Consider the following 71903-nt stretch of genomic DNA (forward strand, 5'->3'; position numbering starts at 1 on the left):
CTATGACAGTCTGAATAGAAAAAAAATTACCTCTCTGCAAAAGTCAACCGACTGACTTATAGCACATTCCTGTTCAACTAGACGCCAACTGAAATTGTCCTGGAAGGGAAAGAGGGTTAGAAGAAAATATTATGACATGTCGGCAGTCCAAATGGATTATGTTTCAATATCAGTCAGGACACAGAAAGATAAAGGTGGAGGAGGAGGGTGCATGTGTTGGATGCAGATGGTTTTAAATTGCCCCCTTTGTTTTCCATCAGGCATGAGGCATTCACTTTCCTTATCTTTCCGACAATGTGCACTGGGCTGATGTTCTCAGTAAACGAACTGTCGGTGTATCCCTCACTACCGGCAGCCCTCTGCTTCCTTGTTTTCACTTCCTCCTCAAGGTTGAGATGTTGCTCCTCTCACTGCTCAGCCCCCAAGCCGCTGAGGAGACTCCCACTATGCTGCTCTGCTCTGCACACCAGGATGCCTCTGGGGGTACAATTACCAATCCTCATGCAATCCAAGTTGTCCATGCATATGATCCCTTGTTGCTTTTGGTGTTGTTCTGGAGGTTTTCCCACCATTATTAGCCATGACACAATTTGAGGCATTTGAAGGTTGAAGAGTTAATAGCCAAGGTTTTTATGGAGATGGCTGGCACCCTGACTGGAGCAGCAGATTGCATTGCCCACAGCCCATTAAACTTTCCACACTGTCTTGTCTACACTGACTGTGTGAATGCATCTTCTCACTTTGTGATGCCTTCTGTTTTCCATCAGGACTCAGGGTTACGCCCAGTGTTTCATGTGTCCCACTTCTCCAAGGGAGTTGATTTGACTTCAGTTTTTTTCTCTATCGTTCTTGTGTGTTGTGGAAATGATAAATTCAATCATTTTGAATGAATTCAACAGAGATATTTACATTGCTGTAATGTTCAGAACATTATGTAAAAAAAATCAAATGGCAAACACCATCTGCTTTACCTAATTATTGTTGTCAGGGTGAAAATCTATAGGTCTGATTATCTCTTCCAGGGTCAATTCCACCTCAAGTTAACGCAATAAGGAATTGGCTTTATAAATAGGAGGATTGCCCATGGATTGACTTTCAATTTATGAGTTGAAATGAATGGACCCAAACCGGATCTCTAGCCATAGTCACTGCTATATTTCATTATACAGACAGCATAGCTATCCTGATCCTTGTGGAAAATCGTTGTGCTGTCCATTTCCTTCAGATTTATATAATCCAAAAAAGGTCAAAAGAAGACGACTGGGTTTTATTCTAAGTGGAGTGGTGCCATCTGAGAGAGTGCTGTATATTTTTGTACATGGATCACAGGAGTCTTGAAGGGTCAGAGATCTCTTCTTTCGGATGTTTGGTAGTCTGGAAGATAACTGTTCCTCTGATGAGATGTTTGTATGGACAACATCCACCTCTTCATCCGCCTCTCACTCTCTCCCTGAACCACCTATAGTGTACTTTGAGACAAAGAGACAGAGAGCACAAAGCAAAAGGCAGTGAGTGTGAGAGAGGAGATATGGATAGAGGAGTGAGTGGTATGGTTGGCTGCATCTTTGCTGTCTTATTAGTGGGGGCCCAGTGAGGACACTTTGGCCTTCTTTATGGGGCCATGATGAGACCCTCCACGCACATCTCAGGAAAATGGCTGGGGGGAAATCACAGCTGAGAATCACTCAAAAACAGAGAGATGTCAACAGGCCCATAATGATACCTGATGGCCCCAGAAGACTCTCTCCCCTTTTCTCTCTCAGCCTCATACCTTGCAGAGTTGCACTATACTTGAAAACATAATTAGAGGTAAAAACGGGGAGAAGGAAGCTTTACATCCCCTGATTCTGTTTTCCCCACCTTTCTTTCACTTTTTGAAAGAGGGAGATGGAGATAAAGAAGGAGGGAGGGAGAGAGAAAGAGAGTGAGAACGAGAGAGAGGAGGAGGTGGAGAGTTCCCTCTGTGAGATGCCAAGGTGCTCCCAGTCCATTGTGCTGCCGGCTGTCAGGTTAAATTAGGGAGTACAGGCTCCGTGAGTGTAAAAAAATCAATACTTGATGGAAGATTGCTCTCCGGAAAATCTGTTTTGATTCCAGGATTAATTCTTGACCAAAGGCTCCAGCAGAATGACATGCCATTAGGCCGAAAATGAACACATTCTGCAGTGGAAATTGGATGGAAATGTGTCAGGCGATTGCCCTGGCTGGTTGTTCTGCTTTCTGTGTAGAGGGACTGAAGGTGTGGCTGCTGCTGTGAATGAAGCCCACGGACTGACTCCATTTCCAAAGCAAAGACAAACCCACCGTGGCCTCTGAGTATTCTCAAGGCCATTGTTGTCCAGCTCCTGCAAATGCATTCTTACCTAGGTGAAATGCATTTGTCCACCACATTCTATCTCTCCTGTGTTTTCCATAAAGCATGGCATGAAGAATGGGAAATCTTAAAATAAAGCAGGGACTTTTTTCTTCTCTCAACAGCAAGAAGGGGGGAAATGCAATATTGATGAGCAAGTAATGTGTTTGTCGTCACAAATAACATATTTTCCTCTTTGAAACTTCAACAGGAGATAGCAAAGAGCGTCTGAGCAGTGACATCAACGACAGATGCAGTCAAGCTGGACAAAAGTTGTTTGCGGGTGTATTGTGTAAATAGATCATACGGTACAGACCTCTAATACCACAACAAGACGGTCTACATTTGATATTCAATCTTAGCCCTGTGACATTTACTTGAACAAAATGTGAAGACTTATTGAAAATAAACATTCATTTGGTCACTACTCAGTTACACAAAGCAATCAATCATAATTCCTAAAACTCATTTTGCTAGAACGATCAAGGATGTGGGTTAGGTACTGAAGCTGCCAAAGTAAAAGTATCAACATTTCCGGCATCATGAATGAAATGCTATGGGAGAGAGTAGTCCATTTTCAAAATATGTTTACTCTGCGTGTACACCAGCTCCCAAAGGACATTTTGCAACTCTATTAATGGATAAATATCTGGGCTCCAAAACTCTGTAAATAGACAGAAACATTTCTTGCACACAAAGTAGTCGGAAAGTGTAAGGTATTGCCATTTTTTTGGTTCTGGCGTTCCTCCATTGTGCCAGTAATTTAATGATTAAATATTAACATCCCTCTCTCAGTTTCAAGGAGCTTTAATGAATTAGGACTGTCCGCAGTCAGGCAAAGATCCCAAAGAGATGGGCTGAAGTGCTAGAGGAAGGAATAAGAGACTGTCAGTGTCCACAGAGGCTTTAAAGAGAATACTCTGTATTTCTATTTTCACTAGTGACTAGAACAAGGTTATCAGATATTTATTTCCCAGATATGAATAGTGCGCATTTTATTTGGGATGGGTAGTAGATGGAAAGGTTATTGATAATACCAATCATTAAAATGCATAAAATACTATCTGTGGTGCAATTAATTTTGATGTAGGCTACAGTAAAGCCCATTTGCATTTCTGTGTAGGCTATCTTGCCTTTGAAATAGACCTACTCCTTGGATGTTTATGAACTACATCCTCATTAATATTTTCATATAATTCGTTTTACTTGTTAAAAAAATGTGGGATAGAGTAAACAAATGTAGATGACAAACTGTGGTACAGTAGGCCTTCATATTTTTTAGCAGCTCTGTAGACCTGTATGGGTTTAGCGCCATCTACAGTCTAAATAAAACCTCATCTGGAGACGAGTGTGTAATTTTACTTCACCGCAGTAGATGGCAGAATGTATGCACTCGTCTCTTTGCCATTCCATCCAAAGAAGAAAAAAACCCAACGCGCATTGTGATGACGTTGTTAACTTTTCTGACCCACGTGACTTGCAGTCAAACTATGTTACTAAACGTTCAAGCTTGTAGGGGCAAAAAAACATTTTTAAAGTCCACGATGTCTTGGGTTAAGTCTGTACAGTACAGTGGCGAGGACGTATTTGACGAGGATGCGGATGATATTAATTTACAGGACAAAGAATGGAAGTACAATATGAAGAAACGTGTGAAGGTAAATGCATGGATAATGTTTATCAATCATGTTTCCACCTAGCTAGCTGTCATAGCTAGCTACATGTTAATTTTTCGTATTTTTTTCCCTAATATTTTACATATTGCGTTGGTTTTTTGGTTTATCAGCCAGTTATAGCTAGAATGTTCACTTCTCTGTAGCACAGGGCTGTTCAATGTCAGATCTGTAGGGGCGAAACATTTCTCGTTTTCATGGTCCTCTCCTTCTAATAAGGGTAATTCAGACATGGGAAACCAGGAGAATGCAATTAATTACCAGGTTGAAACAAAAACTCGAAGTGTTTCGCCCTGCTTCTAGCGTCACCCAGCACACAATGTGGGCATTGTAGGCAGCTAATGTAAATACAACTGGCTGCATTGTAACCCACAGCACCCTCTCTAGAAACAATGTGACGAACGTTATGCTGTTCTGTGGTTCTCTGTCAGGACGGCTATGTTGATGGCATCGACCATGGAAAAGAAGCGTCACTCCAGCTTGGTTTCAACATGGGATACAGGGAAGGAGCTGCAAGCACCATGGCCATTGGGCAGCTGAAAGGAATAATAAGGTAGCTTTCTTTCCATGATGTGACCATATGACTCTTTGTGCTGGCTACATTATTGCTGTCCTCTTTGTTGTGCATGACCCATGCCTGTCCCACTCTGTTCTCTCTCCCATTGTCTCTGATTCTGTTGGCCCTTTGTATCTCTCTGCACAGTGCTATACAGTGCTGGTGCCAGCTCCAGAGACCAGACACCCCCACCCCTGCCTCAGTGACTGACCTCCTACAGCGGGTTGTAAAGCATGAGGACTCTCTCATGGAGGCAATGAAGGCGGCTTTGGAGAACCCCGTACCCAGCGTCAGTGACGTCTCGGAGAACATGGAGGATCTGGGGGTTGGAGAGGTTGAGTCGGGCTGCTGTGCAGGCGGGGGATGCAGCAAGGGCTCAGACGGCTGTAGGAAAGACAGTGATATGGACATTGGTCCCATCTTGCCACAAAAGCCCCGTTTGAGCTTCACACTGCCCACAGACCCCTTTGCCATTACAGGGGAAAGTCTTGAGCAACTTCTACAGTGTTGCATGGACATCGTGTCTGAACTGGGTCTGCCCCAGGAACTGATTCAGCATCTACAGCAGCTGAAGAGTGCAAAGGAGTGAATGTTAGCTCAGATGCAAAACTAATGCCACGGAAGACTGAACGGGTCTGAATTTGTAATTTGATACTGTATTTAATACATTATTTACTATACATTATTTTCTTATCCAATTGCATATATGCTACAGGATAAGTTGAATCCTTATACTATAGTGCCTTTATGCTAAATATTAAAAAGATAGACTTGTCGTCTGCACATGATATGTTGTCTTTTTTTTTTTACGATTTTGTCGTCTTACTATGCAAACAATGAGCTAGATGTAAAATGTATTTACAATGCATTCCTGTACAGATGTAATGAAATATAGGCTATACCATTCTGACAATTAGCTGTCTTTTGTTCCCCACTTGATGAAGAAATAGCCTACTACTGGTACTGCTCCTGGGTTATCTAGGCTGGTACAATATTTTTTTGTTGAGTTTCCTTCACAGAATTAGGAATTAGAATACTTCATATGTAATTTAATAGGAGCTCTATGGTTTCCTTCACATCCCTAAAACTGATCCTGCAGCAGATTCGGAGGATCAGGACCATGGATCAGGACCTATGTTGTTCAATCATTCAGCTCTGGAAAAAGGTCATTCGATTAAAGTTATGAATGACTCAACCTCCCGGATGTAATCTTAACACCGAAAGATTTTTGGGGTTGTGAACAATGATGTGTACATATATAAACCCTGAATTGCTCATGCTATTTATTGGCTAGTCAGAGGCTTTGAAGCTACTGGTTGGCCATGCTGAGGTGCTTTAGTACTTGAACTTGGCACTCTGAAATTCAAGTAGGCTCAGTGGCAGTTTTACCATGTAAATCTTGGGGCAAACTCCCTCATAAAATGTTTAGGTGCATGCCAGCAAAGCCACAATACTAAACGATACATGCATTGCACTATAACGGTGACAAGCGGTGCCCACAAACTGTTAGGACCTACATAAAGCTGTCCCAACAGCAGAGCTTTCTTTTCAGCACCAAGGAGGGAAATCTTACCACCGCTACACCTGGCTATCAGCGGAGCCTTGTCTGTCAGTGAAACAGTTAATTCCCCCTCATTTACTGCCTTAAAAACAATATATGGCTGACTTGCTGAAACAAATGTGGTTTCTACTGACAATTGAAATGTACAAACTATGGCATAATGGGACGATGAGGTGAGAGGCAATCTGTAATTTTGATTAAGACAATTAGTGAGCTAGGACGGACGTAGTCCATAACTATTTGTTCAGCACTTTTGAAATGTGCAGCAAAATAATTCAGAACATAGGCCGTTCTTACGGTATTCTCGCTGTACAAAAGGCAGAACCTTAGGATAAAGGGAGCATATAAGCAGACAATGAAAGCTCTTACAATATTCTATGACTACATTTCTCTAAAACAGGCTACATGTGCACCACCAAGTCAGAACAGTAGGCTAACTTATGAGGGGGAAAGGGACCAAATTATTAGGGTGAGGCACATGGGCTACTTACAGCTTACTACACAATATACACTTCGTATTACTTTCTTAGCTACAGTACACGTATCTCCCTGCCATATTACACCATTTATGCAGCAGCATACAAGGCATTTTTGGACTCAACTTGTGCTGTGCTCACTTGAACAGGAAGGTGATGCGGCGGTCCTTGTGGGCAAATTTTGTCATCAAAGTCTGACATTCTCTGGATTTATGGTACTTTCAAGACAACTGGGATCTCCAAAAAAAACAAGGTTGAATCATGACGTCAGTGATCTTCAGGCTGGAGCTCAAGAAAGAGGCCTGAGTTCCCAATTTGCTAATCTGAGTTGGATGACCGTTCATAATGTATTTTCCCAGTCAGAGCTTGTTTTTTTTTCAGAGTTCCCAGTTGTCTTTAACTCACTGAAATCGAAGATTTCCCAGTTCAGAGTTTCCAGTTGTTTTGAATGTGGCAGAAGTCATGCTGGATTGACAGCATGGCCATTGTATTCAACCTTTAAGACTAATAATACCCTAAACGAACTGTTATAGCTCCGTTATTATCTTTACATGCTTGCACCAACATTATCTTAGCCTATATTGTTGAGCCTTTGACACTAGAAAATTCACTGCAATATGCAAAACCCAAATTCACCTCTTTTACCGAACAATTTGATCCAAATCAACCCCATTCACAGTGCTGACCTCATCTGTTCTGCATTTTTCCCTGGTGTAGAAATGGCTAGCTGTCTTATTCCCTGTCCTCGAGCTGACTTAATAACTGTGGTGCTCACCGGTGGTGCATCCAAAGAGTCTCCCCTTTCAAACAGGGAGCCCTTCCACACTGAATAAAACTGGTTTTACGGTAAATTAACAAAGATGTAAACAACTCATTAACTCGTGCTTTATTCAAGCTTTTCTGCCCCATGGTGTTGATGTGAATGTTTATCATTTTAAGCTTGGAAAAAATACCCTTAAACCCAGACTTGGACCACATACCCACTCCACTGAATAGCAGGCTAGAGATTGCTTTGCAACGCTTGCAATTACCCACTGATTCCTTTCAAACCACTCATTGTTAAATTTGCGATTTCCAACTTGTTGTGTAATGTTTATGTTTAATGGCCGATGAGCACCGATAAGTTTTTATCTATAATTTCTCTTCATATGGCAAGGATTGAAAAGGATTTGCCATTATAAGGTTGACTTAATTCATGATAATGATTCAAGGTCAGATGATGCAGTTGCTAAGCTACAGGACTGTTTTGCTAGCAGATCCTGGAATAGGTTCCGGGACTCATCCGATGGCATTGAGGAGTATACCACATCAGTCACTGGCTTTATCAATAAGTGCATCAATGACGTTGTACCCATAGTGACCGTACGTACATACCCCAACCAGAAGCCATGGATTACAGGCAACACCTGCACTGAGCTAAAGGGTAGAGCTGCCGCATTCAAGGAGCGGGACTCTAACCCAGACGCTTATAAGAAATCCCGCTTTGCCCTCAGATGAACCATTGATGCTCGTCGGATGTGGCAGGGCTTGCAAACTATTACAGAACACAAAGGGAAGCCCAGCCATGAGCTGCCCAGTGACAAGCCTACCAAATGATCTAAGTGACATTTATGAGCACTTTGAGGCATGCAACACTGAAGCATGCATGAGAGCACCAGCTGTTCCTGTCCTTTAAACAGGTCAACATTCACAAGGCCGCAGGGCCTAAAGGATTACCAGGACGTGTACTCTGAGCATGCACTGACCAACTGACAAGTGTCTTCACTGACATTTTCAACCTGTCCCTGGCTGTAATACCTACAGTACTGTGCAAAAGTTTTAGGCAGGTGTGAAAAAATGCTGTAAAGTAAGAATGCTTTCAAAAATAGACATGTTAAATGTTTATATTTATCAATTAACAAAATGCAAAGTGAGTGATCAGAAAAAAATTCCACATCAAATCAATATTTGGTGTGACCACCCTTTGCATTCAAAACAGCATCAATTCTTCTAGGTACACTTGCACACAGTTTTTGAAGGAACTCGGCAGGTAGGTTGGCCCAAACATCATGGAGAACTAACCACAGATCTTCTGTGGATTAAGGCAGCCTCAGGTTCTTCTCTCTCTTCATGTAATCCCAGACATACTTGATGATGTTGAGATCAAGGCTGTGGGGGCCATACCATCCCTTCCAGTACTCCTTGTTCTTCTTTACGCTGAAGATAGTTCTTAATGAATTTCGCTGTATGTTTGGGGTCGTTGTCATGATGCAGAATAAATTTGGAGCCAACCGGATGCCTCCTCGATGGTATTGCATGGTGGATAGGTATCTGCCTGTACTTCTCAGCATTGAGGAGACCATTCATTCTGACAAAATCCTCAACTCCATTTGCAGAAATGCAGCCCCAAACTTGCAAGGAACCTTCACCATGCTTCACTGTTACCTGCAGACAGTCATTTGTGTACCGCTCTCCAGCCCTTTGGCGAACAGCCAAATATTTCACATTTTGACTAATCAGTTCGGAGCACCTGCTGCCATTTTTCTGCACCCCAGTTCCTGTGTTTTTTCGTGCATAGTTGAGTCGCTTGGCCATGTTTCCACGTCGGAGGTATGGCTTTTTGGCTGCAAGTCTTCCATGAAGGCCACTTCCGACCAGACTTCTCAGGACAGTAGATGGGTGTACCAGGGTCCAACTGTTTCCTGCCAATTCTGAGCTGATGGCACTGCTGGACATCTTCAGATTGCGAGGGGAAGTAAGCATGATGTGTCTTTCATCTGCTGCAGTAAGTTTCCTTGGCCGACCACTGCGTCTACAGTCCTCAACGTTGCCTGTTTTTTTGTGCTTCTTCAAAAGAGCTTGGACAGCACATCTGGAAACCCGTTTGCCTTGAAATTCCTTCCTGGGAGACACCTTGCTGATGCAGTATAACTACCTTGTGTCTTGTTGCTGTGCTCAGTCTTGCCATGGTGTATGACTTCTGACAGTATACTGTCTTCAGCAACCCCACCTTTTTTGCTGAGTTTGGCTGTTCCTCACCCAGTTGTATTCCTCCTACACAGCTGTTTCTGTTTCAGTTAATGATTGTGTTTCAACCTACATATTTAATTGATGATCATTAGCACCTGTTTGGTAATAATTGTTTAATCATACACCTGACTATATGCCTACAAAATCCCTGACTTTCTGCAAGTGTACCTAGAAGTATTTGTGCTGTTTGAAGGCAAAGGGTGCCCACAAAAAAAATATTCTGTTCACTCACTTTGCATTTAGTTAATTGATAAATATAATCTATTAACATGTCTATTTCTGAAAGAATTCTTACTTTACAGCATTTTTTCACACCAGCCTTAAACTTTTGCACAATATTGTACATGTTTCAAGCAGCAGGGTAGCCTAGTGGTTAGAGCATTGGATTAGTAACCGAAAGGTTGCAAGTTCATATCCCCGAGCTGACAAGGTACTAATCTGTCGTTCTGCCCCTGAACAGGCAGTTAACCCACTGTTCCTAGGCCGTCATTGAAAATAAGAATCTGTTCTTAACTGACTTGCCTAGTTAAATAAAGGTAAAATATTTTTTTTTTTTTAAAAGACAACCATAGTCCCTGTGCCCAAGAACACCAAGGTAACCTGCCTAAATGACTACCGACGTCTGTAGCCATGAAGTGCTTTGAAAGACTGGTCATGGCTCACATCAACACCATCATCCCAGAAACCCTTGACCCACTCCAATTTGAATACCGCCCAAACAGATCCACGGATGATGCAATCTCAATTGCACTCAACACCGCCATTTCCCACCTGGACAAAAGGAACAACTATGTGAGAATGCTATTCATTGACAACAGTTCAGCGTTCAACACCAGTGCCCTCAACGCTCATCACTAAGATAAGGACCCTGAGAATAAACACCTCCCTCTGCAACTGGATCCTGGACATCCTGAAGGGCCGCCCCCAGGTGGTAAGCGTAGGCAACAACACATCTGCCACGCTGATCCTAAACACGGGGGCCCCTCAGGGATGCATGCTTAGTCCCCTCCTGTAATCCCTGTTCACCATGACTGCGTGGCCAAGCACAACTCCAACACCATCATTAAATGTTCCGACGAAATAGCGGTGGTAGGCCTGATCACCGACAATGATGAGACAGTCTATAGGAAGGAGGTCAGAGACCTGGAAGTGTGGTGCCAGGACAACAACCTGTCCCTCAACGTGATAAAGATAAAGGAGATGAAAAGGAGGGCCGAGCACGCCCCCATTCTCATCGACAGAGCTGTAGTGGAGCAAGTGGAGAGCTTCAAGTTCCTTGGTGTCCACATCACCAACAAACTATCGTGGTCCAAACACATCAAGACAGTCGTGAAGTGGGCACGACAACGCCTAATTCCCCCTCAGGAGACTGAAAAGATTGGAATGGGTCCTCAGATCCTCAAAAAGCTATACAGCTGGACCATCAAGAGCACCACCTGGTATGGCAACTGCTCGGCCTCCGAGAGCAAGGCGCTACAGAGGGTAGTGCGTACGGCCCAGTACATCACTGGGGCCAAGCTTCCTGCCATCCAGGACCTGTATATCAGGCAATGTCAGAGGAATTTCCACTTGAATTCAAATGAAAGGAGAACAGATAATGATCAAATATGCTTATTACAGTTTTTGGAAAAATGTATTGGTCTTGCAAATAAATTTTCAGGCAGACTGCTGAGTTTTATTTCTCCACGTGTTTTCTCTCTCTGGTTGCCAAGCATGCTCGCCTATTCCACCCACACTGCCACTCAGCCAGGCAGGTACAGAACTGATTGATTAGGCATCACATCGATAGCTAAAATACCGGGCAAATGTAGATTCAATCTGGCCTTCTGGGATCCCTCATGAAACATTTTACTTGTTGTGTATTATATTTATGTTCAGTAAAGTTTATCCATCTTTTTTTACCATGACATCACTGGACCAATGCATCCAACCCACACCATGTAAGGTGCAAAGAATGCGTCACACCTTGACATTGCGAGCATGGGTGAATTGGCCGTGAAGAGCCACATGAAGGGGGAAAGACACAATGCTGCATCCTGCGCTGAAGCACAATAAAAACACAGTCATTTAGCTGGAATTGTGTAGTAATGCGAATAGGAAATGTGTATTCATCAGTGGGCATGTCCCAAAACTCTGCTCTTTACTACTCAAAATACAAAATACAAAATCAACAACATATTATTGAGTAGAACTTGTAAAGTGTAGTGATGAATACTAAGTTATTTTTTCCATGAGGTTGTGGTGATAATACTGCCATCTGGTGGTGACTAGAAACAAAGGCATAATATGAACTACTACAAATTGATGGTCCTTAAAAGGCCTTGAATTTGAATAGCCACTGTCTGTACGAACCCTGTATTAGCACTCCCCAGAAGAAGCAGTCCTCCATATGAAGGAATGGAATTCTACAGTATTTCAATAAACATTTCCAAGGACAAAATTACATGTATTTAAGTATTTTTCGGGGATAGTAACAATAGAACTGTCAAAAAATTGACTTTAAGGGAAATGTTTTTATATATTTTAAGGGAAATGTTTTTATATATTTTTTAATTGACATGTTTAGCTCACATAATATAATTTAAAAGTATGATGTAAGGTGTCTGTAATAGAATAAACGTGGCAAAATGTAGACATTAATGAATTAATTTCTATAGCTTCTAAAATATGATTTACAATGGTGGGGGAGTGCCAATATGGAGGCACGGTGGCTTCAAAACAGTGCCCCCTGTCAGTCATCTAGTGTATATATAAATCGTTGGTTGTGACAGAGGTCGAAGTTAAGTAATGTTTAGGCTGTTTCAAATGTACTGATATAAGTGGATGCATGTGTCATTCCGGTGTGATGGTACTGATGGTTTGTCGAGATTGATGGTTTGTACGGTTGTGGCTGGGGAATCCACACTTTAAAATTGACCAATCCGAATACACGCTTCAAGATTATTTTCATTACGCGGGTAGCCTCAGAGAATAATATAGATTTATTGATTCGGTGAGTGAGTTCATAAGGAAGTGCATAGGAGATGTTCTACCAACTGTGACTATTAAAACCCACCCTAACCAGAAACCGTGGATAGAGGGCGGAAGTTGTGCAAACTAAAAGCGCAAACCACCGCATTTAACCATGGAAAGATGACTGGGAATATGGCCGAATACAGACAGAGTAGTTATTCCCTCCACAAGGCAATCAAGTGAAATGTCAGTATAGGGACAAAGTGGAGTCACAATTCAACGGTTCAGACACGAGACGTATGTGGCAGGGACTACAGACAATCACGAACTACAAAATGAAAATCAGCCATGTCACGGACACCGACGTCTTGCTTCCAGACAAACGAAACACCTTTGCCCGCTTTGAGGATAACACGGTGCCACCGACGCAGGCCGCTACCAAGGACTGTGGGCTCTCCTTCTCCGTGGCCGATGTAAAAAAAAATTAAAAACGTGTTAACCCTCTCAAGGCTGTCGGCCCAGACAGCATTCCTAGCCGTGTCCTCGGTCGCATTACGGACATATTCTTTTTTTTTTTTTTACCCCTTTTTCTCCCCAATTTCGTGGTATCCAATTGTTAGTAGCTACTATGTTGTCTCATCGCTACAACTCCCGTACGGGCTCGGGAGAGACGAAGGTTGAAAGTCATGCATCCTCCGATACACAACCCAACCAAGCCTCACTGCTTCTTAACACAGCGTGCATCCAACCCGGAAGCCAGCAGCACCAATGTGTCGGAGGAAACACCGTACACCTGGCAACCTTAGTTACCGTGCACTGCGCCCGGCCCACCACAGGAGTCGCTGATGCGTGATGAGACAAGGATATCCCTACCAAGCCCTCCCTAACCTGGATGACGCTAGGACAATTGTGCGTCGCCACACGGACCTCCCGGTCGCGGCCTGGAGGTCTGCAGTACAGCGCCCTAAAGCACTGCGCCACCTGGGAGGCCATTACGCTCACTGCCCCATCCCATCTGGACAAGAGGAATACCTACGTAAGAATGTAGTTTATTGACTACAGCTCAGCATTTAACACCATAGTACCCTCCACCATAGCTCATCATTAAGCTTGAGGCCCTGGGTCTCAACCCCGCCTGTGCGATTGGGTCCTGGACTTCCTGACGGGCGGCCCCCAGGTGGTGAAGGTAGAAAACAGCATCTCCACTTCACTGATCCTCAACACTGGGGCTTCACAAGGGTGCGTGCTCAGCCCCTCCTGTACTCCCTCTTCACCCATGACTGCGTGGCCATGCACGCCTCCAACTCGATCATCAAGTTTGCAGATGATACTACAGTGGTAGGCTTGATCACCAACAACAACGAGACAGCCTATAGGGAGGAGGTGCGGGCACTCGGAGTGTGGTGTCAGGAATACAATCTCTCACTCAACGTCAACAAAACAAAGGAGATGATCATGGACTTCAGGAAACAGCAGAGGGAGCACTCCCCCATCCACATCGACGGGACAGCAGTGGAGAAGGTGGAAAGTTTTAAGTTCATCTGCGTGCACATCATAGACCAACTGAAATGGTCAACCCACACAGACAGCGTAGTGAAGAAGGAGCAACAGCGCCTCTTCAACCTCAGAAGGCTGAAGCGCTTCACTGGAAATTAGTGTCATTTTGGTGTAACCCTTTTCCTAACCTTAACCTCATTCTCCTAACCTGTTTGTTAATTATCCTAGCCTGCTGTGTTAGTTCTAACCTGCTACGTATAGTCACTTCTGTCCATAGCTGGGTTAGGCTTAGCTAAAGTCAATCTCGACCATCAGTATCACCACACCGGCAACTTTGAGAAAAACTTCCTAGTTGTGCCTGTCGTTCGCATGCGTATCTGCCCTCTCATTGGCTAGAATGGTCCCACCTGATCTCGTCTGCCTTCCCTCGTTGAGGACATTTATTTCCATTGTTAGAGCGGTCCCTCAAATATCTTGTCAATATAAGAGCTAATCTTTGGTTGTGACTAGATGGAGTACTGCTACGACCGTAAGTGACTTTTCATAGCAGATTAGGAGAACATTTTAACTAACCCAAACCCTTTTCCTAACTTTAACCTAATTCTCCTAACCTGCAACGTTAATTATCCTAACCTGCCACGAAAAGTAACTTCCGGTCATAGCTGTATAACACTAGTAAAAAAACATGCTCGTTTGTATAGACGGACCAAGGCGCAGCGTATGTTGAGTTCCACATAATTATTTAATAGTTAAACTTAGCAAAACAAACAGTAAACAAACAAACGAAACAAACCGTGACTACAGAGATGCTACGTGCAATAACTCAAAACAATATCCCATAAACACAGGTGGGAACAAACACTACTAAATATGATCCCCAATTAGAGACAACGATTACCAGCTGCCTCTAATTGGGAATCATACAAATCACCAACATAGAAAAGAAACCTAGAACCCCACATAGAAATAATAAAACTAGAACACCCCCCCAGTCACGCCCTGACCTACTTCACCATAGAAAATAAAGGCTCTCTACGGTCAGGACGTGACAGTACCCCCCCCCCCCCCCCAAAGGTGCGGACTCCGGCCGCAAAACCTGAAACCAAAAGGGAGGGTTAGAGGGGGTGTCTATTGTCGGTGGCGGCTCTGGTGCAGGACGAAGAACCCACTCATCCCACGGATCCGCCAGCATCGGAGGCGGCTCTGGTGCGGGACGAAGAACCCGCTAAGCTCGAGGATCCACCCTCTTTGTTGGCGGCTCTGGTGGGGGCCGAAGAACCCGCTCATCCTGTGGATCCAGCCATGGACCCAGGCTGAACACTGTGCCTGGACTGGACCTAGATGCCGAGGAAGGCTCCTGCCATGGAACAGAACTGGATGCCGACCCTGGCCTGGGCATCGGCGCAGAGGAGGACTCCTGCCATGGAGCTGGACTGGACGCCATGCTCGGACCGGGCATCGGCGCAGAGAAAAGCTCCCACCATGGAGCGGGACTGGATGCTGTGCCTGGACTGGGCACCAAAGCAGAAGAAGACACTGGCCTTGGAGCTGAACTGGACGCCATGCTTAGACTGGGCATCGGCGCAGGGGAAGGCTCCGGCCATAGAGCTGGAGGTTTCACACCATTGACCGTCTCAGGAGGTTCCGGACCGTGGACCGTCTAATGAGGTTCCGGACTGTGGACCGTCTCAGGAGGTTCCGGACCGTGGACCGTCGTTGGAGGTTCCGGCCCGTTGACCGTCGTTGGAGGTTCCGGACTGTGGACCTTCGCAGGAAGCTCTGGACTGGGAACAGTCGCTGGAAGCTCTGGACTGGGAACTGTCGCCGGAAGCTCTGGACTGGGAACTGTCGCCGGAAGCTCTGGACTGGGAACTGTCGCCGGAATCTCTGGACTGCAGACCGTCGCTGGAGGCCTGGTGCGTGGAGCTGGCACATGGCGTACCAGGCTGGGGAGACGCACAGGAGGCCTGTAGCGCGGAGCCGGCACAGGACGTACCGGGCTGGGAAGACGCACTTTAGGCCGGGTGCGTGGAGCCGGCACACAATGTACCGGGCTGGGGAGGCACACTGGAGGTTGAGTTCCACATAATTATTTAATAGTGAAACTTAGCAAAACAAACAATAAACAAAGAAACGAAACAACAAACCGTGACTACAGAGATGCTACATGCAAAACAATATCCCATAAACATAGGTGGGAACAAACACTACTTAAATATGATCCCCAATTAGAGACAACGATTACCAGCTGCCTCTAATTGGGAATCATACAAATCCCCAACATAGAAAATAAACCTAGAACCCCACATAGAAATAATAACCTAGAACACCCCCCCAGTCACGCCCTGACCTACTCCACCATATAAAATAAAGGCTCTCTATGGTCAGGACGTGACACAGAAACGCAAGAGGAAGCAAGACATCCCACTCCCTAATTTTTTCTGGTTCATATACAGTCAAATAGAGTTCGCCAGCATACAGTACTAAAAAATGGAAATTAGTTTGTTCAGCCATTCCTATGGGGAAAATACATGGGGAAAGAATAACGTTTTGGGATAACCACAGAGAATACGGTTTGAGGTTAACACAGGTTTAGCCTACATCAGTCAGTAAACATGACCTTTATCAATTCTGAAGTCTTTATGTGCTTTTTTTAATAACATATATGCCTAAAATATTTTTTTAAATGTAGGCTTTGGCCAACGAGCCATAGAGGAGTTAGTGCCAACAAAAAAACGTCATTACTATTACTCTTTATAAATTAACAGACCAGGCCCGGCTGCTATCGCATTTTGTCAATAGCAAGTATGGTGCAAAACAGGCAGGGTAGGCTTAGATTGCGAACAACATCTAAACTATTTATTCTCCAAATGTTTAGTAAAATCATAAACACATTTGCACAATGAGCACTTGTTAAAACATTGTTAGTCATTACAGTCGTTGGATAACTAGCTAGCGTATGTTATACATATTAGCATAGACATGACATGAGTCAAAACAAGACATGGTATCAATTACACAAGATACACTGAGCTGAAACGAGCCACCTATGATTCCTCGCATGCCAGCTTCTTGTCATTGTTGCTAGCTATCTGACCAGCCTTCTGCCTCATCCATGCACATGCATCATTTTCATAAAGTTGTCAGCCAACCCGTTTATGGGAGAGTAACCTCAGAGATACTGTACTTTTGAGGAGATGGGAAACTCCATTGGAATCTTATGTGCAGCCGTCTTCATCGACCTTGCCAAGGCTTTCGACTCTGTCAATCACCATATTCTTATCGGCAGACTCAGGAGCCTCGGTTTTTCGGATGACTGCCTTGCCTGGTTCACCAATTACTTTGCAGACAGAGTTCAGTGCGTCAAATCGGAGGGCATGCTGTCTGGTCCTCTGGCAGTCTCTATGGGGGTGCCACAGGGTTCAATTCTCGGGCCGACTCTTTTCTCTGTGTATATCAATGATGTTGCTCTTGCTGCGGGCGATTCCCTGATCCACCTCTACGCAGACGACACCATTCTATATACTTTCGGCCCGTCTTTGGACACTGTGCTATCTAACCTCCAAACAAGCTTCAATGCCATACAACACTCCTTCCGTGGCCTCCAACTGCTCTTAAACACTAGTAAAACCAAATGCATGCTTTTCAACCGGTCGCTGCCTGCACCCGCATGCCTGACTAGCATCACCACCCTGGATGGTTCCGACCTAGAATATTTGGACGTCTATAAGTACCTAGGTGTCTGGCTAGACTGCAAACTCTCCTTCCAGACTCATATCAAACATCTCCAATCGAAAATCAAATCAAGAGTCGGCTTTCTATTCCGCAACAAAGCCTCCTTCACTCACGCCGCCAAGCTTACCCTAGTAAAACTGACTATCCTACCGATCCTCGACTTCGGCGATGTCATCTACAAAATGGCTTCCAACACTCTACTCAGCAAACTGGATGCAGTTTATCACAGTGCCATCCGTTTTGTCACTAAAGCACCTTATACCACCCACCACTGCGACTTGTATGCTCTAGTCGGCTGGCCCTCGCTACATATTCGTCGCCAGACCCACTGGCTCCAGGTCATCTACAAGTCCATGCTAGGTAAAGCTCCGCCTTATCTCAGCTCACTGGTCACGATGGCAACACCCATCCGTAGCACGCGCTCCAGCAGGTGTATCTCACTGATCATCCCTAAAGCCAACACCTCATTTGGCCGCCTTTCGTTCCAGTACTCTGCTGCCTGTGACTGGAACGAATTGCAAAAATCGCTGAAGTTGGAGACTTTTATCTCCCTCACCAACTTCAAACATCAGCTATCTGAGCAGCTAACCGATCGCTGCAGCTGTACATAGTCTATTGGTAAATAGCCCACCCTTTTTCACCTACCTCATCCCCATACTGTTTTTATTTATTTACTTTTCTGCTCTTTTGCACACCAATATCTCTACCTGTACATGACCATCTGATCATTCATCACTCCAGTGTTAATCTGCAAAATTGTAATTATTTGCCTACCTCCTCATGCCTTTTGCACACATTGACTCCCCCTTTGTTTTCTACTGTGTTATTGACTTGTTAATTGTTTACTCCATGTGTAACTCTTTGTTGTCTGCTCACACTGCTATGCTTTATCTTGGCCAGGTCGCAGTTGCAAATGAGAACTTGTTCTCAACTAGCCTACCTGGTTAAATAAAGGTGAAATAAAAAAATATTAAAAAATTAGCGCTGACTGTGTACATTGCTTGTACGTTTTCAGCGGGGCATTCTGGGTAAATTCCGACAAAGAGATCTCTGCTTCAAGAAGTCGATAGGTATGGAAGTCCAGAGAGAACATATGAATAAAACAAGCATTCCCTAGTTATGTCGAGATCACAACTTATTTATCTCATTATCATGACATGAAAAAGTTGTTTGGTTGAGATCACAAGATGATTTTCTGGTGATCACAAATCAAATCAAATTTTATTTGTCACATGCGCTGAAAACAACAGGTGTAAGTAGACCTTACAGTGAAATGCTTACTTACAAGCCCCTAACCAACAATGCATTAAGAAGTCTTTTTAAAGTGTTAAGTAATAAATAGATAAGTAAAAAATTGAATATAAAAGTAACAAAAATTAAACAGACGCAGTAAAACAACAATAGCGACGGGGTACCGGTTAGTCAAGGTAATTGAGCTAATATGTATGTGTAGGTAGAGTTAAAGTGACTATGCATACATGTATATAATAAACAGAGAGCAGCAGCAGCGTAAAAGAGGGGTCTGGGTAGCCCTTTGAGTAGATGTTCAGGAGTCTTATGGCTTTGTGTGTAGAAGCAGTTAAGAAGCATTTTGGACCTAGACTTGGTGCTCCGGTACCACTTGCCGTGCGGGTAGAGAACAGTCCATGCCCAGGGTGGCTGGAATCTTTGACCGTTTTTAGGGCCTTCTTCTGACAACACCTGGTATAGAGGTCCTGGATGGCAGGAAGCTTGGTCCCAGTGATGTACTGGGCCATAGGCATTACCCTCTGTAGTGCCTTGTGGTCGGAGGCCGAGCAGTTTCCATACCAGGCAGTGATGCAACCAGTCAGGATGCTATCAATGGTACAGCTGTAGAACCTTTTGAGGATCTGAGGATCCATGCCAAATCTTGTCAGTTTCCTGAGGGGGAATAGGCTTTGTCATGCTCTCTTCACAACTTTATTATTGTGTTTGGACCATGATAGTTGGTTGGCGATGTGGACACCAAGGAACTTGAAGCACTCAACCTGTTCCACTACAGCCCAGTCGATGACAATGGGGGCGTGCTCGGTCCTCCTTTTCCTGTAGTCCACAATCATCTCCTTTGTCTTGATCACATTGAGGGAGAGGTTGTTGTCCTGGCACCACACGGCCAGGTCTCTGACCTTCTCCCTATAGGCTGTCTCATCATTGTCTGTGATCAGGCCCACAACTATTGTGTCATCGGCAAACTTGATGATGGTGTTGGAGTTGTGCCTGGCCATGCAGTCATGAATGAACAGGGAGTACAGGAGGGGACTGAGCACACACCCCTGAGGGGCCCCAGTGTTGAGGATCAGCATGGCGGATGTGTTGTTACCTACCCTTACCACCTGGACGGCGGCCTGTCAGGGTCCAGGATCCAGTTGCAGAGGGAGGTGTTTAGTCCCAAGTTCCTTAGCTTAGTGATGAGCTTTGAGGGCACTATGGTGCTGAATGCTGAGCTGTAGTCAGTGAATACCATTCTCACATAGGTGTTCCTTTTGTCCAGGTGGGAAAGGGCAGTGTTAAGTCATCTGTGGATCTGTTGGGGCAAAATGCAAATTGGAGTGGGTCTATGGTTTTTGGGATAATGGTGTTGATGTGAGCCATGACCAGCCTTTCAAAGCACTTCATGGCTACAGACGTGAGTGCTACGGGTCGGTAGTCATTTAGGCAGGTTACCTAAATTTCAATTTCAATAAGAATTTCTTTACGGCTGGCCATGCTTTCCTCCTGGCTACCCCAACCCCGGCCAACAGCTCTGCACCCCCGAAGCTACTTTCCAGAGCCTCCGCAGCTTCTCCTTAACCCAAATCCAGATAGCAGAGCTGCAAAACCTGGACATGTACAAATCAGCTGGGCTAGACAATCTGGACCCTCTCTTTCTAAAACTATCCACCGCCATTGTTGCAACCCCTATTAACAGTCTGTTCAACCTCTCTTTCATATCGTCCGAGATCCCTAAAGATTGGAAAGCTGCTGCAGTCATCCCCCTCTTCAAAGGGGGTGACAATCTAGCCCCAAACTGTTATAGACCTATATCCATCCTGCCCTGCCTTTCTAAAGTCTTCGAAAGCCAATTTAAACAACAGATCACTGACCATTTTGAATCCCAACGTACCTTCTCGTCTGTGCAATCCGGTTTCCGAGGTGGTCATGGGTGCACCTGAGCCACACTCAAGGTACTAAACGATATCATAACCACCATCGATAAAAGACAGCAACTGTGCAGCCGTCTTCATCGACCTGGACAAGGCTTTCGACTCTGTCAATCACCGTATTCTTATCGGCAGACTCAATAGCCTTGGTTTCTCGAATGACTGCCTCGCCTGGTTCACCAAATACTTCGCAGACAGAGTTCAGTGTGTCAAATCGGAGGGCCTATTGTCCGGACCTCTGGCAGTCTCTATGGGGGTGCCCCAGGGTTCAATTCTCGGGCCGACTATTTTCTCTGTATATATCAATGATGTCGCTCTTGCTGCGGGTGATTCCCTGATCCACCTCTACGCAGACGACACCATTCTGCATACATCTGGCCCTTCTTTGGACACTGACTTAACTAACCTCCAAATGAGTTTCAATGTCATACAACACTCCTTCCATTGCCTCCCACTGCTCTTAAACAGTAGTAAAACAGAATGCATGCTTTTAAACCGTTCACTGCCCGCACCCACCCGCCCGACCAGCATCACTACTCTGGACGGTTCTGATCTAGAATATGTGCACAACTACAAATACCTAGGTGTCTGGCTAGACTGTAAACTCTCCTTCCAGACTCATATCAAACATCTCCAATTCAAAATCAAATCTAGAATTGAATGGCTATTTCGCAACAAAACCTCCTTAACTCACGACACCAAACTTACCCTAGTAAAACTGACTATCCTACCGATCCTCGACTTTGGCGATGTCATCTACAAAATAGCTTCCAATACTCTACTCAGCAAACTGGATCCAGTCTATCACGGTGTCATCCGTTTTGTTACCAAAGCCCCTTATACCATCCACCACTGCGACCTGTATGCTCTTGTCGGCTGGCCCTCGCTACATATTCGTTGCCATACCCACTGGCTCCAGGTCATCTATAAGTCTATGCTAGGTAAAGCTCCGCCTTACCTCAGCTCACTGGTCATGATAACAACACCCACCCGTAGCACGCGCTCCAGCAGGTATATCTCACTGGTCATCCCCAAAGCCAGTACCTACTTTGGCCACCTTTCCTTCCAGTTCTCTGCTGCCTGTGACTGGAACAAATTGCAAAAATCGCTGATGCTGGAGACTTACATTTCCCTCACTAACTTTAAACATCAGCTATCTGAGCAGCTAACCAATCGCTGCAGCTGTACATAGTCCATCTGTAAATAGCCCACCCAATCTACCTACCTCATCCCCATATTGTTTTTATTTACTTTTCTGCTCTTTTGCACACCAGTATCACTACTTGCACATCATCATCTGCTCATCTGTCACTCCAGTGTTAATGTGCTAAATTGTAATTACTTCGCTACTATGGCCTATTTATTGCCTTACCTCCTCACGCCATTTGCACACACTGTATATAGACTTTCTTTTTTTCTATTGTGTTATTGACTGTACGCTTGTTTTTTCCATGTGTAACTCTGTGCGGCAACTCTACCCTTTAGCTCAGTGCGGATGTTGCCTGTAATCCATGGCTTCTGGTTGGGGTATGTACATACGGTCACTGTGGGGATGACATCATTGATGAACCTATTAATGAAGCCAGTGACTGATGTGGTGTCTTCCTCAATGCCATCAGAAGAATCACGGAACATATTTCAGTCTGTGCTCGCAAAACATTCCTGTAGCTCAGCATCTGCTTCATCTGACCACTTTTTTATTGACTGAGTCACTTGTGCTTCCTGGTTTAGTTTTGGCTTGTAAGCGTCTCTGTATGTGGAGTTAAAGGTGGTCTAGAGATGTGTCCTCCTGGTTGCACATTTAACATGCTGGTAGAAATGACTCAAACGGATTTAAGTTTCCCTGCATTAAAGTCCCCAGCCACTAGGAGCGCCGACTCTGGATGAGCATTTTTCTGTTTGCTTATGGCCATATACAGCTATTGAGTACGGTCTTAGTGCCAGCATCGGTTTGTGGTGGTAAATAGACAGCTATGAAAAATATAGATAAACTCTCTTGGTAAATAGTATGGTCTACAGCTTATCATGAGATACTCTACCTCAGGTGAGCAAAACCTAGAGACTTCCTTAAAAGACAACAAAAGTTGTTTTGTCAAGATCACTAGATAAACTCTATAAATAAGAGTGGACGTATTGATGATAGATTGACAGTACGGCTGAAGATGGATTTGCGCGTATATTTTTTATTGTTTGCTACGTTTCATACTAACATAACGCGCTGACTCTTTGTGGGTTGGCAGCGTAGCCTAGTGGTTTGAGCGTTGGACTGGTATCCAAAAGTGTTCAAATCTGTCCGTTGGACTAGTAACCAAAAGGTTGCAAGTTCAAATCTGTCGTTCTGGCCCTGAACAAGGCAGTTAACCCACTGTTCCTAGGCTGTCATTGAAAATAAGAATTTGTTCTTAACTGATTTGCCTAGTAAAATAAATGTGTGTTTGGAGCTCATTACCAGTTTATATATTAGAACGTTAGCGAGATAAATCAAGGTCCCTTGCCTTGAGATAAAGAGCTGGGAGACGAGAAGTGGTGCTTTATCATGCATTTGAACAAATGAATTAATGATGCACTTTTTATTATTTCGTGATCTCGACAAAACAACTTGTGTTATGTCGTGATCATTTTATTATTTTGTGATCATGTCGTGATCATGAGAAAATGATCTTGTGTTTGATAACGTTCCATTTATTCCATTTCAGCAATTACAATGAGCCCATCCTCCTATAGCTCCTACCACCAGCCTCCACTCATACAGTCATTTATTAACAAGGGTCATGGCTAGAAGGGGTCCAGCTTTTGTCAAATTAATGTTAGACCCAACCAAATTTACATACAATTATACATCTGTCATTCTCATTGAAAGCAAGTCTAAGAAGAGGTAGAAATTCAATGTGAGCTATTTCTATGCGCCCCCTTCTGAAGTTGGGCTCCCGAGTGGAGTAGTCTAAGGCACTGCATCTTAGTGCTAGAGGCGTCATTACAGACACCCTGGTTCGATTCCAGGCTGTATCACAACCGGCTGTGATTGGGAGTCCCATAGGGCGGCACTCAATTGGCCCAGCGTTGTCCGGGTTTGGCCGGTGTAGGCTGTCAATGTAAATAATAATTTGTTCTTAACCGACTTGCCTAGGTAAATAAAGGTTGAAAAAAAAGTGTAGTTTTTGCTTTTACTTTCGGTTTTGTACGCCAGCTTCAAACCACTAAAAATACAATATTTTGCATTATGGATAATATACTTCACTGCTGTTTAAATGGTACAACGATTCTCTACGCAATGACTGCTTTTTTTCTCACATGAAATTAGGCAAACTATTAGAATTTTAGCAACCAGGAAAAGGCGGAGCGATTTCTGCATATTTCACCTTAAGCAGACCGGAACTGTGACCTTTTTTTCAATGGTAAAATGCTGAGTATGACATCTTCATATATCAAACATCTTTGTTGTATATGTTGAACTGTCAAACACCCCCCCATTCCAGCAGAACGACGTTTATCAACTGGTTGCTGTATTTCACAACAAGTGGGACAACTGTAAAACTATATTTTGAAACCGTGTACAGCAGCAGTCAGCGTTGAAAGTAAGTAGACATGTGAGTGTCGAATGTACGTCGTTCATGTATATCCTTAGCATTATGCTGTGTGTATGTTGGCCAAGAATCACATTTTTCAGCCCTATGTTGGCCAAGAATCACATTTTTCAGCCCTGAGCTGTCAAGAGTTTCAGACCAAAATATGAAACTGTCGTGCGCTAAACTTCCTGCGTATGCAGCTATTTTGTCTCGAGCGCATGCTGCTTGTAACATTGTAGCAAACTGTTATTATTAGTCTGCAAGCTTAGCTGTGCTACAATGTTGGAAGGAATAACAGATAATCCTTATCCTAGCGTTCTCACAACAAATTATATGTAACGTTTTCCAATAAATTTACGTCACAACATTTGTCATCTAATCTGATGGCTCGCTACACTACACATTTCTTGCTGTTGGAAGACACACCCTCCACATTTATTTATTGTACTTCCGTGCATCGGACGGGGTGGCACAGGCGTTGATCACGCCAGTCAGTTGAATTGGCTAAACAACATTCTCACGTTTCGAGGAGCGTCTATGACAGCCTAGCCGTGAATGATACAGTATGTTGTGTCTTTTCTGAAAATGTATCGAAACCGAAGGGTAATCGCAGCACCGGATTGTGGTAAACAAGCAACATCAAGGTGAGGTGCCGCTATTGCTCTTCGGTGTTTGCTTTACGGGATCCTTGGGACGGCCCTACTCAATTGAAGTGGAAGTTTAAAATGGTAAGGGGGGAATGGACCTCCCAAGGATCCAGTGTTTGCACCGACCGTTTATCTTCTCTCCCACAGCCGCCTGCGGAGACGAGTCCTAATAGCGCATGCGCCTTTTTTGTATATATATTTTTTTCCCCCCTTGTAAAAAAGTGATTTGCATGCCATTGCTCCTCATGTAATTTTAGTCAGTATACATATATTCCAGTCAGTATAAAGATATAGGCTACTTCATACAAGGGTGAAATAAATAGGAAATCTAATGTTGAATTTCACTGCATGTCAGTGGAGGCTGGTGGGAGGAGCTAAAGGAGGATGGCCTCATTGTCAGGGCTGGAATAGTGTTAATGGAGCAGAGTAAAACATGTGGTTTCCATATGTTTGATGTGTTCAATACCGTTCCATATATTCCATTCCAGTCATTTCAGTGAGCCCATCCTCCTATAGCCCATCCCACCAGCCTCTGCTGTATGTTCTCTTTTGCTCATAGGACCAACAATACATCCTGACGCTACAGTATGGCCTGGGCTCTCACAGCATGGAATTGGTATCCTCTCTCTGTCCTATAGATTTTTAGGTCAGGTTTTTACAAATGCTCTGAACAGTTTGTAATGGACCTAAAATCTCTATTTCTGAATAAGCTCCTCCAATTCACCAGGGTAGGAACCAAGACTCTGTGGATTTCAGAGTAACGTTACAACATTTTACCCAAGACCTACTTTCGAGAGGCAGAGGGTGTGCATTGTCTAAGTGGGAATGGGAAACTGGTGTTGTCCTGCTGCTAGTCCCTGTGACAATGTGGAGGAAATAAGTGGGTTACTTCATGGGGGTGTCGATATTCCAGCATCCTCATCAGAATGTGGAGAGGTCGCTGGATTCCACAATGGTTCCGAGGAAGATTCTGAAGTGAGGTAAGATTATGACTCAACACTGCCATTGGTTACCTAATTAAATCAGTCATTGATTGCAGTCTAATCAAAACCCACTGTGCAAAAACTGGTTGCATCAACATTGTTTCCAGGTAATTTCAACCCCCATAAACAATGTGATGACATTGAATCAATGTGGAAAACTGATTGGATTTGCAAAAAATCATCAACATAAGGACATTTTGTATTTTATTTCATTCAACTTTTAACCTAAATAGTTAGTTGACAACTCAACCAAATGTAAATCAAAACTGGACGTTGAACTGATGTCTGTGCCCAGTGGGAACACACCACTTGAATTAGCAAGTCAAACCATTGGCAAACACATGAAGCACTTGTAATCTTCCATACTTTTGCCTTGTAGTACATGTATTTTGAAACATGTTAGTTTTGTTTCCATGGATGATTTGTCGCAGGAAAACGGGAGGAGACAATGCAGAGGACAATAAAGACAAAGAGGTGGCTGTTGTGACTGTGCAGGTGTGCTGTAGTGTCCCTCCCAAAACCAATGGAAAGGAAGACATTGCCCAGCCCCAGACTATAGAGAAGAATGGACTCCTCCAGACAGAAGACAGACAGGCTGAGGAGCCGTCTCCCAACACAGGCACTGGACTCATAGCAAACTCCATCCTTACAGCACTGGACAAAAGCATTGAGGATACAGCCACAGAGAGCACAAATGTAGAAGCTCAGATATGCACTTCAGATCCTCCCCAGGGTCCCCATAAGGAAGAGGTGCAAGGAGGAGGAGATGCAGAGAAGGTGGCTGAGATAGATGTAGCTGTACTTGCTGAGCAGACCTCCACTGTGGTCCAGAATGAACACTCAGATAATATAACAGTTACACCTGATGCTAAGGACAAATGCCCTGAAGCCTTTGCTCCCAAAGCTGAGATACCAGTAGAATCCATTACCTCTGAAACTGTGGATGAGGATTCAACAATACCCCTCCACAATGTGGTGGATGTACTGTCAGAGCCAGAGAAGTGTTGTCTTGGCACTGTGGTGGTCACATCTCTCCCAGACTCCCAGCTCACCCCACCAGAGGCCTGTGAGAAGGCAGCATCTACCGACAGTGTCCCTCACCTGCCCTCATCTCCATCTCCCACTATGTAAGTCAAACGTCTATGGCTAAAATGGCTGTAGCTTCAGTTCAAACCATTGGGATTTCTGGGTGACTCTTTGTGTATTCACAGTGTGCATTACATACATCTTTCCTCCCTGTCCCCTCGTGTATAGCACTGTGATAAAGGGGGTGGATGGTAAAGAGAATAGGAGCTCTGTAGCGCACCTGAATGACAGTCCACAGGATCCTGAGGCTTCTCCAGCTTTATCAGGAGCTACGGAGCCCACACAGAATGGTCTGGTTCCCCAAAACCTCACTGGACTGGTGAAGGAACCAGTGAGAATGAGTCCCTCTGGGACCAACAAGAGGTGAGTAGACTAATATTTACAATGGAAATGTTCGTTATCACAACTTGTTGAAATAAACTGAATGATTTCAACTGTAAAAAAAAATATATTTTGGGTTGTAATTTCCTTTGCCACCATTAGGGGGCATCCAAAGATCATAAAAATAATATCACACAACGGAATTGTGCAGGCGTGCTTTCAACCATCTATCTCTGTGATGTAATATGACAAGAATGCAGTCCTTAATTTCCTAAAAGTTAAGCAAAAAATGAACATGATTAATAGTGAAATGAGTTTGAGGGATAGGAACGAATTACTCTTGAGTGGTCCACATTACTGTTCTCCTCTACACCTTTGGCATCTCAGTGTTGTTATTTTGAGTATAATTTGATCTATGTTCCATACTGTTTCCTGCTGTGAACATAAACTCAGCAAAAAAAGAAACATCCTCTCACTCTCAACTGTGTTTATTTTCAGCAAACTTAACATGTGTAAATATTTGTATGAACATAACAAGATACATAAACTGAGCAAGTTCCACAGACATGTGACTAACAAATGGAATAATGTGTCTCTGAACAAAGGGGGGGGGGGGGGGGGGGTCAAAATCAAAATTAACAGTCAGTATCTGGTGTGGCCATCAGCTGCATTAAGTACTGCAGTGTATCTCTACCTCATGGACTACACCAGATTTGCCAGTTCTTGCTGTGAGTTGTTACCCCACTCTTCCATCAAGGCACCTGCAAGTTCCCGGACATTTCTGGGGGGAATGGCCCTAGCCCTCATCCTCCGATCCAACAAGTCCCAGATGTGTTCAATGGGATTGAGATCCGGGCTCTTCGCTGGCCATGGCAGAACACTGACATCCCTGTCTTGCATGAAATCACGCACAGAACGAGCAGTATGGCTGGTGGCATTGTCATGCTGGAGGGTCATGCGGGAAGGGTACCACATGAGGGAGGATGTCTTCCCTGTAACGCACAGCGTTGAGATTGCCTGCAATGAAAACAAGCTCAGTCCGATGATGCTGTGACACACCTCCCCAGACCATGACGGACCCTCCACCTCCAAATCGATCCCGCTCCAGAGTACAGGCCTCAACGTAATGCTCATGTCTTCGACGATAAACGCGAATCCGTCCATCACCCCTGGTGAGACAAAATCGCGACTCGTCAGTGAAGAGCACTTTTTGCCTGTCCTGTCTGGTCCAGTGACTGTGGGTTTGTACACATAGGCGGCATTGTTGCCGGTGATGTCTGGTGAGGACCTGCCTTGCCCCAGGCCTACAAGCCCTCAGTCCACCCTCCCTCAGCCTATTGCGGACATTCTGAGCACTGATGGAGGGATTGTGCATTCCTGGTATAATTCGGGCAGTTGTTGCTGCCATCCTGTACCTGTCCCGCAGGTGTGAAGTTCGGATGTACCGATCCTGTGCAGGTGTTTGTTACACGTGGTCTGTCACTGCGAGTACGATCAGCTGTCTGTCCTGTCTCCCTGTAGCGCTGTCTTAGGTGCCTCACAGTACGGACATCGCAATTTATTGCCCTGGCCACATCTGCAGTCCTCATGCCTCCTTGCAGCATGCCTAAGGCACGTTCATACAGATGAGCAGGGACCCTGGGCATCTTTATTTTGGTGTTTTTCTAGAGTCAGTAGAAAGGACACTAAAGAGGCCTAAGTTTTCATAACTGTGACCTTAATTGCCTACCGTGTGTAAGCTGTTAGTGTCTTAACGACTGTTCCACAGGTGCATGTTCATTTAATTGTTTATGGTTCATTGAACAAGCATGGGGAAACAGTGTTTAAACCCTTTACAATGAATATCTGAAGTTATTTGGATTTTTACGATTGATCTTTGAAAGACGGGGTCTTGAAAAGGGGACATTTCTTTTTGTGGCTGAGTTTAGATGATTCCTCACAAGGTAGATCAAAGTGTCGTCTTCTACAGTTGAACATTAGAATGGTACTAACATTGTGGCTCACCTGAGGCCAGACTGTACGAGAGGAATGTGGTGTAAGAACATAAGACCATGACAGTAAAGATGCTCTTCTCGTGACGTGCAAACGTATGCAATTCACAGAATGGCTTTCTCGACTTCTCTCTCCAGTCAAAACTCCTGTGAACAAGCGAAGGAAGGTACCCAGGGTGGATTGGTTGAAGTCCCATCTTTGGAAGACCTCTTAGATGAAGGAGCGGAGGAAGAAGTGCCAGAAACAAAGGAACGGGAGGATGAGGAGATGGAGAGTGCTGCTGCAGGGGCCATGACAGGGGATGAGACGGGAGGGGAGGAGGCCCTAAAAGGAGAGGCCCATCAGGGGCCCAGCACCTCTGCTGATTTGGAGGTGTTACAAGTGAGGGAAGAAGATGGTCCTGCTGGGGACGATCTGGGAGTTAGGTTTGTCAATGTCTCTCTTTGTACCTTAGAACTGACTGCAGATCAGTGTCACATAATTGAACCAAAATGATCTTCTATTATTTGACATGTTAATAATAACATCATTAACTGTCATCCACTTTTTTTTAGCGAGGAAGACCTGTATCGAGGAGCTGAAGAGCTCCCCCAGGGGCCAGTTAAACATGCAGGCCCGGAGCCACTGTTTGAAATCACACGTCAGTCAATTTCAGATCATTTCCTTTTTACCAGAACACCAGTGTCTCCTTTAATGGTATACCCACAAATGTTTTGATTCAATATTTAGTATTCTCTTTCTCACTTTTTCTCTTCTCTCCCTATCTCAGTTCCAAAGGTTGAGGACCGATGCAGTCTGGAACCAATGGTGGATATTATGTCCTACAGTGAGAGAGAGTGGAAGGGAAACACTGCCAAAAGTACCCTTATTAGAAAGGTCAGTTGAATAGCCAGTTACTATGAACTTATATTTTAAAAAGGAAATATGGGATTGGTTCCTTCATTTATGGACCTTTTAAAAGATGGAATCCGGAGTAGGGTGAAACGGCACCACTGACCGCCCCCACCACTGCTGCTGTTGTTGCGGAGCAGAGGAGCGAATGCGTTGTTGTTTTTCAAATACCAGATTGTCCCATTTTAAGATGAATATTTAGGACATTCTTACAAGATGATTCATACTAGTTTGCTCTTCCTGTCTGGTCCCAGGGTTACACTGAGCTGTCTCAGAGGTTTGGGAGCCTGAGACGGGTGAGAGGAGATAACTACTGTGCCCTCCGAGCCACTCTGTTCCAGGTGCTCTCCACCAGCACCCAGCTGCCTGTCTGGCTGCAGGACGAACACATTTCCACGGTACACCATGCTTGCATAACTAACGCTGTGTACTCTCTAAAACTTGCATATAAGTCATTAGCCCTCATACTGTCTATACCTACGACCCCAGTACCATGGACATTAGCTGCCTGATGGTCAGTATGGCTTGCCGTTATAATCTAATGTGTCTTGGTCACATTCATTAGTGCACACCGTAGCTAAACATCTTGCAATGGAAAACAAAAATGTGCATTTCTTATTAGACAAGTTCAAGGATGTCCCTCTCCATTTGAATCAGTTTCTATCTGTTTGGTGCATAATGAATACAACCCTGTCTCTTATCCACAGTGGCTGGAGGAGCTGGAATGCCTGATTGGCCAGTGGATGTTCCCCTCAGAGTGCAGACAGAGGGAGGGAAGCGAAGATGCCGCCCAACAGCTCAAACGCTACATGGAACTCCTCCAGAACAGGGTACCGCCCGTGCCTTCCTTACCCAGCCCTATGTACTGTACACGTTGTACTGTATTTAAGGCGGAAACACCAATGTCTTTTCCCAGACTTTGAATGGAGACGTAGCTGATTCCCAAACCTTATGGTTGTAATTATGACCACATGGGAGGGCGTTTTTAATGGCAGTTTTAGAGTAGTTTGTGGTGTACTGCGCTGACTGTACCCTCCCTTGCGGATTGCTGTGTTTTATTGAAGCAGCCTGATATTAAACAGGAGACGGGATAGATTGATCGTCAGTCTTCAGGAAACAGTTTAATACCTATCTGTGGAAAGTAGACTGTATCGCAACGTGAGACCTCTGGCTGGCAGCAAACAGCCTATTCCACCTCTGGAGGAACTCTGTTCTTGATTAGACTTCAAAGACTTCTCCCTCTGTCGTTAGATGGTTGGTAGCTGTACCGTAATACCACAAACTAATGGGAAAATGGTGTATACTGTCACCTTCATATTATGGTGACAACTGACTGACACTGAAGTCATGAATTGCAAGATAAGAGCAGTATGACATCCAGCCATAAAATGTTGACTGTGTGTGAATTGCGGTTGAGAAAAGAGCAATAATTCAATGTGTATGATTTCCAGCCATGGTGGTGATGACAGTATGTGGCGTGTGTGTGTGTGTTGTGCCCAGTGGCAGGCGGCGGTGGGCTGCTTCAGTGCGGAGGAGAGACTGTGTCTGTGTGAGCGTGTGTTCCAGGGAGGGGAGGAGGAGCTGGGCCTGCTGGAAGCCCTGAAGCTCCTCATGCTGGGCCGGGCCGTGGAGCTCCACACCACCATGCAAGAGGGAGGAGACGTGCCCGTCTTCTGCTGGCTTCTCTACGCACGCGACTCTTCCGACTGCCCACGCAGCTTCCTGTCCAACCACCTGAGCCAAGTGGGATTCAGCGGGGGGCTGGAGCAGGTGAGCAGCATGTTGCTGTGGCGACGTAACACACAAACATGGTCCCGTCCCCTGTTCAAATGAACATGCATTTAATACTTCTAGATATACATAAGCCCAAACACTATCTCTAATAGGGTTTTCATAGGCATCAATTAAATATCTTTCAGTGTTGGAGTAGGGAACTAAATGTAGTTCAACTTGTCATTTAACTACGTTTTGCAGTAGCTTGGTGGTAGTTGACCTAAATAAAATGTTTCGTTTTTTCAGTAGTTAAGGACTTTCTTGCCATGTAGAGGTGTAGCTAACTACTGGAACTACACACTTTTTTTGCAAAAAGAAAAACTATGGATGAAGTTGACGTTCGTTCTTTTTCATCATCAGACCTGCCCAATTCTCTTAAAACAGTCTTTGTTTAATAGACTAATCTGAGAATTCTGTTCTCGCAATTTGTTCTGACATTTCAGATTTTCATACTACAATTTTTCAAAGTACTTTGGATGTTGTGAACTACTTTTTCAAAGTAACTGTAGTAAAGGAAGCTATATATATATATATATATATATATATATTTATTTTTTAAAGCTGCAATATGTACCTTTTTGGGCGACCTGATCAAATTCATAGAGAAATGGTATTTGTTTCATTAGTCCATTGTTTTTGCATCATCATACGGATCAGATTTCTGTATTTTGAAAGTTGCATATCTTGAAACTATGACTGTTGACAAGCAAAACATTTTGGGACTATCAACAATGGACTAATGAAACAAATACCAAAATAGCTTTGGGGTGGAATTTTCCTTTTTACGGGTATCTTTTGTGTAGCTTAACTTCTTCCAGTGTGAAGTAATTGGTAGCGTGGGAAAATATTTTCCAACACTGCAGCCTTTCCTGGCAGTTAAACAGTGGTAAACCAGGATCTTTTAGCTGGACTTTTCCCATCCAAACCCATAGTAGAGGTACCCTTTAACCGGTAGTCATAATCCGTGCTGAGCAAAACAAGAGGATACAATAGGATGGGTGTGTTTTTGCTTTCCCACAAACCAAACCTTGAAGTCTAACATGCACACACTTGCACTGTACCATCTGTTCTTCTGTCCTCAACAGCAGTTCAGCCTAAGCCTCAGGGTCTTTCTGGATTGTTCAGTGACTCTTGGGAAGGTCAGAGCAGGCCAGAGATTAACATTTGAGTTTGGATTTGAAGCTTAGCATCAATGACAGAGCAGTATCTCAGGGAAGAATGTATAACATAGTATGGGCTCAATTCAATTCCGAGCTATAGCGCAATAGAATAAGGCAAGGTTCCCGCGTTCGGAGACTGCAATATGTCGGCTCAATCGGAAATGACTTTGATTTAACTCGCGCTATAGCGTTCAACTGATCCGAATAAACCAATATTCGAGCCCTGGAACTTTTAAGAGGCTTCTACAGATAAGTTAATTTTCAAAGTCCTTAAACAATGGATCCAATGCACCCACTAACTCTCAATACCCAATTTTCTAAAACCATAATGATGTTCTAAATATAAAGCGTCAACTCCCTATCTCATTGGTTCCTGAGTGTAGGTGGAGATGTTTCTGCTGGGATATGCCTTGCAGTGCACCATCCAAGTCTACAGGCTGTACATGGCACACACAGAGGAGTTTATCACCTATTTTCCCGACGACCATAAGGAAGACTGGCCCTGTGTATGTCTGGTCACAGAGGATGACCGGCACTACAATGTCCCAGTGGGCCAGCCCAATGGACTCCAGGTCCCAGAAGACCTCAATGCAAGCTGATTGGACTCAAAGTCCCTGATTTGCCACTGAAGAAGCTGCTCATGGCAGGCAGAACAGAAAGCACTCATGTTGACTGAGTGAACACTGAACATATTCCTGCCTATTGACATTATGGCCCCATTTACACCTGTTAGAAAAAGAGCTTTTGGAATCTGACTAGAACTGATGATTAAATAGATATCAGATCACATTTTTTTTTTAACAGCAGGTGTAAATGGGTACTAAAACACCCATAAAGGGTGAGAGCAGAGTAGGCAGAGGTCAATTCCTCACAGCACATTTTAGCCTTGTTTGACACTGAAACCATGACCTTGAATCAATTTTAGCTACCAGTTAGTTATTGGTACTTAAATTTAGAAGTTTATTTTTTATGTAACTCATGAAATACACAATTTTATTGTAAGGTTAGCAGTAACTGCATTTTTAGAGATGGGTTAACTGGAGTACAGGAAGTTTGTTTGATCATTTGTCCCTGCGTCAGTGGCATGCCAGGTCTCTGCTTGCTGCCATACGCTCGAGTAAAGCTGTGTTATTATTTCAAAATGTAACATGCTGCCTTTAACCAAGGTGCTCTTGGAGAAAATGCATTGTGCCAATGTTGTTACAAAATCCAGATACTGGCAACAGTTTCCTGGTTCATTGTCAAACCAGCAGCCTCTGAGTTAGGTTCTACATATGAAGCCTGGCCTGGTCCTCCATGTTGCCTTAAGTCATTTATGCACAATATGGGTGACTATTTTGGTAAAAAAATCAAATGTAAAAAAGCTAACACTGATTATACCACTTGGGTAAACACTTTTGTGCAGTATGATTGCAGAGTTTTAAAGGAAATAAAATAAATATTTTCAAAATAAATTCTCACTACGTGTCAATGTTTCAATAGTCAGATGGGCTCTTTAAATAATTTATTTGCCAAATAATATAATGCCTTTACAATATGTACATCGAACAGTCAGAATGTGCTATTAAGAAAATAGCTATACTTGTCAAAATAAAATGAAACATTCCCAGACTGCATAAAGTGGACGAGCATAATGATGCAAACACAGTCACACACACCCACTAAGATACTGAGGGATTCCCGACCCCTTTCTGCAAGTTAATATACACTTTGCAAATTCCCGTCGCCTATATAAAACAGAACTCTAGTTCTTGAACACCATTCAATGTAAAATACACTTGCCCAACTCAACAGGTCCTTTTTAAAATGTTCCAGCATTAAAATAAAATAAAGCTGTGCTTCTTTTACTTGATTATCCAAGTAAAATAATGTTTCAATTTCTCCACAACACATTTCCCTTAGCTGAGGACCGGTTTTCCTACATCAGTTATTTCCCATGCTCAATTAGCAGTAACACGATGATGAAAGTGATTAATACTTATCCTATTTCTGCAGTTCATGAATACATTAATTGTCCAGAGGATTGGAAGGTATTTACATGGATTTCAGTGCATGGCTTGTCTGTACAGTGCGTGTTCCTCATCATGGCTGATCATCCACTCAAGGAGCCTATTAAGCGATCTGTGTTCTTCTCTCAGTCTCTCGGTATTGGGGCCTACCCATGGTCCTCTTCCGCTGGAATTCCCTTTTTTCTAATGGAGCTCAGCTCCAATTTCTCCTGTCTCTCTCTCGCTCTCTCCATGTGCCTCTACTCCTGAAGCTCCTCCTCCTGGAGCTCCTCAATGGCATCCATCTGAGTTCTGGAACACACCTCGCTCATAGGAGCTGAGTCCTCTCCCTCCACCACCAGCTCGCTGGCCATCTCATTGTTTTTCTGTGGGAAAGGAGAGAATGAAAGAAAAGGAATATAAGAAAGAGCTGAAAGGAATGAAGAGCAATTTATATTTATTTTGTACTTCACTGTATGACTATACAGCAGGGCTCATCAACTAGATTCAGGCACGGGACAATATTTTCGAGGGGATGGTCAGGGGGCTGGAAAATGACGACAAATTGACCGCAAGAAGCACAAAAACATATGACTACAACAATCATGCTTGCATTTGTATAGGGTTACATATCTCTCGTGTGGGAATAATTTAGGAAATCTGTTCCAAAGTAAAATAACTTGGAGCTTATTTGCTGGTGTTTTTACAGTCCAACAATAAATTGCTCAACTTGGGGGAGCCAAATGAAATCACCCATGGGCCGCCAGTTGGGGAACCCTGCTATACCGTTTCTTACTCTTCCTTTTATATAGGGGTTCTCTCACCTGTTTTCGATAGACATAGCAGGCCGCAATGGCCACCATTGTAGACTCCCCTATGAAACCAGCCAACAGAGACCCAACCCCCAGTGTGGCCCCGTGGACACTGAAACACAAACCCCAGCTTTCATTAACACTGGAACAACTGACCAGTAGAGCTCAGAATACAGGATATACCGTAGGCCTATGTGGTACAGGCTTACCCTATTGGAATACATTTTGGGGGGCCGTATAGACTAAAATAGGCCCATTTCACACTTCCTCCAAAAGAAACTAAAGCAAAATAGCCATTTAGTTGTAGGCCTACAGTGTGTGGCAAGTGAAAAATGTGCGAATTAGTTCTGGAAGAATGCAAGTCATCCTAGATGTCTTGCTGTGAAATAGCCTGGCGTCTAGCAAACACGGATGTTTTTTTTCTGGGGTAAAGAAAGTATAGCAGCAGGTCTGATATACTGGCTTCGGCTTGTCAGTCCGGATGAGAGGCGTTGCTAAGCGATGGAAGAAAAGTCCTCTCTATTATGGTCAGTCTTTTATAGTGATTTATGCTCAGATACCGTTTGCCCACAGTGAAATGACCATCTTGAAGTCACACCGCTTTGTCTCATATGGTTCAGACAGAAATGGCAGTGACACATTCACTTGTATTTACAGATAAGGTAGGGTAAAAGGGCAGCTAGTATTGTCGATGGGTTGAATTCTTGTGCAGCAAAAAACACTCGCTTTGAGCATAGCACATAGATAGATGCATGTTCTATTAACTCGGTACCAGTCCAAAAGTTTGGACACCTACTCATTCAAGGGTTTTTCTTTATTTTTATTTCTACATTGTAGAATAATAGTGAAGACAAACTATGAAAGAACACATGTGGAATCATGTAGTAACAAGTGTTAAACAAATCAAAATATGATATTTGAGATTCTTCAAAATAGCCACCCTTTGCCTTGACAGCTTTGGCATTCTCTCAACCAGCTTCATGAGGTAGTCACCTGAAATGCCTTTCAATTAACAGGTGTGCCTTGTTAAGTTAATTTGTGGAATTTCTTCATGTGTTTGAGCCAAAACAGTTGTGACAAGTTAGGGGTGGTATACTGAAGATAACCCTGGGGTAGCAGCGTTGGACTAGTAAGCGAAAGTTGAAATCCCTGAGCTGACAAGGTACAAATCTGTCGTTCTGCCCCTGAACAGGCAGTTAACCCACTGTTTCTATGCCGTCATAGAAAATAAGAATTTGTTCTTAACTGACTTGCCTTGTTAAGTAAAGGTAAAAAATAAAATATTTAAAAAAAACAGTGAAGAGGTGACTCTGGGATGCTGGCCTTCCAGGCAGACTGGCAAAGAAAAATAAAAGATTAAGATGGGCAAAAAAACACAGACACTGGACAGAGGAACTCTGCCTAGAAGGCCAGCATCCCAGAGTCACCTCTTCACTGTTGACGTTGAGAATGGTGTTTTGCAGGTACTATTTAATGAAGCTGCCAATCACATTTTGTTGATTTGATTTGTGGAATTTCTTTCCTTTATACGTCTGAGCCAATCGGTTGCGCTGTGATACAGTAGGGGTGGTATACAGAAGATAACCCTATTTGGTAAAAGACCAAGTCCATATTATGGCAAGAACAGCTCAAAAAAGCAAAGATTAACGACAGTCTATTACTGTAAGACATGAAGGTCAGTCAATCCGGAAAATTAAGAACTTTGAAAGTTTCTTCAAGTGCACAAGCAAAAACCATCAAGCGCTATGATGAAACTGTCTCTCATGAGGACCGACAAAGGAAAGGAAGGCCCAGAGTTACCTCTGCTGCAGAGGATGAGTTAACTGCACCTCAGATTGCAGCCCAAATAAATGCTTCACAGAGTTCAGGTAACATACATCAACTGTTCAGAGGAGACAGAGTGAATCAGGCCTTGATGGTCAAATTGCTGCAAAGAAACCATTACTGAAGGACACCAATAAGAAGAATGGACATTAGACAGGTGGAAATCTGTCCTTTGGTTTGTTGAGTCCAAATGAGATTTTGTTTTTAATATTTATTTAACTAGGCAAGTCAGACAAAAACAAATTCTTATTTAAAATGACAGCCTACCAAGGTTTCAACCACTGTGTCTTTGTGAGATGCAGAGTAGGTGAACGGATGATCTCTGCATGTGTGGTTCCCACCATGAAGCATGGAAGTGTGATTGTGTGGGGGTGCTTTGCTGGTGGCACATTTAACCAGCATGGCTACGAAAGCATTCTGCAGCAATATGCCAACCCATCTGGTTTGCACTTAGTGGGACTATCATTTGTTTTTCAACAGGACAATGACCCCCCCCCCCCCCAAACACACCTCCAGTCTGTTGTGAGGGCTATTTGAACAAGGAGCGTGATGGAGTGCTGCATCAGATGACCTGGCCTCCACAATCACCTGACCTCAACCCAATTGAGATGGTTTGGGATGAGTTGGACCGCAGAGTGAAGGAAAAGCAGCCAACAAGTGCTCAGCATGTGGGAACTCATTCAAGACGGTTGGAAAAGCATTCCTGATGAAGCTGGTTGTGAGAATGCCAAGAGTGTGCAAAGCTGTCAAGGCAACGGGTTCAAGGCAACGGGTTCAAGGCAACGGGTTCAAGGCAACGGGTTCAAGGCAACGGGTTCAAGGCAACGGGTTCAAGGCAACGGGTTCAAGGCAACGGGTTCAAGGCAACGGGTTCAAGGCAACGGGTTCAAGGCAACGGGTTCAAGGCAACGGGTTCAAGGCAACGGGTTCAAGGCAACGGGTTCAAGGCAACGGGTTCAAGGCAACGGGTTCAAGGCAACGGGTTCAAGGCAACGGGTTCAAGGCAACGGGTTCAAGGCAACGGGTTGCTACTTTGAAGAATCTCACATTTTTTGGTTACTACATAATTCCATAGTTTGTCTTCACTATTATTCTACAATGTAGAAAAGAGTAAAAATAAAGAAACCCTGAAATGAGTAGGTGTCCAAACTTTTCACTGGTACTGTATATTATGCTACCTTATGTTTAATTGAAAACCATGCACAAAGAACCGGTCTAAAGATTTAATGAGGCTATTTGCTAAATACAAAACCGCATACCCTCACACTGAATTTGCAAAGTCTGCATTTGATGGTAGGTGATGTGGTGAACGGTGACAATTTACATATTTCTGATTTAAAATCTTATCTGAATACATTTCTATTCATGTTTGCTTATCATGAAACAGAGAGCAGCTCCTCAACTCCATGTCAGATTGGAGTCCAATCAAAATGTCACACTAAGCAATAAACAAAGTTTGCTGAATTCAAATAAACCATCTTTAGGTATCCCGTTTTAGAATAGAACATAATTCATATTGTAATGTGTCAAATCAAAGTTTTTTTGGTCGATACAACGATTTGAGGATGTTGTCGTAGGTGCAGCGAAATGCTTGTTTCTAGTTCCAACAGTGCAGTAAAACACAAAAATAAACATTACACACAATCCATAAAAATTTACATTAAGAAATATCAATGTCAGAGACCAGAATATAAATTGTATGTATGTATTTATGTATACACTGGGTAAAACAGTATGTAAACATTATTAAACTGACCAATGTTCAATGACTATGTACATAGGGCAGCATTCTCTAAGGTGCAGGGCACTGGGCGGAGGCCGGCTAGTGGTGACTGTTTAACAGTCTGATAGCCTGGAGATAGAAGCTGATTTCGTCACTCTCAGCATATCACACAATGTTATGCAAATTAGTTGTTGTAGTTGATGACGCTGGGGCATGCTGGGTCTGTCAGTTCTAGAGGCGCTTATGTGCGTCAGCGCGCACCGACCTATGTTGATCCAAATAAACGACAACTTGATTATTTCATGGGAAATTAACGTCATGGGCTGTTTATGCTAGTTAACAAACCACGAGAGTTTTGGTGGCCATACAGGCTCGTTACAATATCAAATCTCTCAGGCCACATCATAGCTTACATTATTATGAGACTGGTGCATCAGGAACTCATATGTTAGCTGAAGGAAACAGACCATGTGTACTAAATGGAACTCTATTCCCTTTACAGTGCACCCAGTCAAAAGTAGTGAATAGGGTGCCATTTCAGTGAGGTGTCCACCTACCCCATATAAGGCAGCACGACCAGGCTTGTGATGAGGACGATGATGCGGAGCACAGAGCTGGGGGCCAGCACAAAGGTCTTCTTCAGGGTCATGAGCCAGCCAGTCAGGTGGGCCCGGACTGTCACTACACACACAGGGGACAGAGTCAGTGGAAACGTCAAATCAGACTGCTGTCTCAGCAGACCATGGCAGCATCCCAAATGGCCCCCTATTCCCTTTGTAGTGCCCTACTGGCACCCTATAACCTTTATAGTGCACTACTTTTGACCAGAGCCAATGGAGTTTTGGTCCAAAGTAGTGAACTATATAGGGAATAAGGGTGCCATTTGGACCACAGACCATGACTCCGGCCTCAGCGGTACAGCATTGTGTTAACACATAGAAAACCCTCGTACTCAAGATAGGAGGCTCATTTGGGTGACTAATCCTAAATAGTCAGACATTTCCAGCAGACATTTCCTGTAACACTTCCTGTTATATATGGCAAGTATGTGTGGGTCATGGGGAATCAAACTCACAACTCTAGTGCTGCAACCAACAGATATTACGCACTTTGTGCACTCCTTACCTGGCAGAGGGAAGAAGGAGAAAATCCTTAGTGGAACCACACAGAGCTCAGCGAAGGCAAGGTCCACACCAATCACATTCACTAGAATCTTCTCAGAGATGTGAGGAGTCCAGAACACCACAAAGCAGAGCTGGCCGCACAAAAACACACAAGGGGTGTTATACACCACATGTAGCCGGGCAAACAAAAACAAAGTTATTTAACTCAGTTACATAACCTTGCCAAAACATTCCTCGTTGGAATTTACTAGATCATTAAGGCGACTGAGTTTAGGTTCACCGTAGTGCCTTTTGAAGTTAACACAAGCCAGGCTTGTAACCCAAATATAATTAAGTCTAATTGCAGTAACAATGTACAATACCGTACATAACACAATATTGCAACTCAATCACTGAGGTAAAAGACAACTTATAAACTACACAGAACAAAAATAAACGCATGTCCCATGTTTCATGAGCTGAATTTTTTTATTTATCCAGAAATGTTCCATACGCACAAAAACCTTATTTCTCAAATATGCTGTGCACAAATTTGATTGCATTTCTCCTTTGCCAACCACCTGACAGGTGTGGCATATCAAGAAGCTGATTAAAAACAGCATGATCGTGCACCTTGTGCTGGGCACAATAAAAGGCCACTAAAAAGTGCTGTTGTGTCACACAACAATGCCATAGATGTCTCAAGTTTTGAGGAAGCACGCAATTGGCATGCTGACTGCAGGAATGTCCACCAGAGCCGTTGCCAGAGAATTTAATGTTAATTTCTCTACCATAAGCCGCCTCCGTTTTAGAGAATTGGGCAGTACGCCTAACCGTGCCTCACAACCGCAGACCACGTGTAACCACGCCAGCCCAGGGCCTTCACATCCGGCTGCTTCATCTGCAGGACCATCTGAGACCAGCCACCCGGACAGCTGATGAAACTGTGGGTTTACAGAACCAAATCATTTATGCACAAACCATCTCAGGGAAGCTCATCTGCGTACTCGTCATCCTCACCAGGGTCTTGACCTGACTGCAGTTTGGTGTCGTAACTGACTTCAGTGGGCAAATACTCACCACTGGCATGCTCCGAGAAATGTGCTCTTCACGGATGAATCCCAGTTTCAACTGTACCCTGCAGATGGCATACAGCGTGTATGGCATCATGGGCGAGGGGTTTTCTGATGTCAACATTGTTAACAGAGTGCCTCACGGTGGTGGTAGGGTTATGGTATGGGCAAGCATAAGCTACGGACAATGAACACAATTGCATTTTAAATCGATGGCAATTTGAATGCACAGAGATACCGTGACGAGATCCTGAGGCCCATTGTTGTGCCATTCATCTGACGCCATTACCTCATGTTTCATCATGATAATGCACAGCCCCATGTCGCAAGGATCTATACACAATTCCGGGAAGCCCAGTTCTGAAATAGTCTCCATACTCACCAGACATGTCACCCATTGAGCATGTTTGGGATGCTCTGGATCAACGTGTACGACATTGTGTTCCAGTGCCCGCCAATATCCAGCAACTTCGCACAGTCATTGAAGATGAGTGGGACAACATTCCACAGGCGATAATCAACAGCCTGATCGACTGTATGCGAAGGAGATGTGTCGCGTTGCATGAGGCAAATGGTGGTTACACCAGATACTGACTGACTTTCTGATCCACGCCCCTACTTTTTTTATCCGTGACCAACAGATGTGAAATCAATAGATTAGGGCCTAATAAATTTATTTCAATTGATTGATTTCCTTATGTAAAATATTTGAAATTGTTGCATTTTTGTTCAGTGTATATGATGTGTTCCTCTGGTTCTGGTTAGAAATATTTGAATTGCCAAAGAAAATGTAGCAGTGCAGTCGTGCCGATGACTCTCGGATGTTTTGCTGAATGTCTATGTTTAGTCAGTCACAATACTGTATACAAATAGACAGGTCATGCTGAGTCATCAATGAATCGTGGTTTTCCTCCGTTTTTTCACTAGACTTCCTCACTGTCTAAATCTCTAAAAGCCATCTAAAGTCAATTTGATGTTTATAAAGAAAATCATTTAAAACCCATTTGCTCTGTTTACAGTCTAAACTGGCAGTGAAACGTTTCCTTTGTGGTGTTTATTGTACACTTGTCTGTCTTCTCTCTGCACTGTTCACTTTCCCACAGAGTCAGACGCAATCAGAGCAAGTCTTGGCATGTGGGCTGTCAGAGGCTGAGCCTGTGTTTCCATCAAGCCCGTAGGCCATGGCTATCTGGCCCAATGTGCAGTATGCTATATACATGTAACTGCCAAAGTAAAGGAAACACCAACATACAGTGCCTTCAGAAAGTATTCATACCCCTTGACTTATTCCATTTTGTTGTGTTACAGCCTGAATTCAAAATGGATTAAATAGATAATTTTTTTCTCACCCATCTACACACAATACCCCAGAATGACGAAGTGAAAGCTGACAAAGTAAAAAAATTCTGCCGTTCTGCCCCTGAACAAGGCAATTAACCCACTGTTCCTAGTCCTTCATTGAAAATAAGAATTTGTTCTTAACTGACTTGCCTAGTTAAATAAAAGGTCAAATGAAAAATATATATTTTTTGTAATTTAAATAAGTATTCACACCCCTGAGTCAATACTTTGTAGAAACACATTTGACAGCAATTACTTTCTGGGTAAGTCTCTAAGAGCTTTCCACACATGGATTGTGCAACATTTCACAATTATTACTTTCAAAATTATTCAAGCACTGTCAAATTGGTTGTTGATCATGCTAGACAACTATTTGCAGGTCTTGCCACAGATTTTCAAGTATATTTAAGTTTATTTTTTATAATAATAATAATAATAATAATAATTCAGCCACTCAGGCAGATTCACTGTCTTCTTGGTAAGCAACTCCAGTGTATAATTTGGCCTTTGGTGTTTTATGTTCTTGTCCTGCTGAAAGGTAAATTCATCTCCCAGTGTCTGGTGGAAAGCAGACTGAACCAGATTTTCCACTAGGATTTTGCCTTTCTTTTTGGTCCTGAAAAAGTCCCCAGTCCTTAACATGATGCAGCCACCACTATGCTTGAAAATATAGAGTGCTACTCAGTAATGTGTTGTATTGGATTTGCCCCAAACAACACTTTATATTCAGGACAAAAAGTTAATTGCTTACCCACATTTTTTGCAGTATTACTTTAGTGCCTTGTTATTCGGTACAGGCTTCCTTCTTTTCACTCTGTCAATTAGGTTAGTATTGTGGAGTAACTACAATGTTGTTGAGCCATCCTCAGTTGTCTCCTATCACAACCATTAAACTCTGTTTTAAAGTCACCATTGGCCTCATGGTGAAATCCCTGAGTGGTTTCCTTCCTCTCCAGCAATTTAGTTAGGAAGGACACCTGTATCTTGGTAGTGACTGGCTGTATTGACACACCATCCAATGTGTAATTAATAACTTCATCATGCTCAAAAGGGATATTCCATTTTTGGTTTTAACCCATATACCAATAAACTCAGCAAAAAAAGAAACGTCCTCTCACTGTCATAACATAACTTAACGTGTAAATATTTGTATGAACATAAGATTCAACAACAGATAAACTGAACAAGTTCCAGAGACATGTGACTAACAAATGGAATAATGTGTCCCTGAACAAGGGGGGGTCCAAATCAAAAGTAACATTCGGTATCTGGTGTGGTCACCAGCTGCATTATAAGTACTGCAGTGCATCTCCTCCTCATGGACTGCACTAGATTTGCCAGTTCTTGCTGTGAGATGTTACCCCACTCTTCCACCAAGGCACCTGCATGTTCCCGGTCATTTCTGGGGGGAATGGCCTTAGCCCTCACACTCCGATCCAACAGGTCCCAGACGTGCTCAATGGGATTGAGATTCGGGCTCTTCGCTGGCCATGGCAGAACACTGACATTCCGGTCTTGCAGGAAATCACACACAGAACGAGCAGTATGGCTGCTGGCATACCTGTAACGCACAGTGTTGAGATTGCCTGCAATGACAACAAACTCAGTCCGATGATGCTGCGACACACCGCCCCAGACCATGACGGACCCTCCACCTCCAAATCGATCCCACTCCAGAGTACAGGCCTCGGTGTAACGCTCATTCCTTCAACGATAAACGCAAATCCGACCATCACCCCTGGTGAGACAAAACCGCGACTCGTCAGCGATGAGCCGTTTTTGCCAGTCCTGTCTGGTCCAGCGACGGTGGGTTTGTGCCCATAGGCAACGTTGTTGCCGGTGATGTCTGGTGAGGACCTGCCTTACAACAGGCCTACAAGCCCTCAGTCCAGCCTATTGCGGACAGTCTGAGCACTGATGGAGGGATTGTGCGTTCCTGGTGTAACTCGGGCAGTTGTTGTTGCCATCCTGTACCTGTCCTGCAGGTGTGATGTTCGGATGTACCGATCCTGTGCAGGTGTTGTTACACATGGTCTGCCACTGAGAGGACAATCATCTGTCCGTCCTGTCTCCCTGTAGCGCGTCTCACAGTACGGACATTGCAATTTATTGCCCTGGCCACATCTGCAGTCCTCATGCCTCCTTGCAGCATGCCTAAGGCACGTTCGTGCAGATGAGCAGGGACCCTGGGCATCTTTCTTTTGGTGTTTAACAGAGTCTGTAAAAATGCCTATTTGGTGTCCTAAGTTTTCATAACTGTGACCTTAATTATCTACTGTCTGTAAGCTGTTAGTGTCTTAACGACCGTTCCACAGGTGTAAGTTAATTCATTGTTTATGGTTCATTAAACAAGCATGGGTAACAGTGTTTAAACCCTTTACAATCTACATCTGTGAAGTTATTTGGATTTTAACGTATTATCTTTGAAAGACAGGGTCTTGAAAAAAGGAACTGTTCTTTTTTGCTGAGTTTAGGTGCCCTTCTTTGCGAGGCATTGGAAAACTTCCCAGGTGGTGAAATCTGTGTTTGAAATTCACTGCTCAACTGAGGGACCTTGCAGATAATTGTATGTCTTGGGTACTGAGATGAGGTCGTCATTCAAAAATCATGTTAAGCACTATTATTGCACACAGAGTGAGTACATGCAACTTATTATGTGACTTGTTAAGCACATTTTTACTCCTGAACTTATTTAGGCTCGCCATAACAAAGGCGTTGAATACTTCGAATAGCTTTTCCAAATAATTAAATAGCCCTTACTTTAGTGAACTTGCGAGACATTGCAAGCCAAGAAATTGTGAGATACAGCTGTTGATTAGCGATACATGGTTCTGACTGTATGCCTGGTATTTGACCTGCCTGGGTGTGCCCCTCCCCCCAGCTTTCTTTCTTTTCTTTCTTTACTGTGAAAGATGCGAGAGTTTGTTCTCAGAAGTAGTCTACGGCAACTAGTCTACTCAGTCTCCTCCGTTGCAAAACTACTGAATCTTAGGAGTCGAGGAGTTTATTCTTAGCATAATCGAAGCTTGACACCGGGAATCGACGGGCAAGGAGTCGAGAAATCAATTATTTTGGAGTCGACTCTCAGCCACTCTGTAGCATGGATTTCGTACTCCTCCACAACTGTGTAGCACCCACTTGGTTGATGCTGCTGCTACAGCGCAAAACATCCCACTAAACATCAGTCCAAACCAGACCAGTAGTCATCCTCACTGCGAGCACTCTTCCATTTCCATAATGCAGTCAGGTCTCATTGATCAAAAAGAGGCCGGTGCTGCGATGGATCTTTAAAATGCTAACATTAACGTTAATCAAGTCAACCTGCAATCAGTCCTGCAACTATGTGGGTTAAAACAACCAGATATATCAAATCAACAAGTCAATGACTTATCAAAACAAAAAAAGCTGATATCTCTAAATTCTGTACATATTTTAGATGTCTCGGTTTAGGCTGCCTTACGGCACCATGGCAACCACAGAACCCTTGTTGCCAGGCTTGAGCCCACACCCACTTGTTTATAACAGTGGAATTCCACATCTGGTTGGCATGCTACCGCCACTCCTCTCTGTGGCTCCAAGGCCTTCGCTTTTCCACCAACTTCCTGTTTTTCACATCCCAAGTCATTAGGGACACATTATTTCCTCCCCATCAAATCAGTCTCAGGGTTTTTTTTCTGTTCCCATTTCTACCCTGTATTTACCACATATCCCGATACCGAAACCGTGAAAAAAACCAGACGATTTATGGCAAGGCGGAACTATACCTTTCTCAACCGTGCTTTTACAAGGCCAACTTGTTGTGCTCTGTTCTATTATCAATAGAGCTGGATGGAAAATAGAAGTCAGCTTCCATTACTTTGCTCTGAAATTCACATGCATATGGAAACGGATATGTTATGTGAAACACATGTGTTTATGGAAATGCCACAATTGTATTATGCCCTTTAAACCAGGAGAAGAAGTGTTCGGGGAAACAACGGGAAACCAACCTGGTGTGCCTCTCCCTCTCACTCTGACACACTCACACACTGCAACCTGACTCCTGAAGTCAGATATAGAACAAATAAAACACTGCTATAAAAATACTGTACATTCTGTCCAAACATACAGGTATTGAAACCACTTATTCCGCATAGCTGGTTCTATACCTGCTCATTTGGTGGCTTAGCGCTTCAAGCCCCTGGGCTTATCCAGAGCATAAGTATATATTTATCTATGGCATAGTGTTTATCCATCCAGTGTCATCTTCGCCTTACTTCTTCCTTTTCACACGAGGAGTAGTTTTCAACAACAACAAAAAATAGGCTATAGTTCAGAAAATTTAAGTAGGATACCCGTCTGACTACATCATTATGTAAGAAGCATTGACATGAACAAACGCCAAGAATGCCCACATAGAACACTGAAAGGATGTTCCGCTCTGCTTGCGTGAGTCTCAAAACTGTTTTTCTCTGATCTGTGGCACGCTTTGTGCCATAACTGACAAACAGAACACAAGAGCTAAGATCGTCTTGGTTTTGGCTCTGAATTCTACACTCTGGATTCTCATTTTTTCTCTCTATAGAGTTAGTATACTTCCCAATAGTATTCGATTGTGTGACAGTATTGTAATAAAAACAAAAAGAGCCAAACATCCTTCTTACCGTGAGCGATAGCACCAAACAACAGGCTGTAAACTTTTTGATATGCGTCTTTGTGACCGGTGTGCCGGATATGAGCTTATTGCTGGGATTGGTCTATTGAAGAAGAGAACATTATCATTAGTGGGAAATAAAATGCATGCCACCTGGACTCAGTACCCAAATATATATAATATGTTATGATCTGCAACAAGAGGCTATTGTTAGACTGGCCTTGATTTACCTTGTCGAAAGCGGGATAGACAGCTCTCAGTTCAGTCAGCCAGCCATAGGGCATGTGACCCACAGGGTAGGTGGCAGTGAGCACAGCCACTGCCTGGCCAAGCAAAAAGAGTCATTAGGATTCACATGACATTTAATTTCCTTTTTGGACAGCTTACAGCAATGTAGCCAAGATGTTAAAACATGACTGACTAGCCAAAACCTGTCAGCAAAAACAATTAGCTTAGTTTGTAATCGCATTAGGATTTTCCCATGTTCATACCAGGGCAAGTGCCTCGGGCTTGTCAGCATTGTGTGTAACCAATAAAAACAGGCAGTGACAGTCTTTGCACAGACACAGTAGAGATGTTTAGGAATGTTTTCAGTCACTGTCAGTGTGAGGTCACCCTCTGAGTTTCAGGTTGAATCACGTAAACACCACTGGCAGCCAATGTGCTTTTGATTATTTCCAGTTCATTCTGGTAAACAGCTTATTGTTTTGCCTCTGGTTAGGTCTCTGAATGCACGAGAGGTCCAGACAGATTGTTCAAATTAATTTGGGCATTTCAGCTGTGATATCATCAGAAGGGAACCAACCTAGCGAGTGGATAAATGCAAAGCCTGTACTACAGGCCAAACTGATGCTAAGAGTTCGGCTGTATGAAGTCACTTTAGCATGGTAATGAACACTAGCAGTCAAAAGGTCCCCCACCCACCCACACAGTTGACATTAGAAATTCCTCCTCCCATGAGCCAGCAGCCTGTCTCCTCAGACAACAAAACATTAGATTAGAATCCAGACCACTTCTGGTAAAGGACATTGTGTTTGGCAGCTGCCGAATAACAGTGAGTGGGACTGAGCTAAATGGGGTATTATTGGGGAGTGGACCGAGTAGTCTACAAACTCACCTCAGTAGCTTCGCTGCTCCCCTTGAGGTCCCGGGACACAAAGAGGTTGACAATGGGCCTGCTGATTCGCTGGGTAGCCAGGATGAGGGCCAGAGGCCACCAGAAACTCAACATCTTCCTGATGGTGGCATCTCCCTGCAAAGTGAACAGGAACGAGAGGGGGAAACAAGGGTTTGTAGAGCTAGCTCCTCATGTGAGGGCAGTAGTATTGATTACTAGATAAAATAGGGGCCATTGACCTAATTGTCCTGGTTCCTTTTGGGACATAAGCTACTATTACACAGGTAGTCTGCAACTGCAACAAAGACAGTTTTAGAAGACCAAGATGAATTGATGCCCCAGAAAAGACACACTACATGTTGAACTCCATCTGTCATTTTAAAAAAGTTCCCAGTAGGGCGACTAAGGAAACGGCGTACCCCTACGTCAAGTCCACTGGAGTCGGGGATCTTGTCGTGGATGTTGTAGTAGTAGCCTAGGCCCACGATGGTGAAGCGCACCAGGGCTCCCATGTACAGGGAGAGGATGGGGATGAGCAGGGGCTCCACACACGGCAGGTTACTGTGCAGCAGGATGGACACAAACACAATCTGCCACGGAGAGGAGGGAGACCACAGTCAGATCTCTACACACTCCCAACACACACGACTCACTGAATTTTCTCGCACACACATTTATACTGAATATACACCCGCACTTAGATACAATCATCATAAACGCTGATGCTACTCTGTTTAGCATTGTCACCTTACCACTACACATATCTACTTCCAGCACTCCAGTATCCCTCCACATTGTAAATATGGTACTGGAACTGACCCTGTATATACAGTTGAAGTCGGAAGGTTACATACACTTAGGTTGAAGTCATTAAAATTCGTTTTTCAACCACTCCACAAATTTATTGTTAACATACTACAGTTTTAACAAGTTGGTTAGGACATCTACTTTGTGCATGACAAGTAATTTTTCCAACAATTGTTTACAGACAGATTATTTCACTTATAATTCACTGTATCACAATTCCAGTGGGTCAGAAGTTTACATACACCAAGTTGAATGTGCCTTTAAACAGCATGGAAAATTCCAGAAAATTATGTCATGGCTTTCGGATAGGCTAATTGACATAATTTGAGTCAACTGGAGGTGTATCTGTGGATGTATTTCAAGGCCTACCTTCAAACTCTGTGCCTCTTTGCTTGACATCATGGGACACTCTAAAGAAGTCAGCCAAGACCCCAGAAAAAAAATGTGGACCTCCGCAAGTCTGGTTCATCCTTGGGAGCAATTTCCAAATGCCTGAAGGTACCACGTTCATCTGTACAAATAATAGTACGCAAGTATAAACACCATAGGACTACGCAGCCATCATACCTCTCAGGAAGGAGATGCGTTCCGTCTCCTAGAAATGAACGTACTTTGATGCGTAAAGTTCCAATTCAATCCAGAACAACAGCAGAGGACCAGACCACTCCCCTTGTGAAGATGCTGGAGGAAACAGGTACAAAAGTATCTATATCCACAGTAAAACGAGTCCTATATTGACATAACCTGAAAGGCCGCTCAGCCAGGAAGAAGCCATTGCTCCAAAACCGCCATAAAAAAAGTCAGACTACGGTTTGCAACTGCACAATTTGCTGCAGGAGGGTCTGGTGCACTTCACAAAATAGATGGCATCATGAGGAGAAAAGATTATGTGGCTATATTGAAGCAACATCAGCCAGGAAGTTAAAGCTTGGTCCCAAATGGGTCTACCAAATGGACAATGACCCCAAGCATACTTCCAAAGTTGTGGCAAAATGGCTTAAAGACAACAAAAGTCAAGGTATTGGAGTGGCCATCACAAAGCCCTGACCTCAACCCTATATCAAATTTGTGGACATAACTGAAAAATAGTGCGCGAGCAAGGAGGCCTACAAACCTGACTCAGTTACACCAGCTCTGTCAGGAGGAATGGGCCAAAATTCACCCAACTTATTGTGGGAAGCTTGTGGAAGGCTACCTGAAACATTTGACCCAAGTTAAACAATTTAAAGGCAATGCCACCATACACTAATTGAGTGTATGTTAACTTCTGACCCACTGGGAATGTGATGAAAGAAATAAAAGCTGAAAAATCATTCCCTACTATTATTCTGACATTTCACATTTTTAATATAAACTGGTGAATTTTTACTAGGATTAAATGTCAGGAATTGTGAAAAACTGAGTTTAAATGTATTTGGCTAAGGTGTATGTAAACTTCCGACTTCAACTGTAGCTTACCTACTTTTCGTTCTCTTCTTATTTTATTCCTCAAGTATTTTTGTTCTACCTTATGTTATTTGTAGTACTACATTGATATTGATTACAGCATTGTTGGGTTTAGAGCTTGCAAGAAAGGCATTTCACGTGACATTAAAACTTAGAGATACTCCCTTACGACCACATCCCTGTCACAACCTATCAGAGCAGGGCATACTGCCAAGACCACTTTTAAGGTCAATTGCATTAGTCTTGGCCACAAGGACCAATCTTCACTGTAATGTAGATTAGTGAAAAACAAGGAAGCAAACTGCGGAGTACCTGAGCGATAACATCAGAGATGGAGGCAGAGCCTACGATGACGCTGTATTTGTGCTTAAGGAGAATTCCAGCATGGATCCAAGCCTACAAAACAATAAACAAAGAGACAATTGATGCTTCTCCACCCAAGAATTTCAGAACACCAAGTACCCATTGTTCTTATCTGGCTTGTTTAAAAACAGCAAGCCAAAGGCCCACATTGGAATCTGATTTCGACCAAGCAAAGAGAAGATATGCAGTCGTTGAAATAGAGGGACAGGCGTCTGTCCATTTTAAGACCCAGCATGATGAGCAGAGGATTACAAATCATTTTTCTAGGTCAGGTGTTTTTAAGCTTCCCTCTGCCATGATTATGGCTCTCTGACTGGCCATACTTTAGGTCATGGAAGAGCTGGCCTGCATCCCAAATAGTGCACTATGTAGGGAATAGGGTGCCATGTTTGACCAAAGCCCTAATGGGCCCTATAGGGAGTAGCATGCAAATTTGGGACGCAGCCTTGAAATCAAGCCGTATACTCTACTCAGCGCTCACCATGGCGTCCAGCAGAGGGAAAGCGGCCAGGTAGAGGAAAGCCCTCCTGGTCTTGTTGCCCACGGAGTCGTCCACATGGTGGAGCTTATTGATGATGTAGTAGCCTAAGTCTGTATGGGCTGGAGACAGGGAAGACAGTCAGGATACTATGAGAACTGAGGAGATGACAACTAAAACGATTAGAAAAGTTGAACATGATATAAGAAAAACAGTAGTAGGTTTGCCTCTTAATTATCCCAAAAAATAAGAGCTCACCCAAAAGCGGTTTACAACCGACACATATCATTGGATTGTAAAATAATAACTTGGAATTAATAAGAAATATGGGTAGTTAGTTGCTATTAAAATTTGGGACAAAACCACCCATAAAGCCTCACCTATGAGAACATGAAGGATGAATGCTATTGTGCCTGCTACCGCCATGCAAAGCACAGCCTTGGCCCTGTCCCTCTTGCTGTTGACAAACACCAGGCCCACGTTCTTGAAGTCACTCATGGGCCCAGTGAAGAACTTCATTAGCGAATAAGCCAGCCCGTAGCTGGCTAGCATCTCAACTGCATCCTCTTTAAAACCTGCTAAACCCCGGTTAAGAGCCTGCCAAGGACCAGAAGGGCAAGGGAATGGATTGGAAAGAGTGAGAATTTATTAGCCCCACTAGGCTCATCATCATACCATCATCATTCATACCAGTGCCGCGCTAGGCTGGTCCCAAATCTGTTTGTGCTATCATGTCGAATCCTTGTCACTAATTGTCATGCCAAACATGTTAGCTGACATGATAGCATAAAGAAATCTGGGACCAGGCTAGTACTGCGATTTACTAGTAAGCAAATGGCAGTTTTACACTGTATACAGTGAAAAGATAGCAGTGACATACTTTGTACTTTTTAAGGGGACCCATGAGCACTGAAGCTCATTGGGAACATATAAAATTGGGTGTCAAATGAAAGCTAAGAGTTTAGATGCATTTTCAATCATTTTCCATCTAAAAATAAAAACGAGGCCTAAGAATTGGCTTTGATTTCTGGTGAAACGGCTGGAAAAGGGAATTTAGAAAACCATGTAACAAAAGGTATTAGAAATACATGACAACATAAATGTTGAAGTAAAGACCCCTGCCAACTAATATCAACACTTATTTGGTTTTGGAGAAAGGATTTGCCTTCTATAAGTTTAAGAAACATTGCCTTGTAAATCCGTTAACAAAAATTGACATATCAGGATTTTGGCAATTAAGAACCGTATCTACTTCCCCAGAGTCAAATGAACTTGTGGATACCATTTTTATGTCTCTGTGCTCAGTATGAAGGAAGTTTGAGGTAGTTTCGCCAGCCAATGCTAACTAACAAATCGGTAACAGAACTACTGAAAAATCTTTAACGGAATTACTGCAACTGAATTGGCTACAATGGGAAATTATAGTAGTCACTTACCACAGTTGGGTTACCTACTACTGTCCTCCCTTCCACTGGCATACTGTTATGTTAAGCTTCTGTTTTTTGTTGTTTCATTTGATTTCAATAACTTTTTGACTGCACCCCTTTTGATTTGAATGAAACTATTCTTGCTGGTCGGTAGAAGTGGTCAGAAAGTGACATTTTGGACCGGAATGCCAAAACATTCAGATGATAGAGGTGCTCAAAGTTCACCCATTTTGCATATCCTACTATACCATGAGACATCCATGTCTTAAATCACTGGAAAAGATTAACGGTTGATTTTGACATAATTTAAAAGCTTACAAACAAGGTTTATTTTTTTTTATTTTTTTTTTTACCTTTAATGTCAAATATCTTAAAACAGAGTTTTAGACCCTAATTGACAATCTGAGGTGTATGTGTTGTGCCCGCCATCGGTTGAGACACAGCATACTCTTGAATACAGGGTGGGTGTCATTTCAATCATAGAAATATAATTAATAGAATGGGCATATCCCTTCAGACCACTGCAATTTAGCTTGTACACCATTGAAATTGAAATGTTAACTTGCAATAAGTACCACAAATATGGCCGCCGGTCCGTCCACCCACCGTCGAATGTCAACTTAAATGGGAATGTCTATTCTGTCATCTATATTTCTTCTGGTTTCAATAGGTTTCCTATGGAAGATTGACAGTCATTTAAAAACAACTGATATTCCCATTCAAGTCAACATTCTCTGATGCGTGGATCTCTTTGTGGTACCATTTTGAAAGATTAAATGTCCATGTTATTCCCATTTTAGTACATTTATCCGCTAAAACATGACACCCACCCTATATTCAAGAGCATGCTATGTCTCAGCCGATGGCGGGCATTACACAAACACCTTAGATGGTGTAAAAGAAGGGTCTTAAGCTAGGGCTGGGCGATATGGCCAAAATATCATATGGCGCAGTTGTGAGACAGATGTCTACGATTGGTTCAGAGTTAGTCTGGTCTGGACCAACCAAACTTGGTCTTGTTTGCGGTCGGAGCTCATTTGAATAATAGCCAGAGTGTAGAATAATACTCATATATGCAAAGGACGCAATTGCATATTTCTACCTTTTGTGTACATAAACAGGATACATCACCATGAAATAGAAATAAATGCATAATTATGGATATGAATGTCAATGTAGTATAGATCAGGGACCCATGAGGTAATTCTACTTCGCTTACTGTACTTCAATCACCAAAACAAATTTCTTTCAAACTCAAGGTGTCATGTCATAGCTGACACACCCTTCTTTCTACACATATTTAAATATTAATTCATAGCAGATATTTAACAGAGCTTTTGGAAAACCTGGTCGCATAAAAACTGAGGGAATTTTTTTACCATAATTCTGTTACCAAGCTTTGCATCTGCACAGTTGTTCCAGTAAAATGTGTTTTTGTGAACATTTGTGTAAATTGTTCAAAGTAGTCCTTGTGCATAGAGTTGTATGATTTGTTCAACTTTGAAATCAATGTTTTTTATTTGGCATACATTTTAAAGTGAAAAATCGGAGTCTCAGCCACGAAATTGCCATTCAAGTCCCAGTGCAGTCAAAAACTTGATTTTTCTGTGCTTTATAAATATTTCCACAATATGAGGTTTGGAATAATACTGTGAAATTGTAAAAATTATGTTAATGCCCTTTTAGTCTAAGAGCTGTTTGAAAAGGCTGCCTGAAATGTTACCGTGTTTTGATGAGATGGAGTTTTGGCCTTCCATGGTGACATCACCATGCAGTAAATTAGTTAATAGGCCAATGAGAAAGATAGTTCCAAACTTCTCTGCCAATTACCACTCATTTTCAGTTTTCCCCTTTCCACTCACACCACTCCCAGGCAGTCCTCGCAAAATTCTTGCTTGAGAAATTGCTCTTTGCTAAAAAGAATTGTGTGGAACATTTTAATTGAAAACAATCACAGTAAAGTACTTAATTGTTACTCAGAAATGATTTAATATCGAGATAAAATGACTGCATTGGACCTTTAACATAATGGATGTTTGGAAATATGATCTGCTAGGGCAGCCAGGATGCAAAAACACTGTTCTCCGTTACACGCTGTCGTGATCCTGAACCACTGAACTAGTCATTCAACTAAATAACACTTCCATTTAGCTTTGCCTCCAGAGAGCATCCACAGCTGCCTCTTTCCATAGAAGGGAGCCGGGTGCTATTTATATCTGCTCACGTGGCCATTACATAAGCATAATCCTAACCTCTTCCGAGACACACTGTGCCGCTTGGACTCCCACTGTCCACAAGGAAAGAATACCAGCTAGGATGCTAGGCCTGTCATCTGTCATATGACTGAGCCTGAATGGGAGCTGTGGGTCACTGGTGTGGGGCTATGGCAGGGGAAGGACAATCATAACATCTCCACTGAACTGTGCTTTAGTTCTGCATGCATTATGGCATTTTCACAAGCCACAAAGATGCACAAGTATCAGTACTTCCACTAATGATTAAATCAGTGACAGCGTTTATTAAACCAAAAATCTACTCTCATTTCCCAGTTATATCTAGTGGACCTCACTTTGATCAATGCCCTAGATCCCTATAACAATTCAAGGGCTTTTTAGTTTACATTCACTGCTCTAGATATCACTGATGCATATATAGCCCAATCCCTCCTAACCACCAATGAAGGATAGGCTACATCGTATAAACCAGTGGTGGTTGGTGACGTTTAAGATGAGGGAGGATTATTATAATTTTTTATTCTTTCATGAGCATGGCCTTATTTATTTTTTTACCTTTATGTAACCAGGTAAGTTCTCAAATTTCTATTAAAGCATATTGGATGACTGTCATTCATAAAATCCAGGGTGTAATCATTATTCCAAAAGTTACAAACAAGTTTCTATTGGACAAATTCAGGTGTTTATCCCCGTTTTGTTTGCTTCCGTTTAAGAAAAGTTTTTCAACAGAATCGGCGGAATGAATACACCCCTGATCACATTTATCCACAGTTCACTTTCATAGCAGTCACATACAAACAGATTGTTATTTATTTATTTATATATATTGTAATTCCTTCTCACAACTATCTACGAGCACTCCGCTCACCTTTAATTCTTAGCTTGTGGTCTTGTGCACAACACATCATCTATCTGTGACCAGGTGAAAAAAAATGTTCCAAGCCAAACCTTCATTTCATGACTGCTACACACAGCCTACATCATTGTCACATTATAGTCAATCACCATAGCTACTATAACTAACATGTTAGTAAACCTGCTACAATCATGCAGTACAGTGTAGTCAGCAGCAAGCAGTTTAGCAAATACACCGCAGGCCTTAGTGGCAATAAATTTATAAAACCAAAAGCTTACCTTTACTTGGAAGAGTTCCCGTGTTGGATAGCCATATCCAGCTAGCTAATATAGCCTCCCTCTCTGTTTGAGCTGGGTGTTTGAGTAGGCTAAGCTAGCTAGCCGCATTTAATGCTAGCTAAGACAGTGAAAGTGAAAACATTTATACTACGAAATATGGCTAGCTTTCTCTCTCGCTTCTCCTTAATTTTGGAAGAAATCAATTTGTTCAAAACTGTTCAACTATTTTCTTTCTCTGAGTCAACTACTCACCACATTTTATTAACTGCAGTGCTAGCTAGCTGTAACTTGTGCTTTCAGTACTAGATTCATTCTCTAATCCTTTGATTGGGTGGGCAACATGTCAGTTCATGCTGCAAGAGCTCTGATAGGTTGGAGGACGTCCTCCGGAAGTTGTCATTACTGTGTGAGTCTATGGAAGGGGTGAGAACCATGAGCCTCGTAGGTTTTGTATTGAAGTCAATGTACCCAGAGGAAGACAGAAGCTAGCTGTCCTCCAGCTACACCATGGTGCTACACTAGAGTGCTGCTTAGGATACTGTAGACCTTCATTGCATACAGTGTGTTTTAATCCATTATTTGGTGACATGTGAATATATTTAGCATAGTTTCATCTAAAAAAGGGTTTTATTTATGAAATTCACTGAGGATGATGATCCTCCCCTTCCTCTGATGAGCCTCCACTGATATAAACACAGAAGAGCAGCCATTGTCTAAATATGGGTTACATCAGCTGCTAGCTAGATAATTTGTCTGTAGCAGAATTTGTTTACTGTTTACCAACATCAAAATATCTAGTCGCACTCATTTACACAAACATACATTTATGCACGCGTCTGTTTTGTAATCTCTAAACTTAGAATGGTCAAATTATGTAACTGTGGGCCACTACTACTAGTAGTGGAGGTGGTCTGGTGGATAGATAAAAACATTCTGTACCATGTTGAATGCTTAGCTCAAGTCAACATAGTAGTCAAATCAAGCAAGGTTTAGTTAGCGCGACAGTGTTTTGACCGTGCCAGAGAGCTAGGTTAGCTGCTTGACGTTCATCGCCTTGCCTCACCCCCAATGTTGGCTACCGACACATATCCTACGCAAACTAGGTTGTATCATGTCAATTTGATGTCGCAAACCTACCTGTTCGCCGAGGTCGATGGCTACATTGGTAATAGCCAAAGGCACCAGAAAGCGGATGAGAGGCCAATAAGGAATGAGAGATGGAAATTCCACCATAGTGTAGCCGGGGTGACAGAACGAGGGGCATCTGCCTCTGTCTTGACTATTTAAAAAAATGTGTTGGTGGAATAGATTGTAGGCACTTCACTTCTCGTGAAATAAATGTCAATTCAATTGATGATAATGTACGTTACAAGTCAGAACGCTCCCCGCTTCGCAGTTTCCAAGAAATATGCTTCGGTGTGCAGAGGAGAAGGTCATCAGCAATTGCAGATGGGCGCTTCTCCATTGCTCGACATCGGTGAAGGAGAAAATGACAGCTAGCTGCATGAAAATTAGACAGAAAATCCAGCGATAAGGTCTCGACTTGAATCATAACAATAATCGGGAATTCCAGAGACAGCTCTTGTAGTATAATATTCTGAGCGTTCGACAGCCTGCCATCCCGCCTTGACTGGCGTCAAACCACGTGTGTGTCGTGAACAACATTAGCGTGAGCAACAATAGTGAAATCGACCGTTCGCCTTCAAAGTAAAGGTCCCCCATTGAAACTGATGCAAACGGATAAAAATAGTGGAACATGTCCCAATTGGACTAGATAATGCTAAACAAGGTTGGAATGTTGTTATATAAATTCAACAAAAGACAATAATGACTTAATTTGACACACAAAAAATCTGTTGAAATCGCACTGTGGATGTGTTAGACTTTAGAATTGCATTGGGGACAGTCTTACCTCTGGATCTTGGGTCCATGAAATGGAGTATCAGCCTGCTCAGTGACAGCCACAGATTACAATACTAAAGTGTACAGAAATATTAACATCTTAGATCTTATTAGGAAACCCAAGGTATCTATTATTGAGGCATTGTTAGTTTTACACTTAAGACATGACTCAGCCATTGTGCTGTAGAATTCTTGAATATACATTAGTTTAAAATGGATTAAGCATACAGATGCCAATATCAGTTCTTTTTAAGTCTTGGTTACAGTAGTTTTTTTTCTTTCTAAGAGATTACCAGCTGGTTTTGTATATCGTATTTATCATACGATAGTACAATTATGCTGACTGTGGTTTGACCCTCCACAGGATGTTCTATAAGAACAATGCTGATGCTTCTCTTTTCAAGGTTTTTATTGCCTTTTCCTCGTAACCAACACACATTAAGCACACACACACACTTTTGGTCATATAACATGAATCTTGACTGGGAGTGAATCTTGGTGGAATAGTACTTGAGTTACTCTGAATGAATTGTGGTTCTATAAGGCAAAAACATGCACAACATAACAGTAAAGTGTCATAATTATGCAATATAGATGAATAAGCATAATAGTACACTATTACAACACAGCTATAAACAGGGCTATAAACTTAACAGCATGAACATTAACCTAAAGATGAGATGAACCTCTTGTCGGAGAGAGAGAAACCAATTACTGAGACTGACAAGATAAAGATTTATGGCACCATCTCGCTCTCTGGCCTAGTGCGAGAGCCTGCCGTGCTGAGGTCTTATTTGATCTGCCCCAGCACCACAGGGTCATATATTACTCTGCGCAGGCGTGAGCTCCAAGACCCGTCTGGGAGGGTTCTAGAAGGTCGCCCATGGCAGCGCAGCAACCACTTTAAGGAAGGCCACTATGGAAAGCTCTACAGTATCATGCTCATATGAAAACTATGTTTACCAATAAAACAATGGCATCTATGGCAACGGGCACAATGCTACATACTATAAACAATATGCCAAGCAGTATTGGCAACTCCAACATTAAAGAAGAGTAATTCCTGGACCTCCCGAATGGCGCAGTGGTCTATGGCACTGCATCGCAGTGCTTGAGGTGTCACTACAGACCCGGGTTTAATCCAAGGCTGTGTCACAACCGGCTGTGACCAGGAGTCTCATAGGGCGGCACGCAATTGGCCCAGTGTCGTCCGGATTAGGGGAGGGTTGGGCCGGGGTGGCTTTACTTGATTCATCGCGCTCTAGTGACTCCTTGTGGCGGGCCTGCCGGCTGACTTTGATTTTCAGTTGAACAGTATTTACGCAGACACATTAGTGCAGCAGGCAGATGGCGGGTGTTAAGAAGCGTGGTTTGGTAGGTCATGTTTCTGAGGACACATGACACGACCTTCGCCTCTCCTGAGTCCCTTGGGGAGTTGCAGCGATGAGACAAGAACGAAATTGGGGAGAAAAAGGGGGTAAAATACACGCAAAAAAAATTGCTGTACAATAGAACATATAGCTGCAAACTTATCAAAGTTACTAAGTGATTTGTGGTAATTACCCAATAATTAAATAACATGTAAAAAGGAACCCAAGAAACCCCCCCGGCATCTTACATTTCGATGCACGCACCACATTCAGGTATTGTTGTTACTGTCAATAAATAAAAATAGTCCTCAGAAATGTGTGTTTTCTTTCTTCAACAATAACACTGACCTGAATGGGTGGGTGCAGTGTCCAGATGCGCTCTGATTGGTTGGGAAAGGCAGGGCTATGATGGGTGAGAGATAATTAAGGTAGGCTGAACAGCCAAACTAACGGCACTCAAGGGACACTGAAAGGACGGGAGCAGTAGGGCCTTTTTTTTACCGCTTCTATGCCTTTAGTTTTCCATGTAGACCAATGTATTGATTAATTCTGAAAAGCTATCCAAGGAGTGTTCCATAGGGTTATATTTTTAGGGGGTGATATTGGTTCCTGTTAAATACGTTTAATTTTCTTTCATATTGTTATAGTGTTCTTAACTATTCATTTGTTGATGTTTTTATCTTTATCCTTAGAAAATAGACATGTAAAAAGATTCTGGGGATAAGCTTGCGCAGCTTTAAGATGTACCCATTGTTCCACTTTAGTGCATTGAACCACGTACACTACCATTTAAAAGTTTGGGGTTACTTAGAAATGTCCTTGCTTTTGAAAGAAAATCACATTTTTTTGCCCATTAAAATAACATCAAATTGATCAGAAATACAGTGTAGACATTTTAATGTTGTAAATGACTATTGTAGCTGGAAACAGCTGATTTTTAATGGAATATCTACATACAGAGGCCCATAATCAGCAACCATCACTCCTGTGATCCAATGGCACGTTGTGTTAGCTAATCCAAGTTTATAACTTTTAAAGGCTAATTGATCATTAGAAAACCCTTTACAATTATGTTAGCACAGCTGAAAACTGTTGTTCTGATTAAAGAAGCAATAAAACTGACCTTCTTTAGACTAGTTGAGTATCTGGAGCATCAGTATTTGTGGGTTCGATTACAGGGTCAAAATGGCCAGAAACAAATAACTTTCTTCTGAAACTCTTCAGTCTATTCTTGTTCTGAGAAATGAAGGCTATTCCATGTGAGAAATTGCCAAGAAACTGAAGATCTCGTACAGCGCTGTGTACTACTCCCTTCACAGAACAGCGTAAACGGACTCTAACCAGAATAGAAGGATGAGTGGGAGGCCCCGGTGCACAACTGAGCAAGAGGACAAGTGCATTAGAGTGTCTAGTTTGAGAAACAGACGCCTCACAAGTCCTCAACTGGCAGCTTCATTAAATAGTACCCGCAAAACACCAGTCTCAACGTCAACGGTGAAGAGGTTGGGTAGCGACAGGGTAGCCTAGTGGTTACAGTGTTGGACTAGTAACCGAAAGTTCAAATCCCTGAGCTGACAAGGTACAAATCTGTCGTTCTGCCCCTGAACAGGCAGTTAACCCACTGTTCCTAGGCCGTCATAGAAAATAAGATTTTTTTCTTAACTGACTTGCCTTGTTAAATAAAGGTTAAAAAATATATATATATACAGTGCCTTGCGAAAGTATTCGGCCCCCTTGAACTTTGCGACCCCCATCTTAGTCTTTTATTTTTATTAGCCAGTCTGAGATATGACTTTTTCTTTACAACTCTGCCTGGAAGGCCAGCATCCTGGTCACCTCTTCACAGTTTTTTTTAATATACAGTGCCTTGCGAAAGTATTCGGCCCCCTTGAACTTTGCGACCTTTTGACACATTTCAGGCTTCAAACATAAAGATATAAAACTGTATTTTTTTGTGAAGAATCAACAACAAGTGGGACACAATCATGAAGTGGAACGACATTTATTGGATATTTCAAACTTTTTTAACAAATCAAAAACAGAAAAATTGGGCGTGCAAAATTATTCAGCCCCCTTAAGTTAATACTTTGTTGCGCCACCTTTTGCTGCGATTACAGCTGTAAGTCGCTTGGGGTATGTCTCTATCAGTTTTGCACATCGAGAGACTGACATTTTTTCCCATTCCTCCTTGCAAAACAGCTCGAGCATTTGTGAACAGCAGTTTTCAGTTCTTTCCACAGATTCTCGATTGGATTCAGGTCTGGACTTTGCCATTCTAACACCTGGATATGTTTATTTTTGAACCATTCCATTGTAGATTTTGCTTTATGTTTTGGATCATTGTCTTGTTGGAAGACAAATCTCCGTCCCAGTCTCAGGTCTTCTGCAGACTCCATCAGGTTTTCTTCCAGAATGGTCCTGTATTTGGCTCCATCCATCTTCCCATCAATTTTAACCATCTTCCCTGTCCCTGCTGAAGAAAAGCAGGCCCAAACCATGATGCTGCCACCACCATGTTTGACAGTGGGGATGGTGTGGTCAGGGTGATGAGCTGTGTTGCTTTTACGCCAAACATAACGTTTTGCATTGTTGCCAAAAAGTTCAATTTTGGTTTCCTCTGACCAGAGCACCTTCTTCCACATGTTTGGTGTGTCTCCCAGGTGGCTTGTGGCAAACTTTAAACAACACTTTTTATGGATATCTTTAAGAAATGGCTTTCTTCTTGCCACTCTTCCATAAAGGCCAGATTTGTGCAATATACGACTGATTGTTGTCCTATGGACAGAGTCTCCCACCTCAGCTGTAGATCTCTGCAGTTCATCCAGAGTGATCATGGGCCTCTTGGCTGCATCTCTGATCAGTCTTCTCCTTGTATGAGCTGAAAGTTTAGAGGGACGGCCAGGTCTTGGTAGATTTGCAGTGGTCTGATACTCCTTCCATTTCAATATTATCGCTTGCACAGTGCTCCTTGGGATGTTTAAAGCTTGGGAAATCTTTTTGTATCCAAATACGGCTTTAAACACAACAGTATCTCGGACCTGCCTGGTGTGTTCCTTGTTCTTCATGATGCTCTCTGCGCTTTTAACGGACCTCTGAGACTATCACAGTGCAGGTGCATTTATACGGAGACTTGATTACACACAGGTGGATTGTATTTATCATCATTAGTCATTTAGGTCAACATTGGATATATTGAAATATCCAATAAATGGCATTCCACTTCATGATTGTGTCCCACTTGTTGTTGATTCTTCACAAAAAAATACAGTTTTATATCTTTATGTTTGAAGCCTGAAATGTGTCAAAAGGTCGCAAAGTTCAAGGGGGCCGAATACTTTCGCAAGGCACTGTATATTAAAAAAAACTGTGAAGAGGTGACCAGGATGCTGGCCTTCCAGGCAGAGTTGTAAAGAAAAAGTCATATCTCAGACTGGCTAATAAAAATAAAAGACTAAGATGGGCAAAACAACACAGACACTGGACAGAGGAACTCTGCCTAGAAGGCCAGCATCCCAGAGTCACCTCTTCACTGTTGACATTGAGAATGGTGTTTTGCGGGTACTATTTAATGAAGCTGCCAATCACATTTCGTTGATCTGATTTGTGGAATTTCTTTCCTTCTTAATTAGTCTGAGCCAATCAGTTGTGCTGTGAAACAGTAGGGGTGGTATACAGAAGATAACACTATTTGGTAAAAGACCAAGTCCATATTATGGCAAGAACAGCTCAAATAAGCAAAGAGAAATGACAGTCCATCATTACTTTAAGACATGAAGGTCAGTCAATCTGGAAAATTTCAAGAACTTTGAAAGTTTCTGCAAATGCAGTCGCAAAAGCCATCAAATGCTATGATGTGAAACTGGCTCTCATGAGGATGGCCATAGGAAAGGAAGGCTCAGAGTTACCTTTGCTACAGAGGACAAAATTCATTAGAGTTAACTGCTGCCTCAGATTGCAGCCCAAATAAATGCTTCAGAGTTCAAGTAACAGACACATCTCAACATCAACTGTTCAGAGGGGACTGCATGAATCGGGCCTTCATGGTCGAATTGCTGCAAAGAAACCACTACTAAAGAACACCAATAAGAAGAAGAGACTTGCTTGGGCTAAGAAACACGAGCAATGGACATCTGTCCTATGATCTGGTGTGTCAAAATGTGAGATTTTTTTTAGGTGAACGGATGTGTGATTTCCACCGTGAAGCATGGAGGAGGTGTGATGGTGCTTTGCTGGTGACACTGTCTGTGATTTATTTAGAATTCAAGGCACACTTAACCTGCATGGCTACCACAGCATTCTGCAGGACAATTACCAAACACACCCCAGGCTATGTAAGGGGTATTTAACCAAGAAGGAGAGTGATGGAGTGCTGCATCAGATGACCTGGTCTCCACAATCACCCGACCTCAACCCAATTGAGATGGTTTGGGATGAGTTGGACCGCAGAGTGAAGGAAAAGAAGCCAACAAGTGTGGGAAAAGAAGCCAACAATATGTGGGAACTCCTTCAAGACTGTTGGAAAAACATTCCTTGTGAAGATGGTTGAGAGAATGCCAAGAGTGTACAAAGCTGACATCAAGGCAAAGGGTGGCTACTTTGAAGAATCTCATATCTAAAATATATTTAGATTAATTCAACACTTTTTTAGTTACAAAATGATTCCATATGTTATTTCATAGTTTTGTTGTCTTCACTATTATTCTACAATGTAGAAAAACCTTTGAATGAGTAGGTGTGTCCAAACTCTTGACTGGTACTGAATATATACAGTGGGGCAAAAAAGTATTTAGTCAGCCACCAATTGTGCAAGTTCTCCCACTTAAAAAGATGAGAGAGGCCTGTAATTTTCATCATAGGTACACTTCAACTATGACAGACAAAATGAGAAAAAAAATCCAGAAAATCACATTGTGGGATTTTTAATGAATATATTTGCAAATGATGATGGAAAATAAGTATTTGGTCACCTACAAAAGTTTATCTCAATACTTTGTTATATACCCTTTGTTGGCAATGACAGAGGTCAAACGTTTTCTGTAAGTCTTCACAAGGTTTTCACACACTGTTGCTGGTATTTTGGCCCATTCCTCCATGCAGATCTCCTCTAGAGCAGTGATGTTTTGGGGCTGTTACTGGGCAACACTGACTTTCAACTCCCTCCAAAGATTTTCTATGGGGTTGAGATCTGGAGACTGGCTAGGCCACTCCAGGACCTTGAAATGCTTCTTATGAAGCCACTCCTTCGTTGCCCGGGCGGTGTGTTAGGGATCATTGTCATGCTGAAAGACCCAGCCACGTTTCATCTTCAATGCCCTTGCTGATGGAAGGAGGTTTTCACTCAATATCTCACGACACATGGCCCCATTCATTCATTCCTTTACATGGATCAGTCCATGTAAAAAACAGCCCCAAAGCATGATGTTTCCACCCCCATGCTTCACAGTAGTTATGATGTTCTTTGGATGCAACTCAGCATTCTTTTCCTCCAAACACGACGAGTTGAGTTTTTACAAAAAGTTATATTTTGGTTTCATCTGACCATATGACATTCTCCCAATCTTCTTCTGGATCATCCAAATGCTCTCTAGCAAACTTCAGACGGGCCTGGACATGTACTGGCTTAAGCAGAGGGACACGTCTGGCACTGCAGGATTTGAGTCCCTGGCGGCGTAGTGTGTTACTGATGGTAGGCTTTGTTACCTTTGTCCCAGCTCTCTGCAGGTCATTCACTAGGTCCCCCCGTGTGGTTCTGGGATTTTTGCTCACCGTTCTTGTGATCATTTTGACCCCATGGGGTGAGATCTTGCGTGGAGCCCCAGATCGAGGGAGATTATCCGTGGTCTTGTATGTTTTCCATTTCCAAATAATTTCTCCCACTGTTGATTTTTTCAAACCAAGCTGCTTACCTATTGCAGATTCAGTCTTCCCAGCCTGGTGCAGGTCTACAATTTTGTTTCTGGTGTCCTTTGACAGCTCTTTGGTCTTGGCCATAGTGGAGTTTGGAGTGTGACTGTTTGAGGTTGTGGACAGGTGTCTTTTATACTGATAACAAGTTCAAACAGGTGCCATTAATACAGGTAACGAGTGGAGGACAGAGGACAGAGGAGCTTCTTAAAGAAAAAGTTACAGGTCTGTGAGAGCCAGAAATCTTGCTTGTTTTTAGGTGACCAAATACTTGTTTTCCACCATAATTTGCAAATGAATTCATAAAAAATCCTACAATGTGATTTTCTGGATTTTTTTTCTCATTTTGTCTGTCATAGTTGAAGTGTACCTATGATGAACATTACAGAACAGAACTTGCACAATTGGTGGCTGACTAAATACTTTTTTGCCCCATTTTATATATATATATATATAAATATTATATATTATAATATTGTCTTTGTATCTCAAAATCATTGTAATGTGGTTAACCTTAAAAATCGAAATTAAAATGATTAAAATCTAAAAGTTCAAATTCGCCCTTGTGGGAAAAGCCACACTTGACTGTTGCACTTGAATCATTCCCACGGTTAATGGCTAGGCCCGCTAACATATGAAACCACACACTATTGCAGAGACTTTGATATTACCGGCCGCAATTGATATGGGAGAGAGTTACAGAAACTCACATCAATACCTTTGTCAGATAATACTGTTAAACAAATAATGAAAGCTATTGCTGACAATCATGAGGAAACTCTGACTGAACGAGTCAAAAACTCCACAGCTTATGCTCTCCAAATGGATGTTAGCTGGGACCCCACAGACCCCAAATCCAGAACAAAATCAAGAAAGCGTACTGTATTATATAGAGCCATTATTGCAGGGAACTCTGTTCCATCTCATATTGCTCAAATTATCAAACAGATAAAGCAACACCTCAAGGCACAATCCCTCTCCCCTATTTGACCTAGATAGTTTGTGAATATGTATATTGATATGTAGGCTACATATGCCTTTTTTAAATTATTGATGTAGTTCTATCCTTGAGCTGTTCTCGTCTATTAATGTTATGTATTAGGTCATGTTTCATGGTTCCCGGGCGGCGCAGCGGTCTAAGGCACTGACTCTCAGTGCTAGAGGCGTCACTACAGACCCTGGTTTGATTCCAGGCTGTATCACAACTGGCCGTGATCCGGTTTAGGGTTTGGCCGGGGTAGGCCCTCGTTGTAAATAACTATGTGTTATTCACTGACTTGCCTAGATAAATAAAGTTTAAATACATTTTTTTATCGTGTGAACCCCAGGAAGAGTAGCTGCCGCTTTTGCAACAGCTAATGGGGATCTTAATAAAATACCGAAAAAACACATCCACGACAATGTTCTATTTCACACCGAGGCTTGGTGGTTATCGATGGGGAGTGTTGGAAAGATTTTTCGCATTGAGAGGTGTGTTGTCACTTACAATGGATGTAATAAAATAAAGACTCGGTTGACTTTCTGTGTAATTAAAATAAAACGTGTCTCCTTGCCTATGTTGCTGGACCCCCGGAAGAGTAACTGCTGCCCTGGAACCAGCTAATGGGGATCCTTAATCAATACAAATAAACAGACATATTTGGGAAACTGAAAGAACTGAGCGCAAGCATGCAGGGGAATACAAAAACATTCTACAGATGAGTGACCGATTCAGAGGAAAGACTTCTTATTGGATAGGCTCTTTCAAAAGCGAACCATGCCCCCTTCCCTCGGCTGTGCGTGTTTTTAACAGAAAACAGCATCAGTAAGTGTCCCACACAAGTGATGACTACTCCCCTCCAACGCTTGGAAGAGCAATTTGGGACCTACTTCGCGATCCGTTTGACTGTGATCCTGACTCAGTGACATGCTGGTAAGTCAAATCGAACAGCTGATCGAGCTGTCATGTGACCGAATGCGGCAGACAACGCATTCATGGGTCACTACTGAGGAGTTTTGGTTCCTGACTCAAAATGAATAAATATCCTGACGTCTCCCACTGAGCATTAATGCCGTGTTCAAAACAACTGGGAACTCTGGAAACTCAGACTTCCAACTTGAGTGTGTTCAAGACAACTGGGATCTCTGAAAAAAAACTAGTTTTGGCTGGGGAAAATCGTTTTGAAAGGTCATCTAACTAGCAATCCCAACTCGGGAACTCGGGCCTCTTTCTAGAGCTCCGACTTTTCGATTTAAAGTTCACTGACGTCATGATTTGACATCGTATTTTTCTGAGTTCTTAGTTGTCTTGAAAGCACCATAAAACTCATGGTAGCCTACCCTTTGCCAGCTCATATCTGTGTGAAGCTAGATTCAGTGCTCTCGTCTGCATTATAACCAAATATCGATCCAGGTTGGATGTGACAGCAGAGATGAGGTGTGCACTATCGACCACGCCCCCTTAATTTGAGAAGCTCTGGCGCAACATTTATCAAAAACAGCCATCTCATTAGTAGTAGTGGTGAGATAAGATTATGTCAGACTAATTTGCAATTGACTGGCATATCCCCACGTTGAAAGTATGTGATGGTGAGTTGAGAATCAGAAATACTGTTTGAATGTTTTTCAATTGACTGCCATAACCCCCCTGACTGCCATAACCCCCCATCTACACACGATAGTGAACACGTTTTTAGAAATTTTTGCAAATGTATTGGAAATGAAATACAGAAATATCTCATTTGCATAATAATTCATACCCCCGAGTCAATACATTTTAGAATCACCTTTCGTAGCGATGACTACTGTCTCTTTCCGGGTAAGTGTCTAAGAATTTTGCACACCTGGATTGTACAATATTTACACATTATTATTTTTTTTATGATTCATGCTCTGTCCAGTTGGTTGTTGTACAAACTCTGCCTTCCCGGCGGGCCCCGTGAGCAAATCAAGTGCACTATAGGTCTGACGCTGGCCAATCGGTTGGCTCAGATGAACTTGTCTGTAGTGAAGTGGCAGGCATGAAAGAAAGCTACAGAAAAGATGATACTGTGAGATTTCAAACGTTTTAAACCATGACTAGAGAGAGAGACTGTCAACCAATACAACAAAGCGATGCTGTTTTTATGAGTGAATTCATGTTTAAATTCTTACTCAGCACTGTCAACACTTTGTATTGAACACTTTTATAAGCCATAAAATGCGCATTCTTCCTATTTCCACTCAGCGCTATAATAAGAAAAGCGGCACTAATGAATGAGTAGGCAAGTGTATCTTTAGGCTTGCATTGTTGTTATTATTAGCGGCTTTGGTCTTTTTAATATTGAGGAATATTTCACTTTCTCTGTTCATAGGAGTAACAACGTGACTTTGTGCACGAGGCAGAAATAATGGGATGCGACTCTAGTTTCGCCAACAGCTGGAAGACCGTGTCCCGTTTTGGTCAGTGTCAGTGGAGGAAAGGGAGAGTGGGGGGATGTTGCTGCTCTCGCCCTCCACTGAGACTGAGCATCAGATTCAGGCACCATCATCCCAGTAAAATAAAAAAGCTAATTATTTAAATGTATGCTCTCTCAGATGTGCTTCGCAAGTAGCAAAATAACGGATCAATTACTGGTGTGATCATATAGCCTACCTCAAATTTGGAAATATAATTGTTTTTAAATTGCCCAAACAACAATGCATTGGCAGGGCAATTCAAGTAAAGACAATATGTGGTGATAATGTATTGGGCCTGTAGCTTACTGCACAAACTTCACTGCTACAGTACTGTTTTTAATTGGTTAGTGTTGCATAGGCTTACGTTTTCTAAGTCATATTAGAAAAAAAATCTGAGCAATAGATCTCAGACTCAGAAAAGGTTGGTGACCACTGTTCTAGTGGTTTTCCCTTTTAACACTATCAACGTTTCCCTTTACTGTTGCAATTGTGATCGAATCAATGCAATATTAGCCACTTTCAATGCAACAACCCAAAACAAAACGAACTATGCAAAAGAGTTTGTTGTAGGCAGAACGCACCAGAGTAGGATTCTGTTGCATTGACACGCAGTTATAGGGAAGGACATTCAAAAAGCACAGCACTTACACAAATGACTGATCATTGGCCGAGAGCAATTTAAAATAAAAAGATTGTGGTCTGTTTTGTTGTAGTTCAGTGCGGCTTTTGACATTATCGATCATAGTCTGCTGCTGAAAAAACATGTGTTATGGCTTTACATCCCCTGCTATATTGTGGATAAAAAGTTACCTGTCTAACAGAACACAGAGGGTGTTCTTTAATGGGAGCCTTTCTAACATAATCCAGGTAGAATCAGGAATTCCCCAGGGCAGCTGTCTAGGCACATTACTTTTTTCAATCTTTACTAACAACATGCCACTGGCTTTGAGGAAAGATAGTATGTCTATGTATATGGATGACTCAACACTATACACGTCAGCTACTACAGCAACTGAAATGACTGCAACACTTAACAAAGCGCTGCAGTTAGTTTTCAGAATGGGTGGCAAGGAATAAGTTAATCCTAAATATTTCTAAAAGCATTGTAGTTGGGACAAACCATTCACTAAACCCTAAACCTCAACTAAATCTTGTAAGAAATAAGGTGGAAATTGAGCAAGTCGAGGTGACTAAACTGCTTGGAGTAACCCTGGATTGTAAACTGCCATGGTCAAAACATATTTATACAGCAGTAGCTAAGATGGGGAGAAGTCTATCCATAATAAAGCACTGCTCTACCTTCTTAACAGCACTATCAACAAGGCAGGTCCTACAGGCTCTAGTTTTGTCGCACCTGGACTACTGTTTAGTCATGTGGTCAGGTACCACAAAAAGGGACTTTGGAAAATTGCAATTGGCTCAAAACAGGGCAGCACGGCTGGCCCTTGGATGTAAACAGAGAGCAAATATTAATCATATGCCTGTCAATTTCTCCTGGCTCAAAGGGGAAGAGAGCTTGACTTCATCACTACTTGTGTTTGTGAGAGGTATTGACATGTTGAAAGCACCGAGCTGTCTGTTTAAGCAACTAGCACACCCATGCATACCCCACAAGACATGCCACCAGAGGTCTCTTCACAGTCCCCAAATCCAGAACAGACTATGGGAGGCGCACAGTACTACATAGGCCATGACTACATGAACTCTATTCCACATTAGGTAACTGATGCAAGCAGTATCATCAGATTGAAAAAACAGATAAAAATACCCTTTATGGAACAGCTGGGATTTTGAAGGGACAAAAACATAGGCAAGCATACACACACATGATAACATATGCACTATACACACGTACACATGGATCTTGTGTTGTAGATCTGTGAGGTAGGGGCCTGATGGCACACACTTACTGAGTTGTGAAATCTGTTATGAATGTATTGTAATGTTTTTAAAATTGTATAACTGCCTTAATTTTGCCAGACCCCAGGAAGAGTTCAGCAGCTAATGGGGATCCATAATAAATACAAATACTACTCAGGCCAAACTTTACACAGACCAGTGTGGCATAAACAATCAGAGATGCAGTAGGGCTATATGCAAATAGACAATTGCCATATATGGATCTATGCCATTTACTTTGAACTGCACTGTGTTTACAGCATGAGTGGTCGTGAGGAGATGCACTTGTTTTGAAATCAAAGCGAGAGCTGCATGTAGCCATGTGTGCACATTTAGTTCATATCCTTTGCTAGTTAGTGAGTTATTAGCCCAGTTATATATCATTTGTAGTAAGCAACAGGGGAGTGATTGCTTCCTACAAGAGCACAAAACATGTACATCTGTGAAAATTTAGTCAGCTGAAGAGCTTTTTTATGTCTTAAAGGGGCAGTGTTGTAATTTGAGACAGGTTTGAAT

General features: G+C 42.8%; 4 protein-coding genes across 23 annotated transcripts in view; 3 read left to right on the forward strand and 1 right to left on the reverse strand.

Moving 5' to 3' along the window:
• The first annotated feature begins 3724 nt into the window (after positions 1-3724).
• Positions 3725-5495, forward strand: otulina (OTU deubiquitinase with linear linkage specificity a). Its single transcript, XM_020494094.2, has 3 exons — positions 3725-4011; positions 4458-4579; positions 4730-5495. The coding sequence occupies exons 1-3, from the start codon at positions 3799-3801 to the stop codon at positions 5169-5171; spliced, it is 777 nt and encodes a 258-aa protein (XP_020349683.1). The 5' UTR covers positions 3725-3798; the 3' UTR covers positions 5172-5495.
• Positions 5496-24351: 18856 nt separating this feature from the next.
• Positions 24352-34852, forward strand: LOC109899467 (uncharacterized). 19 transcript variants are annotated; one of them, XM_031836017.1, is made up of 12 exons: positions 24353-24560; positions 25746-25832; positions 25914-26166; positions 26601-27296; positions 27424-27618; positions 29679-29993; positions 30123-30208; positions 30338-30444; positions 30714-30857; positions 31167-31289; positions 31960-32229; positions 33776-34852. In XM_031836017.1, the coding sequence occupies exons 3-12, from the start codon at positions 26012-26014 to the stop codon at positions 33989-33991; spliced, it is 2307 nt and encodes a 768-aa protein (XP_031691877.1). In that variant the 5' UTR covers positions 24353-24560; positions 25746-25832; positions 25914-26011; the 3' UTR covers positions 33992-34852. The 19 variants fall into 19 exon arrangements, with proteins under 19 accessions (XP_031691878.1, XP_031691877.1, XP_020350322.1 ...); XM_020494733.2 differs by having other exon boundaries at positions 24353-24548; XM_020494734.2 differs by having other exon boundaries at positions 24353-24548; positions 25746-25802.
• On the reverse strand, positions 34363-58613 carry LOC109899469 (progressive ankylosis protein homolog). 2 transcript variants are annotated; one of them, XM_020494740.2, is made up of 12 exons: positions 58033-58613; positions 52481-52697; positions 52104-52222; positions 51572-51655; positions 49426-49596; positions 49007-49141; positions 48120-48212; positions 47900-47992; positions 40865-40994; positions 40297-40420; positions 36205-36304; positions 34363-35766 (listed from the first exon to the last, which is right to left on the reverse strand). In XM_020494740.2, the coding sequence occupies exons 1-12, from the start codon at positions 58126-58128 to the stop codon at positions 35641-35643; spliced, it is 1488 nt and encodes a 495-aa protein (XP_020350329.1). In that variant the 5' UTR covers positions 58129-58613; the 3' UTR covers positions 34363-35640. The 2 variants fall into 2 exon arrangements, with proteins under 2 accessions (XP_020350329.1, XP_020350330.1); XM_020494741.2 differs by lacking the exon at positions 52481-52697 and having other exon boundaries at positions 58033-58554.
• A 9112-nt stretch (positions 58614-67725) lies between these two features.
• The window catches only part of LOC109899466 (transcriptional regulator Myc), a 12515-nt gene continuing 8337 nt past the window's right edge, over positions 67726-71903 (forward strand). The window contains exon 1 of the mRNA XM_031836027.1: positions 67726-67983. The gene's annotated coding sequence lies outside the window, so the exon portion shown is untranslated. The remainder of the gene's footprint in view (positions 67984-71903) is intronic.

Source organism: Oncorhynchus kisutch, linkage group LG11, assembly GCF_002021735.2.
Source record: "Oncorhynchus kisutch isolate 150728-3 linkage group LG11, Okis_V2, whole genome shotgun sequence".
In the NCBI taxonomy this organism is placed as follows: domain Eukaryota; kingdom Metazoa; phylum Chordata; class Actinopteri; order Salmoniformes; family Salmonidae; genus Oncorhynchus; species Oncorhynchus kisutch.

Coding starts and splice junctions, on each gene's coding strand:
- LOC109899469 (XM_020494740.2), bottom strand. CDS start 58,128: ATGGTGGAATTTCCATCTCTCATTCCTTATTGGCCTCTCATCCGCTTT. Junction 49,597..51,571: donor TCTCTGATGTTATCGCTCAG/GTACTCCGCAGT, acceptor TCTCCGTGGCAG/ATTGTGTTTGTGTCCATCCT. Junction 47,993..48,119: donor TCTATCCCGCTTTCGACAAG/GTAAATCAAGGC, acceptor CTTCTTCAATAG/ACCAATCCCAGCAATAAGCT.
- LOC109899467 (XM_020494732.2), top strand. CDS start 26,012: ATGGGAAACTGGTGTTGTCCTGCTGCTAGTCCCTGTGACAATGTGGAG. Junction 26,167..26,600: donor GAGGAAGATTCTGAAGTGAG/GTAAGATTATGA, acceptor GATTTGTCGCAG/GAAAACGGGAGGAGACAATG. Junction 30,209..30,337: donor GCCACTGTTTGAAATCACAC/GTCAGTCAATTT, acceptor TCCCTATCTCAG/TTCCAAAGGTTGAGGACCGA.
- otulina (XM_020494094.2), top strand. CDS start 3,799: ATGACGTTGTTAACTTTTCTGACCCACGTGACTTGCAGTCAAACTATG. Junction 4,012..4,457: donor ATATGAAGAAACGTGTGAAG/GTAAATGCATGG, acceptor GTTCTCTGTCAG/GACGGCTATGTTGATGGCAT. Junction 4,580..4,729: donor CAGCTGAAAGGAATAATAAG/GTAGCTTTCTTT, acceptor CTCTCTGCACAG/TGCTATACAGTGCTGGTGCC.